The sequence below is a fragment of the Mesoplodon mirus genome (genome assembly GCF_964341445.2).
Source record: "Mesoplodon mirus genome assembly, chromosome: 2".
Classification (NCBI taxonomy): domain Eukaryota; kingdom Metazoa; phylum Chordata; class Mammalia; order Artiodactyla; family Ziphiidae; genus Mesoplodon; species Mesoplodon mirus.
Genome location: NC_138977.1, coordinates 83,665,721 through 83,726,668, shown reverse-complemented (window position 1 = coordinate 83,726,668; position 60,948 = coordinate 83,665,721). Strand labels below are relative to the sequence as shown.

The 60,948-nt window shown below is 40.3% G+C and overlaps 1 protein-coding gene across 1 annotated transcript; it reads right to left on the bottom strand.

Annotated features, from left to right (window-relative positions):
- Positions 1-7,162: 7,162 nt before the first annotated feature.
- TMEM33 (transmembrane protein 33) lies at positions 7,163-28,138 on the bottom strand. Its single transcript, XM_082645326.1, has 8 exons — positions 28,011-28,138; positions 27,771-27,842; positions 24,545-24,639; positions 23,832-24,019; positions 20,503-20,570; positions 19,394-19,527; positions 14,790-14,873; positions 7,163-10,607 (listed from the first exon to the last, which is right to left on the bottom strand). Exons 2-8 carry the CDS (start codon positions 27,813-27,815, stop codon positions 10,478-10,480), a joined length of 744 nt encoding a protein of 247 aa, XP_082501452.1. The 5' UTR covers positions 27,816-27,842; positions 28,011-28,138; the 3' UTR covers positions 7,163-10,477.
- Between the last annotated feature and the right edge of the window lie 32,810 nt (positions 28,139-60,948).

The window sequence follows — 60,948 nt, the reverse complement described above, 5'->3', positions numbered from 1 at the left end:
CCTTTATATCCTTGATTGGGTGTTTAATGTAAAAACCACTGGAAATAAAATCAAGAGTCAAGCAATGTTTCTCTCCCTCCACCCCTTGCCCATGGCTTTTTATTACAGGCAAAATGAGAGCCAATAGAATTATTTTTCCAAAAACTTGCCACCAAGGGGCACTTTGCTTGTACTGTAATTAAAATAAGATTCTAACGTTTTAAAATTTGAGAATCTGATAACTACCAGTATATAGAAAATGGAGTAGGAATGATTTTATTAACTAACTTCAAAGTTTCTTCTGCATTTTATTATAGAAAGGTTAAAAGATATGAATGTTATCAAAAGCATTTCAGGGACTTCCCTGGTGGTCCAGTGGTTAAGCTTCTGTGCTCCCAATGCAGGGGGCCAAGGTTCGATCCCTGGTCAGGGAACTAGATCCCGCATACTGCAGCTAACAGCCTGTATGCGGCAGCGAAGATCTTGCATGTTGCAACAAAGATCTCGCATCCAGCAACTAAGACCCAGCGCAGCCAAATAAATAAATAAACAAATAAATAAATATTTTAAAAAGCATATCAGTACTATATAAATATGTATAGTTAATTATAGCTGCACAAAACCACTTTAGAGCAAGTATAATGAACATAAAAGCTCAAATGGAGTTGTAATAAACCTTACAGATTCTTTGATTTTTACCACAGTAAGTTAATATTCTTTCTGTTAAGGAAAAAAAGTCCTCTGGTAGGTTCTAATTATAAGGGTAAATGTTTAATTACTCACTTTGAAAGAATATTTTATCCCCAGCAATATATCCATATAACTAAAAATATCAGAGCCCAAATTAAAATATTTTTCTAAAAACTGTTCCAATATTTTTGTAAGAAATGTTCTGCTTTTATTTTGAAATTGAGGATCATCCTCATGAAAGGAAAATATAACGTTCATATTAAAAACTTCAGTTCAAAATAAGTCTAATAATACAGTAAGCTCTAAAGGGAAGTTTAGCCTTTCAGACAAAGGGGTAAAGGGTAATTTGTAAATACCTCAAAAGATTAACTATATACTTTGTATATTACTAAATGGAACTGTAAAACATGAACCTGATAATTCACAGTATCAAGGACCATTATTTCAGATCAGAGAAACCTGCATATACAACTGTATTTTTTATGAGTTAATGACAAAAATGATACCCATTTTATTCTGGATCATTGCAAGTTTCATTTCTTTGTCTTGAGGGTTTGTAGTTTGTTACTTAAATGAAATGGCCTATTACTCTTGGAAGTCTAGGAATAAATAATTGTAGAGCTCCAAATTTAAATAATTTAAATGAAAAAAATACTATAAACTACTGTTTTCTTTTTAAAGGCTATCATTTTTTTAAAAATTGGGAATAAATTGACCTGAATTCCACTATTTAATTATTTGGAAATATCTATAGTTTCAAAGGCAATTTAATAAGAACAATGGTTCTAATGTTATTTATCTCCATCTTTGGTTAACAGCACTCCCTTCCTTTGAAGCAATGCCCTAACCCCTCTGTTTCAGGTAAGACTGCCAAACTCCCACACTCTCCATGTTTTCAAGGAAAAAATCCTTGGATACACTACCTCCTTTTGGAGGGAGAAAGTGAAATGGGAAGGCAAAATCTTCCCTACCTCTTTCCCTAAAGGCTGGTGGTTTCTGTGTCTTTCTCTGAGGGTAGCAACACAGTGGAAAAAGTCTTCCTTTTACTGAAAAACACTAGAATTTTCCCTTTCCCTAATGTTATGCTTATTGTTATAAAATTGTGTTAAGCCTTTTTCATGTCAGAGCGTTACTGTTAATCAATCACTTCTAGACACCCAATCTAAAAGACCTATGTTAATTACTGTTAATTTTTTAATACTGATCTTAAAAAGGATCCTTATCTTTTATTTTTTTTAAATAAATTTATTTATTTTTGGCTGTGTTGGGTCTTCGTTGCTGTGCACAGGCTTTCTCTAGTTGCAGCGAGCGGGGGCTACTCTGTTGCAGTGCGTGGGCTTCTCATTGCAGTGGCTTCTCTTGTTGTGGAGCACAGGCTCTAGGCTTGTGGGCTTCAGTAGTTGTGGCACATGGGCTCAGGAGTTGTGGCTCACGGGCTCCAGAGCACAGGCTCAGTAGTTGTGGCACACGGGCTCAGTTGCTCCGTGGCATGTGGGATCTTTCCCAGACCAGGGCTCGAATCCGTGTCCCCTGCATTGGCAGGCGGATTCCCAACCACTGTGCCACCAGGGAAGTCTCAGGATCCTTATCTTTTAGAAACACAATGTAATTTTTACTTAGTGGTATAGAATAATGTGAATTATTTAAACTAGAAGAAAAAGTAAATAGAGGTGAAAGTAGACTGGGGTAGCCATGGTGGAGGATTTAATGAGGGCTGGGTGATAATAATATGGAGGTTCATCATACTATTCTACTTTTATGTATGTTCAAAACTCACCATAAGAAGTTTAAAAAAAACCAAACCTGGGCTTCCCTGGTGGCGCAGTGGTTGAGAATCCGCCTGCCGATGCAGGGGACGCGGGTTCGTGCCCTGGTCCGGGAGGATCCCACATGCCGCGGAGTGGCTGGGCCTGTGAGCCATGGCCGCTGAGCCTGCACGTCCGGAGCCTGTGCTCCGCAACGGGAGAGGCCACAACAGTGAGAGGCCCGCGTACCGCAAAAAACAAAAACCAAAAACCAAAAACCAAACCTTTGTTGACAAATCGCCTGTTTGGACTGATAACTCTCGGAGATCATGGCCGACAACTTTTTTTTTAATGTTTATATTATTTTTATTAAATTTTATTTGTCTATAATGTATACATCAGTAGTATAATGCATGATGGAAAATTCATGATTTATAAAATGGTAATTAAATTACCCTCACCTTAGTCCCCAGGGTAGGCAACAAATCTATACACAGGCATGCAACTATACATCTGCTTCTCTCTTAATCTTATATCTTAAAGATTTTTCCACATCAGTACATCACAGAGCCTCCTCATTCTTTCGCATTGTACTCTGGATATGTTATTTACCTATGCCATTACTTAACCGTGTCCACTGAAAGGAAAACAAACACTATTTCTTCCATTACTCACACTCATAATACTTAAGATGCCAGATGTGTGGGTTTTCCTACACCAAGCAATGCTGTGATATTCTGCAGACACCAACTGGGTGTCCTACAGTTCAGTTCAGTCTGACACTATCCATCTGATCCCACAAGTTACGGGCTCAGGCTCATGGTGCTGCCCCCACTTCAGACACCAATTGCAAGTCCCAGGTTGTCACCTACCTACTCTTCTGACTGGCTGGCTATAAATCAGCATTCCTATAATCACCACCTCAGGTTTGATACTTTGCTAGAACAGCTCACAGAACTCAGGGAAATGTGTTTACTGCTTTATCATATAATAAAGGATATGGATGAACAGCTAGATGAAGAGACATCATGAAAGTCCAGAAGGGTTCCAAGTGTAGGAGGTTCTGTCCCCATGGATTTGGGTTGCACCACCCTCCCAGCACATGAGTTTGTTCACCAATCTGGCAGCTTTCCAAAGCCCACAGTTCAGGGATATTCATGAAGGCTTCATTATATAGGCATGATCAATTATTAACTCAATCTCCAGCTTCTTCTCCCAGGAGGAAGGTGGTGTTGTTACCGAACTCAGGTTCTGCTGGTTGCCGCTGGAATGCCAATACTCAAGAGATGAGAGTGTTGGTTGGAAAGGAAAAGTTGCTTTATTCAGGAAGCAATCTGGAGAGAAGATGGACTGGTATTCAAAAATCAACTTTGAAGATTCTGCTTGACTATGAAAGTTTTAAAAGGGAGAATCATTTGGGGAAGAGGGATCTGACTTCCGGTGTGCACTTTCTTCTGATTGGTCTATGGTGAGGTAACAGAGCCGTGTTCAAGGAATCTTGTGCTCAGCCTTAAGTGACCATTCTCCACCCAAGTGGGGGCCATAGTTCCTACAGAACTCAGATATTGTTATATTCCTTAAGGAGGAACCAGGACCCTGCCCCACAGCTGCACTACTGTTTCTTGACTGCTCCTCCTTTGTTTCTGCTTTCCCTCTCCTTCCCTGATAAGCAATGGCTGACCACTTCCTTGAGGAGTCACTCCATTCAACCAGGCTTGGGGAATGAGATGACCTTTCCCTCCCCAAAGCTCAGAATTATTTCCTAAACAGGTTCAAATATTCCCATATGCTCAGGGAAAGAGCATTATGAATTAACAATGTATATGTTCCTAAGAGCCTATACCACTGAATCTTTAGGAAATCAATTCTCCTAACACTCAATTTATTGAGCTATCACTTTTCCCCTTACACGGACAACTCATTTACGAATTCAATATTTATTCACCTCTCAAAATTGCCTTTATACAACTGATTTCCATAATGCCTCTTAGACTACAATCTCTAAGTGGACAAGGATTTAACTCGCTTGTTCAGTGTTTTGCTTAGTACCAGTTATTAAAATTGCCACACAAAATATCTGCCAACTCTAAACATCTGGAAGGGAAATATATTCCTCTATGTTATCCTGTGTTGATTTTTGACTCTGAATATACTGTATACTGTGAATCATTTTAGGGTTACAAATAACTCATCCACTAGGCTGTAAATTTCACTAGACAAAGAAGTACAGGAGAGCAAGCAAGAGAACAGCTGAGAGATGCACTATAATTTTTTTCTTTCCAGTTTCACCTTAGACCACATTTTTTCCAGTTTCATACTAGATCACAAAATTACACCAGTTCTATTGTTTGTGATGAGCTGAAGACAAAAAAAGAAGTTCAAATTCACCTTATTCTAACAATAAGGCAAGGAAGAGCAATGGAAAGCTAAATTCTAATTGTAAATGTTTTTTTGCAACATAACATTTTCAAATCAGCTTAAATCCAGAGAAAATTTTATTATTATGCAATTTGATTTTTACATCAATAAAATCTTAGATATAACAATACAGATGAGGGAACAATTTAATTTGTATTGAAATAAATATATTAGATATACAAAGCACATATAGTGAAAAAGGGTCACAATAAATTACAAGTGGAGACATCATTTTGCTCAATCACCAAAGAAAGCCCTTGACACTTCCAATTTCACACCATCAAATTTATCATTCTTGCTGATTTAAGCAGAACACAAAACAAATATGGATCCCAGGGCTTACTTTCACAGGTACCAGCACAGATAATTTAGTACGGTGATTCAATTTGAGAATCAGTAGGGACCAGTAAATCACTGCATAAAAGAAAGAGTGAATGAGGTCCTTTTTCCTTAGTGTCAGCAGGCTAGGATTATTATGTTTATTAGATTTTCTTGAAAGGAGTTCACATTTTCTCAAATATTCAGGAGCAATATTATGTCCCCTCTGAGCCCTACATTAGCATCTATGTGCTTTGATCTTGAATGCAGGGGAATGATGAATTTTTCAATTTATTTTATAAATTTATACAGTCTGGGTAGTATTGGCCTGAAGAGTATGTAACTCCCCAACCTGTATAATATTAGATATTAAAAATGGATTCAAAAGAAGTTACTAAGAAATGCTGACATACTGTGTATACAAATTTTTTAGTTCAATATATCCCATTATATAGAGCACCAGAAGTAATGCATTTATATATCAAGCAGTTTTTTATGACTCTCTTTCTAATCCTTGTGACCCTTTTACATTTGTTCCAATATATACACATCACAAATGTTACCTGCCCAAGACTTTGCCCATTTGGTCTCAACTTACAGATACATACGCAAACAAAAATTCATATCAAAAGCATTTGTCTTATTTTAAAGTTACAAAAGAAAATAGTCTAGGTTGGAACTAAACTGTCATGAACCAAGAAAAAAAAAACGTTAGTTTAAAAGTACTGAGCAAATCAAAAAAGTAGCTCTGGAAAACTATGATGGAAAAAGTGAAATGATTCTTGGGCCTTTCCTTCTTCTGGAATGTGAGCTAATTTTTAGATTCCAGCAAAGATACCCAATAATAATTTTTCTCTACCATTTTCTAAGAAAAAGAATCTGTTTTAGACTAAAAAAATACTGTACTTTATCTCTTGTCACATAACTCAAATTCAGTGCAAGTCAGTTTTCCTATTTGCACTGCACAACAGGAGAGAGACTACTCTACAGTTAATCCCTCACACAGGGATGTGTTCCTTTCTAAGAACCCTCCCAAATACCACCTCTGAAGATAAACATGTCATAGAGTAATTACTACCAGGAAACCTCCCAAACTTTTAGCAGCTCCTTTCTTATCCTTAATATCAGATCCAGTCACAACTTTCCACCCAGAATATTATAACAGGCCTGCTCATTACAACAATCTCTGGAAATAACTCCTGGATTTATAAAATATATATGCCTTTGGTATATTATCTGTTGAGCTACACTATCATATATCCTATGTAGAATTCTCTTAACTCTAGAGAAATTCCAACGAGATAAGTGAAACTATCAATAGTTGTCTCTGCAACTCAAACTGAATTTACAAATCTAGGTACCATTCCTAATATCCAATAATTTCAATATGCTTTTGTATTATTGTGAAAAGTCTAAATTTTAAGAGATGGAACTAGTTACACCTTGTACACCTACAAAATGACCATGAACAAATTTTAAGTACCATTTTTCTACACACCTGAAATGAAGGAGAAAGAGCAATTTTATAATTGATGTGTTTAGGTAATTTAGGCACTTATGAAAACAAAAACAAAAACGCAGAGACCATGATCTGAATAACACCAATAATTGTGGCCTATTCTACTGTTTACCTAGAAAGCAGATATTAACAGGGTACTTCTTCCAGCTTTTGAACATTTCAATATTTTAAAAATGTACTCATAGTAAATGCTTACTAAATATTTACTGAATATTGAATAATTACATATTAAAGAGTCATGGAATTCAGGTCCTTAGTTTTATGCTGACTTAGGATTTAGTGGCATTTAACCTTCCAACATAGCCCGTACAACAGCTGAGGACTACTTGAGGAAAGAGTGCCACCTACTGCTCATAAACATAACTGTGGTTACTTTCTCCCTTGAGGTTTTCATTACAGAATAAAAATCAGTCTCAATTTGGGTGACAGCATTGAGGGTAGCAGATCAAAAGGGGATTTGGGTAGATGGGTGGATGGGAGCTTCAGAACTATATTTGTTTTTTGTGGTTTTTTTTGCGGTACGCGGGCCTCTCACTGTTGTGGCCTCTCCCGTTGCGGAGCACAGGCTCTGGACGTGCAGGCTCAGCGGCCATGGCTCACGGGCCCAGCTGCTCCTCGGCATGTGGGATCCTCCCGGACCGGGGCACGAACCCGGGTCCCCTGCATCGGCAGGCGGACTCTCAACCCCTGCACCACCAGGGAAGCCCCAGAACTATATTAATTAAAACAGATTCCTTAGCATTAGATAAGGATCTTTACCACAATCCCTCAAAATTAATTTCATTCTTATCTCAAACTTAAAAAAAACAAAAACTCTCAGTTCTGCTCGTAGCATTATATACACACTTATTTTCCTTTTTCAGATGAATAATATTCATGTCCTAAACTCACAAACCTAAACTGATTTTTGATCCTGATTTTTAGGAGGAAAAGGAGTATTCTGATAGCTTTACAATTCTTAGTTATGCAACAGACCATAAATCCTTCACAACTTCTGGTTTAATGTTAAGCATGCCTTGATTTTCCCCGTAAGGGAGGTTCCTAAATAACTAAATTCAATTTTTTTTTTTAAAAAAGGTTAGCTTTCTTTCTTGCTTACTTCTTCTAGGAGCATCTACCTTCGTGAATTTTATGCCAAGAAAATTTAAATACAAATTGTTATTTATGAAATTTCTCTTTAGACTGATGTTAAATAGTTAAAATTCATGAGGAATCAAGTATACAAATGGAATACAGAATCTTTGTTAGAAATAAAGTAGATTTTGTTCCACCTGTCCAAGAAGGTTTAATATCTAAAAGTACTAGAAGAACAGCAGCACTATACCACTTCCTAAAGAATTAGATATTCTGGATGTTAAATCAACTTTTTTTTAAACCTGTAAGTAAAAATAAATTCAGCTATGCAGCTATAATTTCTCCTAGTACATTCATTCTAAACACTCTATTTCCTTAATTTTAATTTGATAGATATGCAAGTTACCCTATAATTTCAGATGTCAAATTAGCTAGTTGTATGTATTCATACTGCAAAATTCCTAACTACATGTTCATGCTAACTAAACATCTAGTAATGCTCAAACTGTAAGATTTATTTTTTCATGAGTTTCGGAGTGTTTTGTTTATAAATCAAACCTTCCTTTAAAGAACATGAGCATATCAGAAATATAACTCCATTGTGTGATAAAAGCATTGACTTTTGAAGCACAGAGGGTTTTAAATTGTAATAGTATTAATGTTAAATTATTTTTGTTAAACATGAATTATTTCCTTTAGGAAAATCCTTTTGACCAATAGTAATTTCAACATAAAGAGGAAAAACTAAAAACACAGGCATACTTACAGATCATTCAAAGAAACATCATGGTAGAAACAGAGCACACAAAAAGAAAATTAATAAATGGAAAAACTGGTGAAATGTGAATAAGTTCTGTACCTTAATAGTTAATAGCATTGCTCCAGGGTTAATTTCTTAAGTTTTGATAAATGTTGTATAGTTATGGAAGCTGTTAACACAAGGAGAAGCTGAGTAAAGGGTATATAGGAACTCTCTTTACTATTTTTTACAACTCTTCTACAAATCTAAAATTATCTCAAGATTAAAAAAAATTGTAAAAGCAAACAAAAACACCTAGTAACTTAAAATTATGCCTTCAGCTGCCAAAATTTCTTGATACAATTCAAATTTTTAAAAACGTCATTAGAAATCAATAATATATTGTTTACTTAACCTTATAATTACTTTATTGCTCTAGAAAATTTAGTTTTTAAAACCATCAGATAGTGATACATAGTGATAGTGAGACTGCCCCACCCCTACAATCAACTGTATATTACGAGGCTTCTCTAACTTAGTAGATAAATATTACAAAATTACAAAAATAGCTGGTGACAGTTGAGCTATCAAGTAGGTATCACATTTCTATAGGTCAAAAAGTTGAAAAAGAAAACTGATGTTACCGATAAGACACTGAGTATACTGGAGAAATCCAAGTTACATGCACATAGAAGAAAACTGGTCACAAAAAACCGTTACATTACTCTGTATTTACATTTTGCAAGGTTTTTAACATTTCCAATCATGCAAAAAAGATCAGAATGAATTTTTAAAAGGAGTTAATGGAAGCTCAATGAACACATTTAACATATTATACAATTCAAATCACAATTGCATAATACCTCCAATCCCCCCAAATGCAGCTGTGCGTTACACCACCGAAACGTGCACTATTTCCCCCACAACTCCTCCCCTGGCTCCATTCCCAGGCAATAACCTTTCCTATAAACCTTTCTATTTAACCTTTTAAGTCAGATTTGATGGGTAAGTATGTATAATCTTCGTTATTATTTCAGAACAGATACAAAGTTTAGTCATGTGCTCAACCTTCAGTTACATTCCTTTCAAAAGGCATCTGAATTGCTGCAACTGTCTATGAAAATCAAGCCTAAGAAACCGAGAAAACTCGCAGTCAAGAATCTGATCTAAGTAATTGTATAGACTACAGTAATACTAAAACCTATGTGTCCACATTTCTAAAAGAAGGATTTCCTATTTGAGAAATGTTACTCAATGGGTCTGTGAAAGGAAAACTGTCCGACTACTGTATTGCTCTCTGATGTAAAACGCCTAGGTGACCACAAATATTTACCCAATTGGTCAACAAGCTTTCAGTTCGGCCTTTTTTAAAAAAAATATTCAAAGCCACAGAAGTAATTACGAAAATAAAATTTTGGAAGGTCATAGTATAAGATACATATAGAATTCCTATTATAATGGAACATCCAAAATAAATCTGTCCTAACAAAGCAGCACAAAATCAATTTAAAAGCAATTTGAAATTAAATACAGTGGGAAGTGTTTTTGTTAAAATCATCAACCAAAATTACTGAATGGCAAAAGAATAGTGTCTCAAAATATATTGAATTTACATGTTAATGTTACTATAATGAACTCATGCCAGATATAAATTCAGGTTACCAATTAGATGAAAAGAAATTTTAGAGCTATTTTTTACCAGAGAAATAAATGTACTTCATGATAAAGGCACAGCAGCATCTAAAGAATTTTTGATACATTTATCACAAGATTCAAACTTCCCTAACTATTAACAATACATTACAATAAAGTTTCTCAGAAAGTGTTTAAAAGGCTTGATTTAACATGCCAGGAAAATGATCATTTTTCTTTCGAGATGCATTTATGTAAATTGCATTGAGGTCAGTTTTACACCTGGAATTAACCATCCATAGCAGAAGTACGAGCAGCTAACAATGCTTATTTATATTATATATAACTTAGCTGGATGTTAAACTATGCAACTGTTGGTGCCAGTCTGCTTATAAAGGCAATGCTCTGGAGACAAAGTCTTCTCACAAACAGTGGGCAAGCAGGTTTCATTATTAGATGTTCAACAACAATCCTCAGTTCATTAAACAAGGTCCTGCAACATAAAATAGTTTTCTTTCAGGAACCCAATGAAAAAGCAATGTAATGCAAGAGCAAATGCTAATGAAGGACTTTCCCACAGCCATTAAAGAATTTAAAGAAGTAAAAGAAGTAACCAGGATGCACTGTAGGGAACATACAAAATAAAATTCCCCAAATCAACACCTGTTTCCTTTTTTTGGGAAAAAAATCATTTAACAAAAGCATTTAATAAATGGCTCTCTCTGAGGGCTGAGATTAGGGATGATCTGTATTTTCTTTATAGTTGAGTCACATAATTTTCATATTTGACTTGGGCAAATTCAACTAGTTCTAAAAAAGAGACCAAGAAAGTGAAAATTATATAATATGAGCAATCCCACCTACTATTTCCTTAAAAGAACATACTGCCTCTTAGAGCTTTCCTCATCTGAACAATGGGGTTATGTACTTATTGGAGTCATAGAGAAGTTTAAATGAGAAAACACAGAAGATGCTCAATGAATGTTACCTCCCAACTGGATCATTCCATTGATCAAATAAGCTCTTGTTTGCCTTCAGACTAAATCCCACCTCCTCAACATCCCATGCCTTGTGCAATCTTGTCTCAGTTGAATTTCCTGCTTCATTTCCTAACACTCTCTGCCATGATGCCCATGTTATGCTGCCTGTTTTAAGCCCAGGCTGGTTGTGGATCACGACTTTGCCTTAACTGTGCCACTTGCCTACGAAGTACTCTTTATTACATACTGTAATCACACACACATCATACATATTGTACAGGTTAGTAGAAACAAAATCATGTATACTGTACTGTAATTTATAAGTGCTTTAAAGAATCATCTAGGATAATTTTGGCTGTTCATAATTTTTATGTGCTGACTCATCCTACATAAAGACACAACTTCTACCTTTTTGTATGCTCTGTGTTATTTTTATGGTTAGGAGAAGGCAATAATCTGTTTTTAAAAAGGATGTAATACACTCTCACACAAAAACAGGAAGGAAATTTGGAAAGATGCACATTTATCTAAAAACCTGACCTTCCTCTTGTATCTCCTATCTTTGTGACAGCCACATTACTCATGACTCTCCAAGGTTCCCAGGCCAGAAACCTGGAGGTCTTCTTTATCTTATACTTCTTCCCTAAGCTCCAAGTTCCAACCCTCCTAAATAGCTTTCAAATTTATCCCTTTTTAACCACTGAATTAGTTCAGGCTCTGGACTTCTCTAACAGTTTCCAAATTGGTCTTTCTGTCCTTTTGGTGAGCCTGAAATCCATCTTCTGGGATAGTATTTCTAAATCAGACCATATCGTGTTCTCAAGCCCTTCACATTACAAACTTCAAATGCTCTTCCTACCTTAGAATAAAGTCCAAACCCTTCCACATGATCTAGTTCCTGTCTCCCTTTCTGCGCACAGATCTTCACTACTTCCCTATATACTTCCTCAACTCAAGTGACAACTACTGGCTTGCCAAGCGCATTCAGGCACCCACATGCCAGAACTCAGACTTCAAAAAGCTTGGCCTTCTATTACCACCTCCTCCGTGAATTCTCATCTGTCTCCCTCTGCACTGTGTGCCTTCACAGCACCTTCATCATCATACTGACTTATGTAGCTATCTAATTCACTCAGCTCTAAGTCCCTAGAAAGCAGGTATTTCAATCCCACATTAAACTTGTTATCATCAACACACAATCACTGTCTTCAGAATAAATGAGGCTAATGAATCAAGTTAGAAGGCATCCTGAAAACACTCTAGTTAAACCCCTTCAGGTTACCGATGAGGCACGCCTCATTCTCGTATTCATGGTTCTATCCCTGGCATAAACAACAGCACTTTCAGTGGTGATGAAAATGTCTATCTGTTTGTCCAGTGCAGCGGCCATCAGCCACGCATGGCTTCTGAGCGCTTAACAATATGGTTAGTGTTGACTCAGGAACTGAGTTTTAAATTTTATGAATTTTAATTAATTTAAATTTAAATGGTCAAATGTGGCTAGTGGCTGTTCTATTAGCACAGCTCTGTACAATCTACACTAGACATGAACAAAGGACTCATACCACTAACTTGAGAATAAATATCATGGTAAGTGAACATGGTACAAACTGGCTATATAGACTGTCTCATAACCCTCAATAAAAAAAAAAAGTATAGTGTAGAAAATGTAGTTTTATAGCCTGCTTATCAATATTTATAAGCCCAAATATTTTCCATTACCTTTCTACTGTTTTGATTAAAACGTGTACTAATGTGAGATGTTTAATAGCACTTATTTGTGCTACCTTATAGCACTTCTATCCTTTCTTTTCTATTCCACTGAACACATCTACATTTTTATAGGTGATGATATGATTTAAGGATATGTGGAGAAAACAGGAGTAGAGAAGAGGAGGATATAAAGAAGCAGAGAAAAACAAATCTACTGATGAAAACTGGATGCCAGGGTAGGGAACCAGGATATAATGTCTAAAATGAATACAAGAACCAGAAAGAAAAAGGGAAAAACTCATGGAATCAAGTAAAATTAAAGGTTTATTTTTGACTAGGAACTCATTAAGAACCTATGTCTAAAGAAAATAAGCTCTATTTTAGGAAGTACTGTGAAAAAGACATTGTCTGTGAGAGCATAAAAACCCCTTCAAAGGAGAATCAGAAGCATAAAAAAAAGGAAAATAAACGATTTATTAAGAACCTAATAGAATCTAAGCACTTTTAAAAACACTACTTCATTTCACCTCCAGGAGGTTTTTCTCTCTGTCAGTGAAGAAATTAAAATTTAAGTAACTCGCCTGAAGTCATAAACCTGTCAAATGATGGACCAGCATTCAAATTCAGTTTTTACTTTGCTTGAGAAAATATAATAGAGATCATGCTAACACACTCACTGGATTTCTGGCTGAATTCTACTACATGATGAATTTATTTTAAACGTGAAAACAAAAACTACGTTAACCGTAGTATCTGAGTAACATATTTAAGAAGCTATTAAAAACAGCTATTCAGGGACTTCCCTGGTGGCACAGTGGTTAAAGAATCCACCTGCCAATGCAGGGGACATGGATTTGAGCCCTGGTTCGGGAAGGTCCCACATGCCGCAGAGCAACTAAGCCCGTGTGCCACTACTGAGCATGCGCTCTAGAGCCTGTGAGCCACAACTATTGAGCCCGCGCGCCTAGAGCCCGTGCTCCGCAAGAGAAGCCACCACAATGAAAAGCCCGCCAAAATAAATAAATAAATATATTAAAAAAAAGAAAAAAGAACAGCTATTCATTTTTGTTTTCTTCTAATTTTTGAGATCAGAAGGCATAATTTATTGTACATTAATTTAAGCCTCTGTTCCTCAATATTATGATAATTTACTAAAATATTTCTCTGCTTCTTCATTTTTCCACTCCAAACAATTCTGCACAGGCTATCAGAAAACTATTATGATCTTGTCAAAACCATCATTCCTATACATCCAAAAAGTAAGTTCTAAACTTCTTACCCTGAAACTCAAGAAGTTTTATGATATGGCTCCAATATACCTTTTAAATCTTTGCTCCAACCACTCACCATACAGAATTTCCCTTATAGTCAAATAGGTCTACTCAATGCCCCTTAAACTCTGCTTTTATCTTCTTGCCTCTGAACTTGTTCTGTTTTCCTACCTAAAATGCCTTTCCTTATTCTGTCTATTCAAAGGCTTTAATCCTTCTAGAACAAATTAAAATCTCTATTTTGTGAAACTTTCCTGGGCTCTTCTCTCTTCTGGCTCAATGATCTCTCCCCTGTTGTGGACTATAGTACTTATATAGTAGAATAAACATGACAATTCATCATAGATTGACATGTGAATATCATATCCTAAACTACTGCTTCCTTTCTTATTATTTGACATGTGTTTTATGTTTCTTCAACTAGGAAAGTGCCTTGAGAGTGGGACTTACGTCCTACACATTTTAAAACTCCTTAAACTTTGGCACTGTTTTAGAAGTGGTCAAGAAAAGTCTAGTCTTAGTGTCTGAAAAGAAGTACAACTACCTCCTCATCAATCCTAGGTAGTTCTAAGGCCTAGAACTTAAATTCACAAAAACATTGCTTGCTTCTAAATTCTAACATAAAAGTTAAACAACTCTTAAAAGTTACAAATACTGTATTTCACAATACTCTTAATAAATAAAACAGGTTTAAACTAATCACCAGCTTACCGACAATATGGATTTCTTCGAGAGGAGTATCGAAGAGTAAGGAATCTATAGTATATAAAAGGCTGGAGCAAACTTCCTTGACCACTGAAATAAACAAATACAACGGCAATAAATACACATCATCAATTCATATGTTTACTCTCAAAATTTAAAGGCAATTTAATTGGAGAATGTGTGTCTTTATTCATCAAATGGTCACAGTCATATCTATCATTATCTAAATCCAAGTTATTCATGTATTTATGTAGGTATTACTTTTTAAAATTTTTTTAAAGCTTTAAAATAAACCAGCAAATATTAAATAATTGCTTCAACAATTACTACTAATAACTGATAATAAAGTTTTAAAACTTTATAAGATATTTAAAATGAAAAGTAATTTATTTTATATAAGCAAATAAGAAAACTAATAAAACCACAAAGGGTCACTAGTAAATTTACATAGCCTACACTATTTTTCTTCGTTTAAAAAACAATGACAATACCTCAAGAGTCATATATATGTATATGAAATTCTAAGTCTGGAATACTTTCCTAGGAAAAACTATCTTAAGATATTCACTAAAATAACTACAGATAAAATGCAGCAACAAACTAACATGGATAGTTAGGTAGCAGGGCTAAGTAAATCATATGTTTGACGGCCTTGGTATGCAACTACTTAAAATCTTGACTATGAAAACTACACAGTAACTCTGAAGAAAGCAGAATATAAAGCTATACATATTACTACAACTATATTTTAAAACTTTTTTGGGGAATAAATGCACTAAGATGCTAAATACGGTTTGTTTTTTAGGTTAAATTTTTTGAGTCCCACCCCTCACCCCCCACCCCCCCTTTTTTTTGGCCGCACCATGAGGCTTGCGGGATCTTAGTTCCCCAACCAGGGATCAAACCTGGGCCCCTGCAGTGGAAGTGTGGAGTCCCAACCACTGGACTGCCAGGGAATTCCCTTTTTTAGCCTTTTTTCCCCTAAATTGTGTGATATTACTGTCATAATAAAAATTTACACGATTACAAACTTATAACTAAATGTAATATCCACCTTCCCCAATAAATCATATAAAACTTTAACTCTTTAAATTGAGAAATTCACATATTACAGAAAACGTTAAGTAGAAAAGAATATTTAATAAAAAATTTTTCCACCAGCCAAGTTAGTTCCTTCCTCAAAGTCACAGCAGTTTCTAATACATCCTTCCAGAAATTTGCATAAACAAGTGTATATAATGACTAACACACAGTGCTCATTTTGTAACGCACTGAATCCATTTAACTCTAGGAGGGAAGTGGTATTATCATTCTGATTTTAAAGATGAAGAAACTGAGGCAGAGAGAAATATATACGTCTTTAAACACACACACCCCAAAATATAAATGGGGAATACCCTACACAGTTCTCAACCACTTTTAAACTTATTATATCTTGGAGATCATCCCCTATCACAGCACATAAATTACTTCATTCTTTTCACAGCATCAAATATTCCATCTTATGCATGTACTATTATGTAACAAGCTCTCTACTAATGAATAAAACTACAGTGATCACCCTTTTACTTGTCTTTGCACATGTGTGCGTGTATATGTAAGATAAACTCACACACTACATGTATAAGAAGAACTCATAGAATGTTCACTTTTAAATACAGAGCTTTATGCATTACTGCTACAAGTTTAACTTAATAAAGCCTTCTAATATCAGACTGTGCTTCTACCATGAAAGGTAGCATTTAAGGAATAATGACTTAAAATTGTTTTTAATTTTACAGTTTACGCTGTGGTCAAGTGACACACTTGAAACATGAATAGGTTTTCTTATTAGGGATTGAATAAAACTTTATTACTTAATTTTAATTTTTTAGAATAACAAAGTGATTCCCCTATTTAAATATTTTTGGTAAATTCTCATTTCCTTTACAATCTTAAAAATTAAAATCAACTTGTACATAATAAGTGTTTAAATAAAAGATTGTAGCACAATTGACTTAATATACCAATATAGTCAAAACTTGGTGCTCCAACAAAAAATTAACTACAGTTCCAAAAATGAGGCCTTTTTTTGTGGGGGGGCGTGCTGTGTTGGGTCTTCACTGCTGCGCATGGGCTTTCTCTAGTTGTGGCGAGCGGGGGCTACTCTTCGTTGTGGTGCGTGGGCTTTTAAGTTGTGGCTCACGGGCTCTAGAGTGCAGGCTCAGTAGCTGTGGCGCACAGGCTTAGCTGCTCTGAGGCACATGGGATCTTCCCACACCAGGGATCGAACCTGTGTCCCCTGCATTGGCAGGTGGAGTCTTAACCACTGCGCCACCAGGGAAGTCCCAAAAATGAGGTTTTTGTTTAAGTGTGCCTGGCATCTCAGCATTTCATTATAATTCTCTTAAGCTTACCTAAAAGGAGAACAAATTATTTTGTTTATTAACCAGAATGTGGAGGTTTCAGATATAGTCACCAATTACCTCCACATAAAGAGTTAGTTTTGGTAGCTACATTTTAACTTTCACCCAGGTACATGAAACAAATCACAGAACCTTGTGTGACTCAAGACCAGATGACCCAAGAAACAGAAAAATGAGCAAGAAAGTAAGAGGGCAAAAGGTTCCTTTTACCAATTAAAATGTTTAAGTGTATGATCAGGATCACAAAAAAGAGATGAACTAACTTCTAGGGTGAAAATTTCAGAGTGGAATAATCGACAAATACAGTTGCATCAAATTCTATACCCAACATTCATGGTACGTTACAACTAGAAGGAGTTTTGGCAATTACTTATTTCAACTACTACTAATTCTTTAAGTGTAGAAAATCAAGGCCCAGAAGGCTAAGTTAGTGGTCAAATCAACCAGAATCCAGCTCCCAAACACCCAACAAGAAGTCTTCCCATTGTATCATTCCAGGACCCTATTTAGATTATATTATTTAGTTTGGAACCCCACAACTTAAGCAACATGTGGTGATCCTGGAGTTTTCAGAGGAAGATATTATTTATAAGAATGGTACAGATGCATTTATGAGGAAATCTAGAAAACTCTATTATCAGCTTAAAGAAAGACTGCTAAAGAAAGGAGTAACTATCAGGTATATAAAAACCTTACTAGTTAACCAAGGCAATGAACATTAAAATGAAATATTTCATAGACAAAAACAAGTTTGTTACAAATTAATGAGATTATGGAAAACAGGTAATACAGACCTATTAGAGGACAATTTGGTATGGTCTATTAAATATAAAATGCACCTAGTTTAGACTCAGCAAAAGTACAGACTCGCACAAAAGTATAAGCAGACAGGTAAAAAAAATGTTTACTGCATCAACATTTGGAAAAGTAAAAATTTGGAAACAAATGGCCACCAACAGGGGAATGGGTAATAAAATATAGTATAATAATATGATGGAACACTATACAGCCATTAAATGAAACAAACCAGAAATATGAATGTCATATAAATAGGTCATGAAAACATACTGTATATGAACGAAAAAAGCAAGATGCAGACAACTGATGCCTTTGATGTAAAATAAAAACTAAACAAAGGGACTTCCCAGGTGGCGCAGTGCTTAAGAATCCACCTGCCAACACAGGGGACATGGGTTTGAGCCCTGGTCCGGGAAGATCCCACATGCCACGGAGCAACTAAGCCTGTGTGCCACAACTACTGAGCCCATGTGCTGCAACTACTGAAGCCTGCACACCTAGAGCCCGTGCTCCGCAACAAAAGAAGCCACCACAATGAGAAGCCAGCACACTGCAACAAAGAGTAGCCCCCGCTCGCCTCAAGTAGAGAAAGCCTGCGCACAGCAATGAAGACCCAGTGCAGCCAAAAATAAATTTATTTTAAAAACCCCAAAAAACTAAATAAAGCCCCGCACCCATAAAATAATAATATATATTTTCTATCCATCTGTGCAAGTACTTTAAAAGAACTACATACATGTACCCATATCAAACTCCTTAGCTCTGGGAAGGAGAGGACAGAATCCAACTAGGATTCAGTCAAATGGTATTTTAGCTTTTATTTGTAATATCCTATTACTTGAGAAACTGAAAATTGAAAAAGCAATAATCTGGGCAGAAATGTGGTTTTAAAACTTAAATGCAAGAATATAGATAGAGAGGTCAATACTATCCTAATGTTCTATTTTTAAAAGGAAGGCTTTCTTTATTCATGCATTCCTTCTATAATTAACATACAAACAAAATATGGAGGTGGCAGTAAGCAACTAATAATACAAGACCTGAATTTTTCAGATTTTTCTCTAGTATGGGAAAAATCATCTCAATAATGTTAGACTGGACTAAACTAGCCTTCCTAAGATTCTTTCAAAAGTAGTTATTCTGAAATTAATTTCCAAAATGTTAAATGATAAATCACAAGGAATAATAAAGAAGACAAATGCCTAGGTTTATCATAGTAAACTACAGGAGTTTACTATACTCTCATGTTCTCTACTATCATGTGAAAAGATGATTGCTAAGATCCATCTAAGCTCTGAATCTCAGTATGTACTTCAATAGATGTAAGCAGGATAAAATTTGAGTTGATACATTTACTATGTTCACTTAGACACCAGCCTCCTAAAAGAAATATATTTTTATTCTTACCTAAAAAGCATAAAAACTGTAGCAGGCATCAAGAATATTTCATTACAAGCAATGAATTTCAGAATATTCTGTTGATTAGCGCTTAATTTATCCAAGAGAGATCTCAGCAGAGGTAAACTATTTGAACCCTTTGCCTAAAACATAAGAAAACAAATATTAGAAATAACAAAAGCATTTTCCATCACTCAATTATTTTCTTTCTTTAGATAAACTGCATACCCAATACACAATACAACCAAAAGACAATTATTTGAAAATGATGATATAAAAATCTACAAATTATTTAGGGACAAAAGTTAACGTATTTTCCTGTTTTATTGTATTTTCTATATTTGTAGAGTTAAATAGAGAAACAACTTCAATAAAAGTCCTTTTCATTCATAGACACTTTATCTTCCTTATTTCAAGAAAGGTGGTGGTTATTTCTCTCCAACCATAACAAAACCTGGCTACCCAGAAATACAGTTAAAGTATCTGTGACTCCCTACTTGATTAAAGGTAGAAATTACAGAGTCCAATTACTGCTGTGATCCAAGAACTATAGGGATAAATAAGAAGGCCAACACAAGGCAAAATTTTGGATACTTTAATTCAAATTTCAGTGCATATGCAGTCAATCTGCCTGGCACACTGAAGTTATTACGCTTAATGATCCAACCCAGTAATAAGAAAAAATTTTAGGAAAGTAGCAGTTCTGAACATCAGTGTAAAATAAATTTGGTACACTCTACACACATGGTATGTTTTACTACTGACAGAACAAGAGATCTCTGACAACTTATCAAATCAAAAATATATGATTTTTTTAAATAAAAAGATCTATTTCAAACTTCAGAAATTACTCCAGGAACTGGGGGGTAAATTTAAATACAACCCCTTATCTACAAAATGTACTATTTTATTGAAACTTAAACAGTAAAAAATACCCAAACTTTCAAATCACGAATTTAGAGCAAGTTTGTATGGAATACAGGACCTTTTTGTGACAAATGTCCAAATGTCTTAAAACTCAAATTTGTGTTAACTATCTGTATCTGTCTTAAAACTCAAATTTGTGTTAACTATCAGGAGTCAAAAACAAAAAACAAAGGCAGCACAATTTTACTTACATCAAGGACCTTTTTCGTGTATGTGGCAGCATGAAGTAAAGAAAATAATAAGACTGGGAAAATACTCACTGAAGAAAATAATTAAGGAAAACATTAAAAATTCATCAAGCACTTTGCAAAACAGGCTATGTATTATGTTCAAATATACAGATCTAAAATGGCATCTGCTAAAATGAGTTCAGTGATGGCTTTTGGTCTACTGATACACTTTATAAAATGAAGGTTTTTTTAATCTGTAAAGAAGAAAGTCAACTTTCATTTTTTAAACCTCATAGTTCTTTTTATGAAGAAAATAGTGAAAAAAGCTTTTTCACCTATTCCTATTGGATAAAATATTGCGAACATTGGCTAAATTAAGGTGAAATCTAGACCATCTCAAAGCGTTAATACAGCTTTTAACCCTACAATGGTCATCCTGGACAGAATAACTTAGCCTTCAAATACCAAAATAGTCTTTTGTACTGCTTTCATCAACTCAGTTGCTTAGGAAAGAGTACAGAGTAATGGTTTAAAGAGTAGTTCTCAAATTTTCCTCAACTAAAGATCTTTAATTCTTTCTTTCCTACAAGGACCCCATTATTTTGAGATAATGTTCCAATCAAGCTTTTACAGTTAATGTGTTCTCAATCTGTACAAATAAAAAAGACAGTGTATATTTGGTTTTGCATATAGTCAATTGAGAGTCTCATCAGTTTAATTACAGATGTGAGCAAAGAATCCTTATATTTGAGTTTCACTGTTTGGCTTTATGTCATAGATAAAATATACAATTTTCATTCAGCTTTTTGAAAAATGGAAATTGCTCAAAAGACTTTACACCAATTTCTGCTAGGTTGATAACAAAAAAAACCCACTTGTCCAAGTTATTTCCATGAAATGATATAGACAGTTAATTATGAAGGGCAAAAATACTTGTCCTAAAAATAGTAGCAATTTCCAAGAAATAAACCATTATATTTTTCTACACCAACTGAAAGCTTGGTGTGAGGGAAATGACCACTATAGCATAACCTGAGTATCAAATTCATTATAACCATAACTCATCATTTAAGACCCAAAGGTTCCTAAGTTCCAGGTGGCTAGTAAAACAATGACCTATAGCCAAGTATTATAAGAATCCTAACTCTCTAATATAAACGTTCTCTGATTAATATCCTCACTAATTCTTCTGTGCCACTCATAAAATTTAAGTAAAACACCAATCTCCTAAGTAGAGATCACACACTCACACACACACACACACACACATACAGTTTTACACTTTTAACAGAATCCTTAACTCAGAGTCAAGATATCTGGGTTTCACTCTTGGCTCTGACACTAACTTCATTTCCCTAGGCCAAGTTCCATCTTCTGTCATATGAATTTGCAGCGATCAAACCTAGGGATTTCTAATGAGTCTTACATCTCTAACATTCTATAGTTCACAAATCCTTGATAAGAGATTCATAACCTTAGCATTCATTGTTACCTTTAAACTACTTAGAAAACACAAGGGGTGAAGAGTGTACAATAGAAAAAGGACAATACAACACCTTTCTAGGAGCAAAGATCAGAACATGACTTTGGGATCACCTTTATTAACATAATACCCAACTACTTTAGCAATCAGATTAGTATTTCTTGCCATTAATAGTTTGTTATTCCCACTGCATACTCCCCCCACCCCCCGTAAGAATTTAAAGAACATTAAATCCTTAATCTCCAACATTCCCTAGAGATGGCCTAGCAAATAACTAATTGGATAGAAAAGGCAGAGAGGTTGTCTTCACTGTCATGAGTCATTTGGCACCGTCTCAGGATTCACTCAATAAAGCTGTCCCAGAGGTCAGTATTGATGTATTCAATTTGCTCTATATTAATTACCTAGAAAACACAGCTTCTATCATTTGTTTTTCTTTTCAAAGAAATTTTAAGCTAGTAAGGGCAGAAATATGAACCTCTATATAATTTCCCATTATATCTCAGAAAAGCAAGAGTTTTAATATTGGTGATTATAAAGGACCTCAATGAATGCGGCTGACAAATGCAGGTCAACCCGATGATATGCCAAACAAATGTGCTTATCATTTACAGTTGTAGTACAACAATTACCTAGTGAGTTTTACCTACATTACTACTCACTTGCCAATGTGATGCCAGGCAAGTTACTTTAAACTGTTTGAGCCTCAGTAGCCTTATCAATAATATAATGTTCACCATAATTTTTTTCAGAGTGTTGCAAGGATTAAGTATGTCAAGTCTGTATATACTGGCAAAATAGGTGCTCAAAAAAATGTCACTTTCCTCCTATTCTCTTTTCCTTAAAACTTATAAACAATCTATTTAAAATTTGATACTTCATGAACATAGAAAACATTATCTAAATAGGCAGTATTTAGTGTTAGAGATATATTTTATTGTGCTTTCCATTATGTACAGTTGTATCATAAATATTCAAGAACACTTAAGAACAGTACTTCTGAAAGTACAGGATACTTCCCTGAGGGATGACTCATGGCGGGGCAGGGGTGGGGGGTGGACAACCCATTAAAATGATTAAGTTTAGGGAACACTGATAACTCTTAGGTCTCACAATGCACACTACCATATCAAAGGTCCTACAGTAAAGAAATCTATTTAACAATGTTTAACCTATTGCTTCCCAAACATACCAAACTGCAGAATCCCTTCCCTCCTTTTCAAGAATACCTACTTTTATCCCACAACATACTTTTGAAATGTATAAACATACAAATTCCAAATGAGTTATTTAATTCTCATTGGCTCCAGAGAGTATCCATGTGTCCTTATATTCTACTCTATCCATAGCAAATACTAATTTCTATTTATTTTATTGATTAATTATCCCATTCTCAGCTTAAGTAAGTTATTTCTTGATTAATTTCCATTTGTTTCTAGCTCACTGGGAGTTGAAAGAAAGAGCTGAGGACTTCTCTTTTCTTAAGGCAAGGCATCTGGGCATTTTCCCAAAGAATGTGTGAATGAAATGAAGGAAACATATATTAAAATAAGTCCTCCATAGGCTTGTGGTTTGAATCTGAATTTTAAAATATCCATTGCTAATAAAGAAGCTTACAAGAGGCAAGATCAAAGATACAAAGTTTAAAATTCCCAGTCAGCTCTTCAAAATTTGGACTTCACATTTCAGAGTCAGAAATTCTTACACTTAATGTATCTTCATTCAAATGAAGCGCCAACAAACCAACCAACCCAGGCTTCATGGAACACCCTCATTGCTGAATCCTTCCTGTAGCAAAAAATAATAAGAAGAGATCTCCTATACACTCAGTAGGCAATTTCACTGTTAAAAAGGTACAAAAGGATACTTGTAACAGGGTAGGAATTGACAAAGATGAGTGAATACAACAGGTAGTGGCAGCTGTCCTCTAACAAAGCCTGGGCCAGGAATGCTCTGCTTAACTGGAAGTGTGGTAATCTTTGGTGCAGCCTCAGAGCACTAGTCAGAGCATTTGCCAGCAAAGCACGTTGGTAAAAGCTTGCTGCTTCATGCAACCTGCAAATTACCAGGGGAGAGGTTATTATGAGATGTAAACAACTACTGTGTCTCTTCCTCCTTTGTGAATTGCATCATAATTGCACAATACCTATATCTATTACTTGTCAATAGAAAAAAAAATTGCTTGACCCTACTATACCTTTTTAGAAGCATCACTTTATATATATACCCAACTGAATTTTTATTTATTTCTATTGAAGCACAGTTGATGTACAATACCCAACTGAATTTTATAAAGCAGTCATTCTTCCTTTTAACAATCAAAAGTGCAAAAAAAACATGAACTTATCTCATCCCCACAACCATTTTCTCTCAATTTTCAATGTGATGTTACTTTACACAAAGCACACGATATAAAATATACCTCCAGTTGGTATTACTAGAATATTAGTGCCTTAAGGATGAGACCTGTGTTTTATTTGTCCCTGAACCTCTTTCAGTTTAACAAGTTTGACATCTAAAAGGTATTCCAGAAAAAGTGAACAAGTGAATACCAAAGGCAGAAACATGTATAATACATACCCAAGAAGAGGCAGAACAAACAAAGCAGAGCAGTAAACTGTGAACAAGCGAGAAAGCCACATTGCCGTGTCCAGTTTATTGGCCATCAAGAATTGCTGAATGTAAAAAGAAAAATATTGTAGTAAATTAAGCTTGCAAATTATGTTTTTAAGGATAAATATTATGTAGTTTTATTCCTATTCAAAATGTCTCAATGCCCCTGTAGCAATTGTGTTTTTAAGATCATTAAGTGTAAACTCTTAGGGCAACTGTTTCATGTATATTCTCAGTAACAAAGCCAAACTCCCTATAGTTTTTTTTTTTAAAATAAGTTTGTTTGTTTGCGGTGGCTTCTTTGCTGTGAAGCATGGGCTCTAGGTGCGCAGGGTTCAGTAGTTGTGGCACGTGGGCTCAGTAGTTGTGGCTCGTGGGCTCTAGAGCGCAGGCTCAGTAGTTGTGGCGCACGGGCTTAGTTGCTCCGCGGCATGTGGGATCTTCCAGCACCAGAGCTCGAACCTGTGTCCCCTGCACTGGCAGGCAGATTCTGAACCACTGCGCCACCAGGGAAGTCCCCTCCTTATAGTTTTGATATGGAAAGCATAGGAAGTACTTAAATAGAAAAATACCAATTGACATTAAAAAAAAAAAAAGACTAAGTAGGCAAGAAAAATTTAACTACAATTGTCTGTATTCCTTCAACACTTGTAATACTGGCTTCACCTACTTTAAAAGAACATTAAATAAGAATTAACTGCTCTCAAGAGAACCATAATGCCTATTCTTAGAAAAAAGTCTCAAATTCAAACAGGCAAGTCTCAGGTCTGAGTAAAAAGGCATCACACAAAGCCAGTTTGGACTATATCAACCTTACAAAGGAGAAATGTAAAACCATGGTAATAGTCACTTAGCCTCTGGATGATTTGCCAATGTACACACAAAGGCCTGGCATACTGTAGGGGCTCAAAATATGGCTGTCAGGTGTTAATGGCACCTGACATTGTGCCATTATTCACACCTCCAATTTTATGACTTTCTTCATCCTCTTGAAGCTCCCTGACAAGTCTTAGCCTGGTTTCTGCGGCCCTGGATTAAACTTCCATTATCACTTTCTTCTCCATTTTTTCCTCATTCTATCTTTTCTTTTGCTTCATTTTGCCAACAGATGTGTCCATCATCACGAATGCAATAACTTAAAATCAGTTTTCTCATTCAAACTGTATTGTGTATTCAAATTCTAAAGTGGCTTTTACATTTTTTGATAGAACCTACACAAACAATTTTTACATCAAGACCCAATACAGACATATGTGAGTATATAAAATAAAAATCTCACAAAAACAATATTTATCTTTACTATGTGTGATAAATTTTGGTATTTTGTATTCTATTTAATGTTTTATAAAGTGTTTCCATGAAAAGGATTTCAAATCTCACTAATAGGTCTTAACCTGGAGCCTAAAACACTGCTCAAAGCAATCTAACTTATTTATCATTTGGAAGAAGATATAAAAAAGGCTTTGGGGAAAAATGCAAGTATCTTTTAAAATTCAAGGATGCTTTTTATTTAATTTTATTGCATGCTTTCTAACAGTATGCAGGTAATTTCAGATACATGCCTCCACTTTATTGTACCCAATCCTACTACTGTTACTCTTCTAAATTTAAATGATCACCAGTAGTCAAGTGGAAGGATGAATCCAGCTTACAGTGCTCAGTTTCTCTACAAATATTCAGATTCTACATGATAGTTTGAAATTTAATTTTAGAACATTTTCTTTAAAACCTATTTGTTTACGGTGCTCATTTGGTGATAAATCACTAAACTGTGCATTTCATCTTGTACACTTTTATGCATGTGCATTTTACTACACAATTAAAAAAAGGTTTAAAAAAGCGTATTGGTTTACTTTTTAAGAGTGAACTGACTGACCATGTTACAAATAATTCAGGCAAAAAATATAATGCATCTTTGGGTGAAAAAACTATTGAGGTGAAAAATTATTCACATAATCTTAAAGTATCATGACACAGAACACTTTTTATTTACAAAGGGAAACAAGTTATCTTTACAATAGAAACTCTGGTGGACACCACCTTAACCAAATGATCAAACTTATCTCCAATGATGAGATAAATCAACATAAAATGTTTCCTGATATATATAATGCCTTGAGAAGAACGGAATATCACTTATTTAATATTCCTACCAAAATGTTTAACCTGAATCCAGTCATCTGTAGGGGGAGGGGGGGAGGGAATCAGACAACTCCAATTTGAGAAGCGTTCTGCAAAACAACAGGTCTCAACTCTCGAAAGACAAAAATGGGAAGAGGAGGACAAGGGAACTGTTCCAGACTAAAAGGGACCAAAGGCCAGAAAACGCAATGCACACTTTCTGATTGAGTCTGGATAAGGAGGAAGCAGCTTTAAAGGACAATTGAGGAAATCTGAATATAAATTGTGTATTAGGTTGATAACACCTATCAACGTTAAATTTCCCAAATTTAACTGCAAAAATTGCTGTGATAACTGCACTGTGGTCACGTGGAAGAATACTGAAGTACTTATGGGTTAATGATCATGATGTAAGCAACTCTCAAATGGTTCAGCAAAATTAAGGGAAGAAAAAAAGAAAAAGTGTGCATATAAAGAGACGTTGCAAATGTTTGAAAAGAAAAAAGTCACTCGGCTCAGTTCACATACTTAGTGTTTAAAAATTAGAGGACAATTATGCTTCTGGTACAAGAAACTAGTAAGCAGCAGACCTGCATCTTAAAAATAAAAAGTTACAAAAGCATAATAACATTTCTTTTCGTAAACGACAAAAGGAAAAGAAAACGACCGCTCCCCTCTTTCTGCTTAAAAACGGGCACAACGGTTCTGAGCCAACACGCGTGTGCGGAACAAGGCGTGTGTCACGCCTCGATCTCAGGTGGCATCTTCAACCTTAGGACACAGGGACCGAGGGGTGGGAAGAAGCAAGAAGGCCCAATCTCCGAGGCATACAGGAGGGCATGCAGGTGAGGGCCACCTGCTCCAGGCCGGCCTGGTGTCGCTTCAGAAACAGAAACCTGTAGCTGCCTCTAACGTCTTCGCTCACGATCGGCCCTCCCCGCACCCCCACCCGCACCAGTAATCCCAGTCCTGAAAGCAAGGAGCCACTGCAACGCCTCGGACCCGACTTCCAACACTTCCCGCTCCTTCCTAACTTGCAAATCAAGCCACACGGCCCTGCCCGCTCACTTACCACTGCGCCCGCCCCTTGGGGGCCGTTCGGGGTCGTATCCGCCATGGGGATGTCACACACGCGTCTGGGACGCTGCAATCGGAAAGGGAAAAGAGCGAAGGAAGGTCAGCGCCGGGGCCGCGACTCCGGGAACTGGCTTTCCTGCTCCCGGCGGGAGCCTCCGAGCCTCCGCAGAGCAAAGGACTCGCCGCTTCAGTGCAGCGGACTGTCCCGCGGGTACCCGCAGCGGCCGGGAAATACCTGTCCGGCACCGCCAAGGGCGAAGCTGGGTTTCTAGAAAGAGCGGAGCGAAGGCGGAGCTTCGGAACAAGGCCCAACAGGGCTGAGCTAAGGCCGCCGGCTCCAGGTTATTGCCGAACCCGGAAGTGCTCCCTTCACTTCCTTGGGGAAGAGGCGGTGACGCAGAGGGGAAACCCGCAGCGGTGCCCTGAGGCATGACGGGAAGTGTCGTTTTTCTGGCTTCGGCTTCCCGTGTCGTGCACGCCCGTTGCTCTGTAAGCTAAGAAGCGGGGCTGGACAAGCAGCTTTTGTCTCATCGTCACAGGTCAAAGATGGTCCTCCCTGCCCATGGCAAACCACGAAGGCTCTCTACTCCCTGATATAGAAACCTCAGAAGTGTCTTTGCTGTTTTGTTCCAGGGGCTCACGAGGCCCTGTGGTGCTACTTCTAACAGTTCTTTCAGCAAGCACTTCCTGAGGCCTGCTGTGTGACGGGCTCCATACTTGGCAAGGAGGATAAGAAGATTGTTGTGACACAGACTGCGGGAGAGATAGGCAAGATGAAATCACGGCACACTGCTTGTGTCCTATGCGGAGAGGCCGAGTTAATCACAGGAGGCCCTAATCAGAGGGGTCTGGGAAGGGTTCCTGGAAAATCTAATTCTGGCCCTAGGTTTTGAGGTAGTTCAAGGAGAAGGTAGCTACATGGGGGAGGGGATTGCAGACGGCAACAGCGCGTGAAGCAACAGGACAGAGAACTTGTTCAGTATAACCACAATGAACATGCCAGTGGAGGCCGGGATGGATGCGGGAGGCGTGTGTGCGTGTGTGTGTGTGTTCGGGGGAGGATGTGCATTGTGCAAGATCTGGGTTAGAGAGGCCAGCAGGTGTGCTAAAGAGAGGATATGAACTTGACCCTAAATCCAGAGAACCATGGTACAATTTTAAGAAGTGTGACATTGTGAGACATAAGAAGATCACTCTGGAAACAGGATAAGAGGATGATCAGAGAGGCAAATCAAAAGCCTGGTGCTTAATAGGAAGGCCATTGCATATATATAGCAGAGAAGTGATGGGATTCTGAACCAGGCAGTGTTATGGGGGAAGAGAAGAGGAAAGATGACTTGGAGAGGCCATCCAAGATTTGGATGACTAGATATGGGTGTGCTGGAGAAGGAAGGTCATCTCTTTTTTTTTTTTTTTTTTTGTGGTACGCGGGCCTCTCACTGTTGTGGCCTCTCCTGTTGTGGAGCACAGGCTCCGGACGCGCAGGCTCAGCGGCCATGGCTCACGGGCCCAGCCGCTCCGCGGCATGTGGTATCCTCCCGGACCGGGGCACGAACCCGTGTCCCCTGCATCGGCAGGCGGACTCTCAACCACTGCACCACCAGGGAAGCCTGGAAGGTCATCTTTTGAGACCTAGAGAAGAGCTGTAGAGAAGGAAGACTTAGAAGAGCAGGACATTGATAATAAAATCTGAGGGGTTTGGGGGGTTGGAAGCTGACTAGAGATATACAGGCAGCTGGTACACCACTTGAAAACCATGACTCTGTAATACTCTGACTTCTCTTAGATGTATAGATTTCCACCAGTAGCCATGAGTAGTTTAGGAGCTAGTCTGCTGTAGCTGACAAGTCAAATGGTGCCATCTTGAAATCACAGTAGGGGTTTCCCAGGTGGCACAGTGGTTAAGAATCTGCCTGCCAATGCAGGGGACATGGGTTCGAGCCCTGGTCCGGGAAGATCCCACATGCCACGGAGCAGCTAAGCCCGTGCGCCACAACTACTGAACCTGCGCTCTAGAGCCCACGAGCCACAACTACTGAGCCTACATGCCACAACTACTGAAGCCCGTGCACCTAGAGCCCATGCTCAGCAACAAGAGAAGCCACCACAATGAGAAGCCCATAGACTGCAACGAAGAGTAGCCCCCGCTTGCCACAACTAGAGAAAGCCCACGCACAGCAGCAAAAACCCAATGCAGCCAAAGATAAATAATTAAATAAATATTTTTTTTAAAAAAGAAACTACAGTAAACTTCTGTTTTTCTAAGGCCACTGCCCAAGTTCAAGTCTTCAGGATCTTCAGCCTGGATTACCCATCTAAGGTAAAATGCCACATCTTCTGCACTCCTTACATATCATCTACTCCATATTTTTATAGCACTTACTGAAACGGTTCACCTCTGATTGGGACTTGAACCCATGTGCTGAGACTCGAACGCAGCCTAAACCCAGAATGGGACTTGAACCCACAGACTTTTGATTAGAATCAGTCAACTCATGTCTGAACTTACTGAGGCTCAGATTCTTTGTGTCTCAGCGCAGAAGGAATTCATCGAGAGGCAAAGTGATAGGCAAGAAGTAGCTTTATTAATATAGGACGTTTGTGAGAGATGCAAGCAGGTAGGCGAGGGAGCTCTGCCCCAAGGATTAAGTGGGCTACATTTTTATAATCAAAGGAAAGTGGAGGAGGGAGAAAAGACCCCCTTCTTTCTCATTCTTCGAGTAGCCGTCAGGTTTACATCAGTAGTTCCTCCTTCTTATGGAGCAGGAGAGTGTCTGACCCTATGAGGTCAAACTAGGACTGACATAAGCATTTATTCAAATCAGCAGAAGGGTGGTAACATTTTTTTTTCCACTTAATGACCTGGGGCATATCTCCTGCTTTATAGTTAAGCAAGGCTGCTTCGTTCCATGGCATTTCTTTCTTTTCATTTTTTAAAAATTTATTTTATTTATTTATTTTTGTCAGCATTGGGCCTTCGTTGCTGCGCACGGGCTTTCTCTAGCTGTGGCGAGAGGGGGCCACGCTTCATTGCAGTGCGCGGGCTCCTCATTGCAGTGGCCTCTCCTGTTGTGGAGCATGAGCTCTAGGCGCACGGGCTTCAGTAGTTGTGGCACATGGGCTCAGTAGTTGTGGCTCGCGGGCTCTAGAGCACAGGCTCAGTAGTTGTGGCGCACAGGCTTAGCTGCTCTGCGGCATGTGGGATCTTCCCGGACCAGGGCTCAAACCCGTGTCCCCTGCATTGGCAGGTGGATTCTTTTTTTTTTTTTTTAACATCGTTATTGGAGTATAATTGCTTTACAATGGTGTGTTAGTTTCTGCTTTATAACAAAGTGAATCAGTTATATATATACATATGTTCCCATATCTCTTCCCTCTTGTGTCTCCCTCCCTCCCACCCTCCCTATCCCACACCTCTAGGTGGTCACAAACCACCTAGCTGATCTTCCTGTGCTATGCGGCTACTTCCCACTAGCTATTTATTTTACATTTGGTAGTGTATATATGTCCATGCCACTCTGTCACTTTTTCACAGCTTACCCTTCCCTCTCTCCATATCCTCAAGTCCATGCTCTAGTAGGTCTGTCTTTATTCCCGTCTTACCCCTAGGTTTTTCATGACTCTTTTTTTCTTAGATTCCATATATATGTGTTAGCATACGGTATTTGTTTTTCTCTTTCTGACTTACTTCACCCTGTATGACAGACTCTAGGTCCATCCACCTCACTACAAATAACTCAATTTTGTTTCTTTTTATGGCTGAGTAATATTCCATTGTATGTATGTGCCACATCTTCTTTATCCATTCATCTGTTGATCAGACACTTAGGTTGCTTCCATGTCCTGGCTATTGTAGATAGAGCTGCAATGAACATTTTGGTACATGACTCTTTTTGAATTATGGTTTTCTCAGGGTATATGCCCAGTAGTGGGATTGCTGGGTCGTATGGTAGTTCTATTTGTAGATTTTTTTTAAATTTTTCTGCTTTATAACAAATTTAATCAGTTATACATATACATATGTTCCCATATCCCCTCCCTTTTGCGTCTCCCTCCCACCCTCCCTATCCCACCCCTCCAGGTGGTCACAAAGCACCGAGCTGATCTCCCTGTGCTATGCGGCTGCTTTCCACTAGCTATCTACCTTATGTTTGGTACTGTATATATGTCCATGCCACTCTTTCGCTTTGTCACAGCTTACCCTTCCCCCTCCCCAAATCCTCAAGTCCATTCTCTAGTAGGTCTGTGTCTTTATTCCTGTCTTACCCCTAAGTTCTTCATGACATTTTTTTCTTAAATTCCATATATATGTGTCAGCATACAGTATTTGTCTTTCTCTTTCTGACTTACTTCACTCTGTATGACAGACTCTAGGTCCATCCACCTCATTACAAATAGCTCAATTTTGTTTCTTTTTATGGCTAAGTAATATTCCATTGTATATATGTGCCACATCTTCTTTATCCATTCATCCGATGATGGACACTTAGGTTGTTTACATCTCCAGGCTATTGTAAATAGGGCTGCTATGAATATTTTGGTACATGACTCTTTTTGAATTATGGTTTTCTCAGGGTATATGCCCAGTAGTGGGATTACTGGGTCATATGGTAGTTCTATTTGTAGTTTTTTAAGGAACCTCCATACCGTTCTCCATAGTGGCTGTACCAATTCACATTCCCACCAGCAGTGCAAGAGTGTTCCCTTTTTTCCACACCCTCTCCAGCATTTATTGTTTCTAGATTTCTTGATGATGGCCATTCTGACTGGTGTGAGATGATATCTCATTGTAGTTTTGATTTGCATTTCTCTAAGGAGTAAAGATGTTGAGCATCCTTTCATGTGTTTGTTGGCAGTCTGTATATCTTCTTTGGAGAAATGTCTATTTAGGTCTTCTGCCCATTTTTGGATTTGGTTGTTTGTTTTTTTGTTATTGAGCTGCATGAGCTGCTTATAAATTTTGGAGATTAATCCTTTGTCAGTTGCTTCATTTGCAAATATTTTCTCCCATTCTGAGGGTTGTCTTTTGGTCTTGTTTATGGTTTCCTTTGCTGTGCAAAAGCTTTTAAGTTTCATTAGGTCCCATTTGTTTATTATTGTCTTTATTTCCATTTCTCTAGGAGGTGGGTCAAAAAGGATCTTGCTGTGATTTATGTCATAGAGTGTTCTGCCTATGTTTTCCTCTAAGAGTTTGATAGTGTCTGGCCTTACATTTAGGTCTTTAATCCATTTTGAGCTTATTTTTGTGTATGGTGTTAGGGAGTGATCTAATCTCATACTTTTACATGTCCCTGTCCAGTTTTCCCAGCACCACTTATTGAAGAGACTGTCTTTTCTCCACTGTACATTCCTGCCTCCTTTATCAAAGATAAGGTGACCATATGTGCATGGGTTTATCTCTGGGCTTTCTATCCTGTTCCATTGATCTACCTTTCTGTTTTTGTGCCAGTACCATACTGTCTTGATTACTGTAGCTTTGTAGTATTGTCTGAAGTCAGGGAGCCTGATTCCTCCAGCTCCATTTTTCGTTCTCAAGATTGCTTTGGCTATTCGGGGTCTTTTGTGTTTCCATACAAATTTTGAAATTTTTTGTTCTAGTTCTGTGAAAAATGCCAGTGGTAGTTTGATAGGGATTGCATTGAATCTGTAGATTGCTTTGGGTAGTAGAGTCATTTTCACAATGTTGATTCTTCCAATCCAAGAACATGGTACATCTCTCCATCTATTTATATCATCTTTAATTTCTTTCATCAGTGTTTTATAATTTTCTGCATACAGGTCTTTTGTCTCCTTAGGTAGGTTTACTCCTAGATATTTTATTCTTTTTGTTGCAATGGTAAATGGGAGTGTTTTCTTGATTTCACTTTCAGATTTTTCATCATTAGTGTACAGGAATGCCAGAGATTTCTGTGCATTAATTTTGTATCCTGCTACTTTACCAAGTTCATTGATTGGCTCTAGTAGTTTTCTGGTAGCATCTTTAGGATTCTCTATATACAGTATCATGTCATCTGCAAACAGTCACAGCTTTACTTCTTCTTTTCCCATTTGGATTCCTTTTATTTCCTTTTCTTCTCTGATTGCTGTGGCTAAAACTTCCAAAACTATGTTGAGTAAGAGTGGTGAGAGTGGGCAACCTTGTCTTGTTCCTGATCTTAGTGGAAATGGTTTCAGTTTTTCACCATTGAGGACGATGCTGGCTGTGGGTTTGTCATATATGGCCTTTATTATGTTGAGGAAAGTTCCCTCTATGCCTACTTTCTGCAGGGTTTTTATCATAAATGGGTGTTGAATTTTGTCGAAAGCTTTCTCTGCATCTATTGAGATGATCATATGGTTTTTCTCCTTCAATTTGTTAATATGGTGTATCACGTTGATTGATTTGCGTATATTGAAGAATCCTTGCATTCCTGGAATAAACCCCACTTGATCATGGTGTACGATCCTTTTAATGTGCTGTTGGATTCTGTTTGCTAGTATTTTGTTGAGGATTTGTGCATCTATGTTCATCAGTGATATTGGCCTGTAGTTTTCTTTCTTTGTGACATCCTTGCCTGGTTTTGGTATCAAGGTGATGGTGGCCTTGTAGAATGAGTTTGGGAGTGCTCCTCCCTCTGCTATATTTTGGAAGAGTTTGAGAAGGATAGGTGTTAGCTCTTCTCTAAATGTTTGATAGAATTCACCTGTGAAGCCATCTGGTCCTGGGCTTTTGTTTGTAGGAAGATTTTTAATCACAGTTTCAATTTCAGTGCTTGTGATTGGTCTATTCATATTTTCTATTTCTTCCTGATTCAGTCTTGGCAGGTTGTGCATTTCTAAGAATTTGTCCATTTCTTCCAGGTTGTCCATTTTATTGGCATAGACTTGCTTGTAGTAATCTCTCATGATCTTTTGTATTTCTGCAGTGTCAGTTGTTACTTCTCCTTTTTCATTTCTAAATCTATTGATTTGAGTCTTCTCCCTTTTTTTCTTGATGAGTCTGGCTAATGGTTTATCTTCTCAAAGAACCAGCTTTTAGTTTTATTGATCTTTGCTATCATTTCCTTCATTTCTTTTTCATGTATTTCTGATCTGATTTTTATGATTTCTTTCCTTCTGCTAACTTTGGGATGTTTTTGTTCTTCTTTCTCTAATTGCTTTAGGTGCAAGGTTAGGTTGTTTATTCGAGATGTTTCCTGTTTCTTAAGGTGGGATTGTATTGCTATAAACTACCCCCTTAGAACTGCTTTTGCTGCATCCCATAGGTTTTGGGTCATTGTGTCTCCATTGTCATTTGTTTCTAGGTATTTTTTATTTCCTCTTTGATTTCCTCAGTGATCACTTCGTTATTGAGTAGTGTATTGTTTAGCCTCCATGTGTTTGTATTTTTTACATCTCTTTTCCTGTAATTGATATCTAGTCTCATAGCATTGTGGTCAGAAAAGATACTTGATACAATTTCAATTTTCTTAAATTTACCAAGGCCTGATTTGTGACCCAAGATATCATCTATCCTGGAGAATGTTCCATGAGCACTTGAGAAAAATGTGTGTTCTGTTGTTTTGGGATGGAATGTCCTATAAATGTCAATTAAGTCCACCTTGTTTAATGTATCATTTAAAGCTTGTGTTTCCTTATTTATTTTCATTTTGGATGATCTGTCCATTGGTGAAAGTGGGGTGTTAAAGTCCCCTACTATGATTGTGTTACTGTCAATTTCTCCTTTTATAGCTGTTAGTATTTGCCTTATGTATTGAGGTGCTCCTATGTTGGGTGCATAAATATTTACAATTGTTATATCTTCTTCTTGCATCGATCCCTTGATCATTATGTAGTGTCCTTCTTTGTCTCTTGTAACATTCTTTATTTTAAAGTCTATTTTGTCTGATATGAGAATTGTTACTCCAGCTTTCTTTTGATTTCCATTTGCATGGAATATCTTTTTCCATCCCCTTACTTTCAATCTGTATGTGTCTCTAGGTCTGAAGTGGGTCTCTTATAGACAGCATATATATGGGTCTTGTTTTTGTATCCATTCAGCCAATCTGTGTCTTTTGGTGGGAGCATTTAGTCCATTTACATTTAAGGTAATTATTGATATGTATGTCCCTATTCCCATTTTCTTAATTGTTTTGGGTTGGTTATTGTAGGTCTTTTCCTTCTGTTGTGTTTCTTGCCTAGAGAAGTTCCTTTAGCATTTGTTGGAAAGCTGCTTTGGTGGTGCTGAACTCTCTCAGCTTTTGCTTGTCTGTAAAGGTTTTAATTTCTCCATCAAATCTGAATGAGATCCTTGCTGGGTAGAGTAATCTTGGTTGCACGCTTTTCTCCTTCATCACTTTAATTATGTCCTGCCACTCCCTCTGGCTTGTAGAGTTTCTGCTGAGAGATCAGCTGTTATCCTGATGGGGATTCCCTTGTGTGTTATTTGTTGTTTTTCCCTTGCTGCTTTTAATATGATTTCTTTGTGTTTAATTTTTTGACAGTTTGATTAATAGGTGTCTTGGCATATTTCTCCTTGGATTTTTTCTTCTATGGGACTCACTGTGCCTCCTGGACTTGAGTGACTATTTCCTTTCCCATATTAGGGAAGTTTTCAACTATAATCTCTTTAAATATTTTCTCAGTCCCTTTCTTTTTCTCTTCTTCTTCTGGAACCCCTATAATTCGAATGTTGGTGCGTTTAATGTTGTCCCAGAGGTCTCTGAGACTGTCCTCTGTTCTTTTCATTCTTTTTTCTTTATTTTGCTCTGCAGCAGTTATTTCCACTATTTTATCTTCCACCTCACTTATCCCTTCTTCTGCCTCAGTTATTCTGCTATTGATCCCATCTAGAGTATTTTTCATTTCATTTACTGTGTTTTTAATCGATGCTTGATTCATCTTTAGTTCTTCTAGGTCCTTGTTAACTGTTTCTTGCATTTTGTCTAGTCTATTTCCAGGATTTTGGATCTTGGAAATAGAATCTTGGATCATCTTTACTATCATTATTCTGAATTCTTTTTCAGGTAGACTGCCTATTACCTCTGCATTTGTTAGGTCTGGTGGGTTTTTATCTTGCTCCTTCTCCTGCTGTGTGTTTTTCTGTCTTCTCATTTTGCTTATCTTACTGTGTTTGGGGTCTCCTTTTTGCAGGCTGCAGGTTCGTAGTTCCCGTTGTTTTTGGTGTCTGTCCCCAGTGGCTAAGGTTGGTTCAGTCGGTTGTGTAGGCTTCCTGGTGGAGGGGACTAGTGCCTGTGTTCTCGTGGATGAGGCTGGATCTTGTCTTTCTGGTGGACAGGTCCATGTCTGGTGGTGTATTTTGGGGTGTCTGTGGACTTATTATGATTTTAGGCAGCCTCTCTTCTAATGAGTGGCGTTGTGTTCCTGTCTTGCTAGTTGTTTGGCATAGGGTGTCCCGCACTGTAGCTGGCTGGTCGTTGAGTGAAGCTGGGTGCTGGTGTTGAGATGGAGATCTCTGGAAGATTTTCGCCGTTTGATATTTTGTGGAGCTGGGAGGTCTCTTGTGGACCCGTGTCCTGAAGTTGGCTCTCCCACCTCAGAGGCACAGTACTGACTCCTGGCTCCTCAATTTGGGATGATTCGTTGTCTATTCATATATTCCACAGATGCAGGGTACATCAAGTTGATTGTGGAGCTTTAATCCGCTGCTTCTGAGGCTGCTGGGAGAGATTTCCCTTTCTCTTCTTTGTTCTCACAGCTCCCGGGTCTCAGCTTTGGATTTGGCCCCACCTCTCCGTGTAGGTCGCTGGAGGGCGTCTGTTCTTCGCTCAGACCAGACAGGGTTAAAGGAGCCGCCGCTTCGGGGACTCTGGCTCACTCAGGCCAGGGGGCAGGGAGGGGCACGGAGTGTGGGTGGAGCCTGCAGCAGCAGAGGCCGGCGTGACGTTGCACCAGCCCGAGGCGTGCCGTGCATTCTCCCAGGGAAGCCGTCCCTGGGTCCTGGGACCTCGGCAGTGACGGGCTGCACAGGCTCCCCGGAAGGGGTCAGGGACAGTGACCTGCACTCGCACACAGGCCTCGCGGCGGCGGCAGCAGCCCCAGCATCCCATGCCCGTGTCTGGGCTCTGCGCTTTCAGCCGCGGCTCACGCCCGTCTCTGGAGCTCCTTTAAGCAGCGCTCTTAATCCCCTCTCCTCACGCACCAGGAAACCAAGAGGGAAGAAAAAGTCTCTTGCCTCTTTGACAGCTCCAGAGTTTTCCCGGACTCCCTCCCGGCTAGCTGTGGCGCATTAGCCCCCTTCATGCTGAGTTCTCGCCGCCAGCCCCAGTCCTCTCCCTGCGCTCTGACCGAAGCCCGAGCCTCAGCTTCTAGCGCCGCCCGTCTCAGCGGGCGAGCAGACAAGTCTCTCGGGCTGGTGAGTGCCGGTCGGCTCTGATCCTCTGTGCGGGAATCTCTCCGCTTTGCCCTACCCAGGTACGTGGGAGTTTCTTGCCTTTTGGGAGGTCTGAGGTCTTCTGCCAGCATTCAGTAGGTGTTCTGTAGGAGTTGTTCCATGTGTAGCTGTATTTCTGGTGTATCTGTGGGGAGGAAGGTGATCTCTGCATCTTACTCTTCCGCCATCTTCCCCGGAAGTCTATTTGTAGATTTTTAAGGAACGTCCATACTGTTCTCCATAGTGGCTGTATCAATTTACATTCCCACCAACAGTGCAAGAGTGTTCCCTTTTCTCCACACCCTCTCCAGCATTTATTGTTTGTAGATTTCTTGATGATGGCCATTCTGACCGGTGTGAGATGATATCTCATTGTAGTTTTGATTTGCATTTCTCTAATGATTAATGATGTTGAGCATTCTTTCATGTGTTTGTTGGCAATCTGTATATCTTCTTTCGAGAAATGTCTGTTTAGGTCTTCTGCCCATTTTTGGATTGGGTTGTTTGTTTTTTTGTTATTTATTATTTTTTTTAATTTTATTTTTAAAATTTATTTTTGTCTGCATTGGGTATTTGTTGCTGCACATGGGCTTTCCCTAGTTGTGGTGAGTGGGGGCTACTCTTCGTTGAGGTGTATGGGCTTCTCATTGCGGTGGCTTCTCTTGTTGTGGAGTACGGGCTCTAGGTGCACAGGCTTCAGTAGTTGTGGCACATGAGCTCAGTAGTTGTGGCTCGTGGGCTCTAGAGCGCAGGTTCAGTAGTTGTGGCACACGGGCTTAGTTGCCCCGTGGCATGTGGGATCTTCCCGGACCAGGGCTCGAACCCATGTCCCCTGCATTGGCAGGCGGATTCTTAACCACTGCGCCACCAGGGAAGCCCCTGGTTTTTTTGTTATTGAGCTGCATGAGCTGCTTGTAAATTTTGGAGATTAATCCTTAGTCAGCTGCTTCATTTGCAAATATTTTCTTCCATTCTGAGTGTTGTCTTTTGGTCTTGTTTATGGTTTCCTATGCTGTGCAAAAGCTTTTAAGTTTCATTAGGTCCCATGTGTTTATTTTTGTTTTTATTTCCATTTCTCTAGTAGGTGTGTCAAAAAGGATTTTGCTGTGATTTATGTCATGGCAGGCGGATTCTTAACCACTGTGCCACCAGGGAAGTCCCCACAATATTTCTTGAACGATTATTAACTTACAGTGGTCTCCCTAAGTTCCCTAGGTTTCCCTATCTATAATCCCCTACTGGGACTTCTACAACTACCTGTATAACTATCCTATTCCATCCCTATTGTTATCACTCTCTAACATTTCTTATAATTATTTGTGTACCTACCAGGAGTGCACGTGTATATGTGTGTGTGTATATATGTGTGTGTCTCTAAGCTTGATCTGCCATAACAAAACATCAGGCTGGGTGGCTTAAACAATAGAAATTTATTTCTCACAGTTCTGGAAGCTGATAAGTCCGAGATCAAGGTGCTGGCAGGTAGGATTCATTCTGAGACCTCTTCTCTTAACTGGTAAGTGGTTGCCCTTTCACTATGTGCTCACATGGCCTTCCAGGTGGGTGCATGTGTAAGGAGAGGGAGGGAGGGAGGGAGAGAGAGATGGAGAGAGAGGGAGATCTCTTCTGTTTTTAATAAGGCCACCCTGTCCCATCAAACTAGGGGTCCACCCTTATTACCTCACTTACCCTTAGTTACCTCCTAAAAATCCTATCTCCAAATATAGTCACATTATGGGTTAGGGCTTCAACATATGAATTTTGGAGGGACACAGTTCAGTCCATATATATGTTTTACTGATTTAAAGGATCCTCTTATTACAAAAATACTAAAATATAAGTGTCTTCTATTGTAAATTCCATATAGCCAATTGATTCTCACAGAATACTGTTGATTTTTGCTGAACTCTTGTATACATAGCAACATATGGTTGCAGTTGATGAACCAGTGTAGTTCCATGAACGTTGCTTGATATTTTTTTAAGCAGTAAGATGAAAGTGACATATATTGATACTTTACTCTTTCAACAATGATGCGATCAGCTTCTTTGCTGACTTGAATAATAGTTTCTGAATATTGGAAGACTGCTTACTCAGTTTTTTAATGCTATTCACAATGTAACAGCTACAGACATAACACATTTTTAAGTTTATATTATTAACATTCTCTTCATCACTTTTAAGTCTAGACTATCAACAAAACTATAAATCAACCCCTGATTTATGGTGTTTGCTGATATTTCCATGGTGTAAATGCTGCCACCATGATCAATTTCAAACTGTCAACATAATGTCACTGAACATGTATTTGGGAAGAGATGAGCATTACACCCCATTATATAATATTTCCATTGTGTAGATACCATAGAAATAAATAAAATATCTAACATTGATAATTGTATACAATATAGTGATGTAGTAAAAATAATTAGGAACTGAGTTTTGAATAGTATCTATTTTTAATATAACTTATTATAAATGTATACAATTAAAAATTTTAATAACAGCTGTGCATAGCAGCCAGCTCACCAGTTCTTAAGAATTTGACAGTCAGCTTTTGCAAGCCAATATGAGCTGGGTCCTACATACCACTGTGTATCTTTGTTTATGACATTCCCTCAGCCCTTTCCTCCCATTTCCTTTAGTATTAGCATTTTCCTTAGTTAAAAAAAAATTGAATCTTTTCCATGGAGCAACATGGCAGTTAAACCTTAATCAAGAGATTAAATTTAGCACCATGAATGTAGTGGGTTATCTTGACACTGTCTCCTGATGTGACATAATATTCATAACATTCTCTAAAGAAATTCTTGACAGATTATCTACTCCAAATCAAATACAGCCCATCTAGACCTAACTTTTAGTTTACAGAAAATGTAAAGAGAGTAACAATTTAAACAACACCATGAGACAAAAATCAAAATGAAGTACCTTCTACAGAATAACTGGCCTGAACCCTTCAAAAAGTAAGTATCAGGAAGCAACCTAAATGTCCATCAACAGAGGAATGGGTAAAGAAGATGTGGTACATATGTACAATGGAATATTACTCAGCCATAAAAAAGAACAAAATAATGCCATTTGCAGCAACATGGATAGACCTAGAGATTGTCATACTGAGTGAAGTAAGTCAGACAGAGAAAGACAAATATCATATGATATCGCTTATATGTGGAATCTAAAAAAATGGTACAAATGAACTTATTTACAAAACAGAAATAGAGTCACAGATGTAGAAAACAAAGTTATGGTTACCAGAGGGGAAAGGGTGGTAGGGATTAATTGGGAGATCGTGATTGACATATACAGACTACTATAAATAAAATAGATAACCGTAAGGATCTACTGTATAGCACAGGGAGGTCTACTCAGTACTCTGTAATGGCCTATATGGGAAAAGAATCTAAAACAGAGTAGATATATGTATAATGTGTAACTGATTCACTTTGCTATACAGCAGAAACTAACACAACATTGCAAATCAACTATACTCCAATAAAACTTTTTTAAAAAGTAAGTATCATTATAAAAGGTGGGAGAGTTATTCCAAATTAAAAGCATGTACAAAGTGATAATAGCCAAATGCGTGGTTTGACTGTCTAGATTCTAGATTGGGAACTAGTAATAAAAGAAATTTGGGAACAATTATATACATTTGATTATGGAATGGATATTAGATGACATTATGTGATTATTGTTAATTATTTTTGAGGGGTGTGTGATTTACAGGTAAAGTTTCTGGATGTCTGCAACTTGTATTCAAAAGTTTCAGAAAAGGATCACCTTCCTCCCCACAGATACACCAGAAATACAGCTACACGTGGAACAACTCCTACAGAACACCTACTGTACGCTGGCAGAAGACCTCAGACCTCCCAAAAGGCAAGAAACTCCCCACGTACCTGGATAGGGCAAAGTGGAGAGATTCCCGCACAGAGGAGCGGTGCCGACTGGCACTCACCAGCCCGAGAGACTTGTCTGCTCTCCCGCCGGGGCGGGCGGCGCTGGGAGCTGAGGCTCGGGCTTCAGTCAGAGTGCAGGGAGAGGACTGGGGTTGGCGGTGTGAACACAGCCTGAAGGGGCGAATGCACCACAACTAGCCGGGAGGGAGTCCGGGAAAAAGTTTGGACCTGCCGAAGAGGCAAGAGACTTTTTCTTCCCTCTTGGTTTCCTGGTGCACGAGCTGAGGGGTTTAAGAGCGCTGCTTGGAGGAGCTCCAGAGACGGGCGTGAGCCGCGGCTGAAAGCGCGGAGCCCAGACACGGGCATGGGATGCTGGGGCTGCTGCCGCCGCCGCGAGGCCTGTGTGCGAGTGCAGGTCACTGTCCCTGACCCCTTCCGGGGAGCCTGTGCAGCCCGTCACTGCCGAGGTCCCAGGACCCAGGGACGGCTTCCCTGGGAGAATGCACGGCACGCCTCGGGCTGGTGCAACGTCACGCCGGCCTCTGCTGCTGCAGGCTCCACCCACACTCCGTGCCCCTCCCTGCCCCCTGGCCTGAGTGAGCCAGAGTCCCCGAAGCGGCGGCTCCTTTAACCCTGTCTGGTCTGAGCGAAGAACAGACGCCCTCCAGCGACCTACACGGAGAGGTGGGGCCAAATCCAAAGCTGAGACCCGGGAGCTGTGAGAACAAAGAAGAGAAAGGGAAATCTCTCCCAGCAGCCTCAGAAGCAGCGGATTAAAGCTCCACAATCAACTTGATGTACCCTGCATCTGTGGAATATATGAATAGACAACGATCATCCCAAATTGAGGAGCCAGGAGTCAGTACTGTGCCTCTGAGGTGGGAGAGCCAACTTCAGGACACGGGTCCACAAGAGACCTCCCAGCTCCACAAAATATCAAACGGCGAAAATCTTCCAGAGATCTCCATCTCAACACCAGCACCCAGCTTCACTCAACGACCAGCCAGCTACAGTGCGGGACACCCTATGCCAAACAACTAGCAAGACAGGAACACAACGCCACTCATTAGAAGAGAGGCTGCCTAAAATCATAATAAGTCCACAGACACCCCAAAATACACCACCAGACATGGACCTGTCCACCAGAAAGACAAGATCCAGCCTCATCCACGAGAACACAGGCACTAGTCCCCTCCACCAGGAAGCCTACACAACCGACTGAACCAACCTTAGCCACTGGGGACAGACACCAAAAACAACGGGAACTACGAACCTGCAGCCTGCAAAAAGGAGACCCCAAACACAGTAAGATAAGCAAAATGAGAAGACAGAAAAACACACAGCAGGAGAAGGAGCAAGATAAAAACCCACCAGACCTAACAAATGCAGAGGTAATAGGCAGTCTACCTGAAAAAGAATTCAGAATAATGATAGTAAAGATGATCCAAGATTCTATTTCCAAGATCCAAAATCCTGGAAATAGACTAGACAAAATGCAAGAAACAGTTAACAAGGACCTAGAAGAACTAAAGATGAATCAAGCATCGATTAAAAACACAGTAAATGAAATGAAAAATACTCTAGATGGGATCAATAGCAGAGTAACTAGGCAGAAGAAGGGATAAGTGAGGTGGAAGATAAAATAGTGGAAATAACTGCTGCAGAGCAAAATAAAGAAAAAAGAATGAAAAGAACAGAGGACAGTCTCAGAGACCTCTGGGACAACATTAAACGCACCAACATTCGAATTATAGGGGTTCCAGAAGAAGAAGAGAAAAAGAAAGGGACTGAGAAAATATTTAAAGAGATTATAGTTGAAAACTTCCCTAATATGGGAAAGGAAATAGTTAATCAAGTCCAGGAGGCACAGAGAGTCCCATACAGGAATAAATCCAAGGAGAAATACGCCAAGACACCTATTAATCAAACTGTCAAAAAATTAAACACAAAGAAATCATATTAAAAGCAGCAAGGGAAAAACAACAAATAACACACAAGGGAATCCCCATCAGGTTAACAGCTGATCTCTCACCAGAAACTCTACAAGCCAGAAGGGAGTGGCATGACATAATTAAAGTGATGAAGGAGAAAAACGTGCAACCAAGATTACTCTATCCAGCAAGGATCTCATTCAGATTGATGGAGAAATTAAAACCTTTACAGACAAGCAAAAGCTGAGAGAGTTCAGCACCACCAAAGCAGCTTTCCAACAAATGCTAAAGGAACTTCTCTAGGCAAGAAACACAACAGAAGGAAAAGACCTACAATAACCAACCCAAAACAATTAAGGAAATGGGAATAGGGACATACATATCGATAATTACCTTAAATGTAAATGGACTAAATGCTCCCACCAAAAGACACAGATTGGCTGAATGGATACAAAAACAAGACCCATATATACGCTGTCTACAAGAGACCCACTTCAGACCTAGAGACACATACAGATTGAAAGTAAGGGGATGGAAAAAGATATTCCATGCAAATGGAAATCAAAAGAAAGCTGGAGTAACAATTCTTATATCAGACAAAATAGACTTTAAAATAAAGACTATTAGAAGAGACAAAGAAGGACACTACATAATGATAAAGGTATCGATCCAAGAAGAAGATATAACAATTGTTAATATTTATGCACCCAACATAGGAGCACCTCAATATGTAAGGCAAACACTAACAGCCATAAAAGGAGAAATTGACAGTAACACAATCATAGTAGGGGACTTTAACACCCCACTTTCACCAATGGACAGATCATCCAAAATGAAAATAAATAAGGAAACACAAGCTTTAAATGATACATTAAAAAAGATGGACTTAATTGATATTTATAGGACATTCCATCCAAAAACAACAGAACACACATTTTTCTCAAGTGCTCATGGAACATTCTCCAGGATAGATCATATCTTGGGTCACAAATCAAGCCTTGGTAAATTTAAGAAAATTGAAATTGTATCAAGTATCTTTTCTGACCACAATGCTATGAGACTAGATATCAATTACAGGAAAAGAGCTGTAAAAAATACAAACACATGGAGGCTAAACAATACACTACTCAATAACGAAGTGATCACTGAGGAAATCAAAGAGGAAATAAAAAAATACCTAGAAACAAATGACAATGGAGACACGACGACCCAAAACCTATGGGATGCAGCAAAAGCAGTTCTAAGGGGGAAGTTTATAGCAATACAATCCCACCTTAAGAAACAGGAAACATCTCGAGTAAACAACCTGACCCTGCACCTAAAGCAATTAGAGAAAGAAGAACAAAAAACCCCCAAAGTTAGCAGAAGGAAAGAAATCATAAAGATCAGATCAGAAATACATGAAAAAGAAATGAAGGAAACGATAGCAAAGATCAATAAAACTAAAAGCTGGTTCTTTGAGAAGATAAACAAAATTGATAAACCATTAGCCAGACTCATCAAGAAAAAAAGGGAGAAGACTCAAATCAATAGAATTAGAAATGAAAAAGGAGAAGTAACAACTGACACTGCAGAAATACAAAAGATCACGAGAGATTACTACAAGCAAGTCTATGCCAATAAAATGGACAACCTGGAAGAAATAGACAAATTCTTAGAAATGCACAACCTGCCAAGACTGAATCAAGAAGAAATAGAAAATATGAATAGACCAATCACAAGCACTGAAATTGAAACTGTGATTAAAAATCTTCCTACAAACAAAAGCCCAGGACCAGATGGCTTCACAGGTGAATTCTATCAAACATTTAGAGAAGAGCTAACACCTATCCTTCTCAAACTCTTCCAAAATATAGCAGAGGGAGGAGCACTCCCAAACTCATTCTACAAGGCCACCATCACCTTGATACCAAAACCAGGCTAGGATGTCACAAAGAAAGAAAACTACAGGCCAATATCACTGATGAACATAGATGCACAAATCCTCAACAAAATACTAGCAAACAGAATCCAACAGCACATTAAAAGGATCGTACACCATGATCAAGTGGGGTTTATTCCAGGAATGCAAGGATTCTTCAATATATGCAAATCAATCAACGTGATACACCATATTAACAAATTGAAGGAGAAAAACCATATGATCATCTCAATAGATGCAGAGAAAGCTTTCGACAAAATTCAACACCCATTTATGATAAAAACCCTGCAGAAAGTAGGCATAGAGGGAACTTTCCTCAACATAATAAAGGCCATATATGACAAACCCACAGCCAACATCGTCCTCAATGGTGAAAAACTGAAACCATTTCCACTAAGATCAGGAACAAGACAAGGCTGCCCACTCTCACCACTCTTATTCAACTTAGTTTTGGAAGTTTTAGCCACAGCAATCAGAGAAGAAAAGGAAATAAAAGGAATCCAAATGGGAAAAGAAGAAGTAAAGCTGTGACTGTTTGCAGATGACATGATACTATACATAGAGAATCCTAAAGATGCTACCAGAAAACTACTAGAGCTAATCAATGAATTTGGTAAAGTAGCAGGATACAAAATTAATGCACAGAAATCTCTGGCATTCCTGTACACTAATGATGAAAAATCTGAAAGTGAAATCAAGAAAACACTCCCATTTACCATTGCAACAAAAAGAATAAAATATCTAGGAATAAACCTACCTAAGGAGACAAAAGACGTCTATGCAGAAAATTATAAGACACTGATGAAAGAAATAAAGATGATTCAAACAGATGGAGAGATACACCATGCTCCTGGATTGGAAGAATCAACATTGTGAAAATGACTCTACTACCCAAAGCAATCTACAGATTCAATGCAATCCCTATCAAACTACCACTGGCATTTTTCACAGAACTAGAACAAAAAATTTCAAAATTTGTATGGAAACACAAAAGACCCCGAATAGCCAAAGCAATCTTGAGAACGAAAAATGGAGCTGGAGGAATCAGGCTCCCTGACTTCGGACTATACTATAAAGCTACAGTAATCAAGACAGTGTGGTACTGGCACAAAAACAGAAAGATCCATGGAACAGGATAGAAAGCCCAGAGATAAACCCACACACATATGGTCAACTTATCTTTGATAAAGGAGGCAGGAATGTACAATGGAGAAAGGACAGCCTCTTCAATAAGTGGTGCTGGGAAAAGTAGACAGGGACATGTAAAAGTATGAAATTTGATCATTCCCTGACACCATACACAAAAATAAGCTCAAAATGGATTAAAGACCTAAATGTAAGGCCAGAAACTATCAAACTCTTAGAGGAAAACATAGGCAGAACACTCTATGACATAAATCACAGCAAGATCCTTTTTGACCCACCTCCTAGAGAAATGGAAATAAAGACAATAATAAACAAATGGGACCTAATGAAACTTCAAAGCTTTTGCACAGCAAAGGAAACCATAAACAAGACCAAAAGACAACCCTCAGAATGGGAGAAAATATTTGCAAATGAAGCAACTGACAAAGGATTAATCTCCAAAATTTATAAGCAGCTCAATAGCAAAAAAACAAACAACCCAATCCAAAAATGGGCAGAAGACTTAAATAGGCATTTCTCCAAAGAAGATATACAGACTGGCAACAAACACATGAAACAATGCTCAACATCATTAATCATTAGAGAAATGCAAATCAGAACTACAATGAGATATCATCTCACACCAGTCAGAATGGCCATCATCAAGAAATCTAGAAACAATAAATGCTGGAGAGGGTGTGGAGAAAAGTGAACCCTCTTGCACTGCTGGTGGGAATGTGAATTGGTACAGTCACTATGGAGAACAGTATGGAGGTTCCTTAAAAAACTAAAAATAGAACTACCATATGACCCAGCAATCCCACTACTGGGCATATACCCTGAGAAAACCATAATTCAAAAAGAGACATGTGGAGAAAGTCTTGTCTGAAGTGCAGGTGACGAGGCCTCCGAACGCGGCCCCCTATGAGCAAGTGGAACTAGACTGAGCACAGAGGAAAAGAAAAAAAGAGTCACCTTACCTCCACTTAGAAAATGTTAAAAAGGACCAGGAGAACCAGAGCAGCATCTCCTGATGAAGTTGGGGACATTATACCTCCAGGATGTAACCTGCAGAGGATGTGATGCCCTCAATGACTTCTTACATGGATCTGAGAAGCTTGACAGTGATGACCTCCTGGATAATCCCGGGGAGGCCCAAAGTGCCTTCTATGAAGGTCCTGGGCTCTCCCTGTGACGTGTGACCCATCAGCAAGTCTGAATCTACTTCTAACGTGATCCCTAATCCTTGCGCTTCTGGCCTCTTCACTGCTACTCCAGCCCAGGCCACCATCTCCGCTGAGAGCCTTCCAGCTACTCTCCAGGATTCCCGTCTTGCCACCCATGGCCCCCACACAGCAGCTAGAGCTTTGCACAGCCTCCCCTGGTTCCCGTGGCAGAGTCTGTGCTTTTCCACACTGTGGCCTGGAAGTGGGTCTCAGCCTCAGCAGCCTCCTCATTGTGGCTTCCCACCCCTGCGCCATCCACCTGCCAGCGTCTGCCACTCCCTGTCACTCCCTCGGACTTGGCCCCCTGCTGTACTTTCCTCATGTCGCTTTGTGGTGGACACAAGGTCTGACTCCCCAGTGGCCATTTCTGCTTCCTCTTCTTTTCCTGGCAAATGGGACTCCAGTTTTGACCGGGTGACAACAAATTTGAGGGAACACACTGGTTCTCCCCAGTCCTGGAACTGGGGAGAACCAGGGGGGGGAACACAACTTATGCTTTTGTCCTGGAGACAAATCTTGAGGGTCCGGGATAACGGTGGCCACTTCCCTTTCCACTGCCAGGGATCAGTTTAGAAAGAGCACGGGCTACAGTTCTGGCCGAGGAGACGTGAGGGGCGTTCTGTTGGGCGCTGCTACAAGCTTTCCTCACTTTTAAAAAGGGGAACAAGGAAGGGAGGGAGCTGCTCTCTGCCCTGCACCCTCCGAAGTTTTGGGTGCTCGGCAGCGTAGAAGAGGGGATTCTTGCTGCTGCTGCTGCAGCCGACTTGCAGACGCTGGCCACTGCTGGCAGGCCTTGACTTCACCGTGGAGCCACTGGCACCACCACGTGTCCTGAGAGCTTAAACCTACGCTGACTCCTTTGTTATTACGGCCAAAAGCATACGCACCATAGATATCTAAACTCACCTTTTTGCTGCTTTATCACTGCTACCTTCCCGCTCCTAAAATGTAAGCTCTGTGAGGGGAGTGGCCTTCTCCCTCCATCACTATGTCCCCATCACGTGGACTGGGCATTGTCTGGCACAGCTATAGTAGGTGCTTGATAAATGCTGGCTGCATTAATGTATGAGGCTCCTCCAGGGCAGGGACTCAGTTTACTCGTCACTGTGGCTTCTGGGAGCGTCAGGGGCTCAAAAGCCTTCGCTGGATCAACAGGCAGGGAAGCCAGAAGACAGCTGCTTAAGAACCCAATTTAATAAGATTTACAAGTCAACACGTACAAAAACAACCTCACAATGTACAAGTCATGGCAAGACTAGGGACAGAATTCGAAGGCAGAGAAACCCCCGGTAAGGGGCCCCAACACGGTGGAGATCTGAAGGTATTTCCCACTGATTCTCTACATCTTGGCCTTATCTAACAAATGTAACCAAAGCCTGAAACTGAGGCTAAGATTGAAGAACTACCCAGAGCTAACCTTTCCCTCTCCAAGCCTCTCTGCTCTGGAAGGAGTGGAACTGAAAGAAGGCAAGAGACTATGGACCTAAAGAGAACAGAGCCTCTGGCACAGCTGACAGGGCCTTCACAGTGGTCAGATGACTGTGCGTCCCCTGCCTGCTCGTGGCATAATGGCTTTCATGTCTGCAAGCTGGGCTGCCCGGTGGGGACAGGGACGGGGCCAGGGAGGCAGAGGGGTGCTTTGGAGTGGCTAAAGGAGACGCGACAGGGCTGGAGGTGCCCGTCCCAACTGGCTGCCCACGCAGAGGGCCGATGCCAGCCCCCAGCTCGCCCTCCTCCTCCTCCAGTTGGAAGGGCTCCAAGGGCCCCCTTGCCCTAACGGTGGGCTCCACGTGGTCCTGAAGCCGGTGCCACTTCATGTGGGCATTTCGACTCTTGATCTTGTCAAACACCCTGAGGAGGCACCAGAGGACACAGGGGTCAGAGCAGGGGGAGGCGGGTAGCCCTGAGGGGGGGACCGCAGGGGGCTGAGGGCAGGCGGTGTGGGAGCATCCAGGGAAAGGGCAGTACCTCTCACACTCCCGGCAGGGAAAGCAGCCCTGGCCCTTCCTGCTCCCCGGCAGCTCAGGGGTCCGCTTCGAGCTGGCGTTTGCGCTGGATTTGGGGATGGACTCCCTCCTGTAACTCTTAGTCTTTCTCTTTAATTCGGGGGTTGGACGGTGGCTGGGTTTCCTCCGAGGGCTACAAGTGACCTGCAGAGGGGGCAGAGATGATGAAAGGGTGCTGACCGCCCCGCCGCCCTTCTAAGGGAGAAGCAGGTGTCCAGAGCACAGACGTCGCGGGGTGCACCCCCCCCCACCGACACCCAGCTTGGATGGGCACCGGCCATCCAGATCCGTGCTGAACTCCTGAAGCCCTACCCCGAGACCCTCTACCTTCGCTTCTGTCCTGTCTGCTTCATCCAGCTCTCTCTTGACCCTCTTTTCCGGCACTGGGGCTCGGCCGCAGTCAAACTGGATCATTTTTTTCTGGATGTAGTAGTACTCAACACACTGCGCTACTGTTTTTGTCTGGACCTAGTGGAGGAAGACAGAAGCCGGCTAAGGACAGCGCCTCAGGAGCAGCAGTGAGTATGGCCTTGACGCCCTAAATCCCCTCCCCATGGGGCCAGCCGCCACTTTTTGAAAGCCCTCCTGAAACGTCTCTCCCCTACGGCTTGGTATGCTCCTCTGCTACGGGGGACAGAGAATCACAAAGTCCTCCTGGGGATAAAGGAGTTCAGAGAGAAGCCACCAGAGTCAACACCGTCTAAGCTCTGCATGCTCTGAGCAACAAGGCTGGCCCAGGAAGGCTTCTCTCCAGGAAAACGTACACAAAGGTACACACGGCTGCCCCGGGCCTGCTGGCACTGGCCTAGAGTGTCGTCAGCAAGACGGCCCTTGCAGTGGCAGTAGGGGAAGAAGGCTTACCCACAGGCAGCAGCATGGATTCACAAGACTGAGTCCCCTTGCTCCAGGACAGCTGTCCCTGAAAGCGGCAGGCTGCCAGCTGCCACCCCAGCCAGAGCACTAGAGGATTACCTGCTGACATACTGGCTACAACCAGCTTATCTCCGGTTACCAGGACCCCGGGGGCGAACAGCCCACGCACCCTGGCACACCTGGCCCCGACCAGCCACCTGCAGAAACCGGGAGCCAGAAAGGGGCTCTGGGAATGATCCAGCCCCAGAAGGTGGGCGGGGAGGGCTGAGGCCCAGAGAGGGGAAGGCGCTGGCTTAGGGAGACAGGTCTCCTCAGTACAAGGGGGCAAATCGCAGAACCCTACGAAGAAGTGGAATGGGTAGAAGGAAGACGCCACGTGTCTGGTACACAGCAGGTACCCAGTGAGGCTGGCAGTGAGGTTGGGGGAGCACATGGGGGAGGGCAAGTGGGGGTCTGGCCACTGCCCTGCCCTGGGTGCATGTGTGCGCACACACACACCCCTGGGCCCAGCTATCAGGCGGGCAGGGTAAGAGGCCTCCCTGGCCTGAGTCTACCCATAGCGGCCGGCAGTGGCCGGGAACCAATGACAGCTGCGGTCATCACCTCCCGCCTCTGCCCTCAGCCACCAAGGCGGGCAGCAGGCCACCCTCGGCCCACACTCAGGGAAGACTCGCAGAGGGAGAGCGGTGACAGGCGCCCAATCACTTTCTTCCGCCCTGGCAGTCCCAGGCACAGGCTCAGCTGCCTGTCGGTGGTGGGGAGGGGGGCGTTTCCAGGACTCCTGTACGAAGTGCTGACACAGGGTGAGGCCTCTGAGGCAGGTGAGGCAAGCAGCGAGGCCCCAGGGAGCTGGCCACCTGCTTGGGGAAACCGGGCAGTGATCCACATGGGCCCTCCAGCTCTGCTTCACAAGGCAAGCGGCCAGGGGTGGAGGCAGGGGGTGTCCAGGCCAGGCTCCCATCTGATGGGAGCCGAGGGCTGCCCCTCACCGGACGTTTATAACACGCCAGGGGCCGTGCTGGGCACGTCTGTGCTTTATCTCACGTGTGGTCTCTGCTTTATCAGACCAGGAAATGGAGACCCCAAAGATTAGGTGTCTCCCCGAGGTCACAGGGGAGCAGGCTCCCCCGGGCCTCAGAGACCACAGTGAGCCCCACCCTCCTTGACTGGGGTGGGCAGTCGAGATGCGGTGGTGCCGGGACGCTGCTGCTCCAACACTGCTCCCGGCTCTGCCCACACTAGGCTCTCCCCTGTGCCACAGTGCCTCCTGTTCCCTGAGAGCCACCGCCAGTACCAGATCCACCCCTTCCCACCCTCAGCATCCAGGGCAGAGAACCAGGCTCGCTGATCTGATCCCTAGAGAAACCAAGTTGGCCTCTGAGCCCCAAGATGGGCACGTCACCACACCTAACCACTACTGCCTTCCCACCGACGCCTCAGCCACCCTCCATGCTTCCGGAGGCCAGGCACCGGGCCACACCCCCGACCCGGGCCCTAGCACCCCACACACACCCTGCAGAGCATCGCTGCTAGCTGAAAAGACTCAGGTCAAAAGCTGGGGAAGGACGCGACATCACGGTGCCAGGTGGGGCCTGTCCCCTGGAAGCGCGGGGGCTTGTTTGAAGAGCAAGTGGCGCTGTGCACGTGCCATGAAGCCTGGCCTCAGCTCCCGCCCCAGACATCTGTCCTTCCAGTCACTCTGGAGCAGCAGCTGAACATCACAGATGCTAGGGCAGCATCTGCAGGTCGACCAGTTCCCCAGAGAGAAGGCAGGCTGGGAGTGGGGGCCCTCTGCAGGGGACGCACAGACTTCTCTGGGTGATTCGAGCTGAAAACAAACCCAAGGTCACCCTGGGTCATCATCACATCACCACGTGGCCTGCTGTGGCCCAGCGCTGCCAGCCAGGTGCACTTGGCTTTGTGCAGAGCGACGGCCCACCCAGTCACAAGGCCTCCCCTCGGTTCTTGCTGAGCCTGAGCTCACACGTGTGAGACACCCGGCTGCACAGGAGCCACCTGTCAAGTCTGGGAACAGAGAACAGCTACTTGGTCCACACAGACGTCAAATCCTCCACTGGGAACTAGATGCCCTGATGGCGATAACGAATCCGCCACCAATTCCCCAGCGCTGGTGTGTGAACCAGTGCTCACAGATCCTTGGAGAGACCCCCAGGCACTGGTGCCAACTGCCCTCTCTTGGGAAGGATAGGCCTTTATTCCAAGGTGATGCATCTCCTTTCTTTAAAAAAATTAATATTCATATATTTCCCATTCTCTTATGAGTGAATAGTGATAGTACATGGTCATTTAAAAAAATGAGCTTCTTAAAATTAAAAGTTGGCAACCGAAAAAAAAAAAAAGAAACATAAAATATAGAAACACTTTTCATTAGGATTTATGTTTTGCCAGATAATTTCACAGAAATTTAATTAACTTTACTAGGATACCAGGGTATCTTTGTTGTTCATGTTTTTGTTATAATTATTATTTTCATATTATTTGTATGATAAAACTATGTCTATGGAAGACATTGTATAAATTGTTTGAACTACTATAGCTAATAAATGGCAAAGCCCGGATTAAAAAAAAAAAAAAAAAAAGAGAGACATGTACCAAAATGTTCATTGCAGCTCTATTCACAATAGCCCGGAGATGGAAACAACCTAAGTGTCCATCATCGGATGAATGGATAAAGAAGATGTGGCACATATATACAATGGAATATTACTCAGCCATAAAAAGAAACGAAACTGAGCTATTTGTAATGAGGTGGATAGACCTAGAGTCTGTCATACAGAGTGAAGTAAGTCAGAAAGAGAAAGACAAATACCATATGCTAACACATATATATGGAATTTAAGAAAAAAAAATGTCATGAAGAACCTAGGGGTAAAACAGGAATAAAGACACAGACCTACTTGAGAATGGACTTGAGGATATGGGGAGGGGGAAGGGTAAGCTGTGACAAAGCGAAAGAGAGGCATGGACATATATACAGTACCAAACGTAAGGTAGATAGCTAGTGGGAAGCAGCCGCATAGCACAGGGAGATCAGCTCGGTGCTTTGTGACCGCCTGGAGGGGTGGGATAGGGAGGGTGGGAGGGAGGGAGACGCAAGAGGGAAGGGATGGGGGAACAGATGTATATGTATGACTGATTCACTTTGTTATAAAGCAGAAACTAATAAAAAAAAAGTTTCAGAAAAAAAAATAGATGGATGGACAGATAGAACAAAAGTAAATGTTAACAATTGTTCAATCAAGGTGGAAGATATGAGTATTCATTCTTATTCTCTGATTTCATTTCTGTGTTCAGATTTTCCATATTAAAAAGTTTAGAAGGGACTTCCCTGGTTGCACAGTGGTTAAGAGTCCACCTGCCAATGCAGGGGACATGGGTTTGAGTCCTGGTCCCAGAAGATCCCACGTGCCACGGAGCAACTGAGCCGGTGTGTCATGACTGCTGAGCCTACGCGCCACAACTACCGAGGCCCGTGCGACTAGAGCCCATGCTCTGCAATGGGAGGGGCCACCACAATGGGAGGCCCGTGCACTGCAGCGAAGAGTGGCCCTTGCTCGCCGCAACTGGAGAAGGTGCGTGCAACGACGAGGACCAAGTGCAGCCAAAAAAAAAAAAAAAAAAAAAGTTTAGAAGAGAACAGAAGGGATTTTGTTATAGCAATATAATGACTTCTGAGTTTTAATATGCCAAAAATCATACAGTAATTTATTATCAGGTATTGTATATAACGATCAATCAACTGACAGCTCAATTTGGTCCTCCACTGGTATTGAAAACAAGTAATTGACAGTGAACAGCAGCAGAATATGCCACTTTGCTATAAGGGTTATTTTAAGCTGAAGGCAATTGAGAAGCAGTAGGTACAAGCTCTCTGCCCTCTCCTCCATTTGCCTAAAAACAGAACATAAATTTGTAAAGTTCTTCCCCCTCCTCTTTCTACCAGGAAGGACAAAAGTTACCCTTACCAGCCCAGACATGGCACCAAAGCAATCTACTGTACATAACAAACTTTACTAACTAGCCCTTATTTTCCATTAGTTCCCGTATATATTGGTCTTCCCACAATTTGCCACCCTAGAAACTCAAAAGTCCTTTTCCTTTATTTTGTCACTTCTCTTTTGTTTGAGATGCTACATAAGCCCAAGTTCTAACCACCCCTTTGAGTTACTCCCATGTGTATGGATCATGTTAATAAACTTCAGTTTGTTTTTCTTGTTACTCTTTTTTGTCAGTCTAATTTATAGGACCCCAGCCAATGAAACTAAGAAGGGTAGAGGGAAAAGACTTTTTTCCTCCCATGCAAAAGTCATCCAGATTGTAAAAGGATTTATTTACATGGTTACTGAGTCAAATTTTTTCTCAATATCTAACCTGATATTTTAAATTGTCCCTTTGTTCAGTGCTCTAGAAAATTTGACAGCTACTGAGACTCAGAAGATTGAGTAAGATGCCTTTCAAAATGTGAAAAGGAGATGAGAAAGAACCAGTGTGACAAGTTCTTAGAAAGATAACTTTTAGGAAAACAAGTACATGGAAGTTATGGTTTGGTCCATTCCATTAAAACTATCAGTGCCAGGGCTTATCTGGTGGTGCAGTGGCTGAGAGTCCGCCTGCCGATGCGGGGGACGCGGGTTTGTGCCCCGGTCCGGGGGGGTCCCGAATGCCACGGAGCGGCTGGGCCCGTGGGCCGTGGCCGCTGGGCCTGCGCGTCCAGAGCCTGTGCTCTGCAACGGGAGAGGCCACAGCAGTGAGAGGCCCGCGTACCACAAAAAACAAACAAACAAACAAACAAAAATCAATTCTGCAGTGAACAGCTTTGCCTGAGCATTTATCTAGAGTAAATATTTGAAGTGGAAGGGTAAGCCATAGGGTATCTTCAACCTTGCATATAAAAATAATTGCAAATTTACTCCCCTGAGTGGTTGTACTCAGTGTATGAGAATATCCCTAATCCCTGCCAACACTTGTTATTTTTAGTTCTCACCAATCTTATGTGTATGAAATGGCATATCATTGTTTTAATTTGCATTTTCCTAAGTAGCAATGAGGTTGAGCATCTTTTCACAACTTTATTGGCCATTCAGGTTTTCTCTTCTTTTGCCTCTCTTTCTATTGTGTTGTTTGTCTTTTATTATTATTATCCATTATTATTTGTTGGAGTTTTAAAAATTTATGTTTAAATGTTAAAATTATGTTTTGATACTAGTCCTTTGTTATGAGTTGAAAAATTTCCTTTCCCTTTCAAAGCTGAATCAAGATACTAAGTGAATACCTGGGGGATGGATGGAGGAATAATCTGTCCCACAACCTTAGACCCCAAGCTGAACTAGAAACTGCCAGGCCTGGCTCCATGAAGCTGCTAAATTAAGATAAATGAAAAGGGGGCACAAACCAGGTTGCTTTCCAAATCTTGCTGATTTATGAAAGATGATATTCCCCATCAAAACTCTTTTTAATAGTTTGACTTTGTTTTCCTGACTGAATCAACTTAATCATATTATTCTAACAATTGAGTTATTTTGATTTCATTCTCTTTGCCTCTTCTGCATTCTCAGATGTGCTGAAAATACACTAAAAAGGACCACAGATCTACATCTACATGTACAGCCTACAATGGAGGTTCTAGAAAGATTTCAAAGAAGAAATAATTTCTTTTGAATGGTTAAAAATAAGGGGATAACTACCATTCTTACAAATGGTGCTCACTTTTAGTGACAGATTTTCTTTTTCTATTGTCTTTCCCTGGAGCTTAAGCCTCTCAAAGTCAGACTGTATTTTCTCCATTTCTGTGTCATTCCCCCAGACTTCAAACAAAGCTATAGATGCTGATATGGATCCCAGGACAGTGTTTCAGGAAATTTAGGGACAGCATAAAATATACTGAGGTCATAGTGGGAGAAGTTGAAACCACTTTGCCAAGACATTTGGTTCTGTAAGAGCTTTCGCCGTTAATGTTGACTATTGAATGCCATGACATCTATCATTTCTCTTCTGTGGGAAGTATTGTGAATAGTTTTGTGATTTGTGTTATGTTTAATGTATGAATGATATTTAACCCCCTTCTTTGTTTTTGTTTTTTAACAATTGGAATTCGTCTTTTCTTTCCCTAGTGTATTTCTTTACTTTCTTCTTCGATCCATCTGTTTGGTAGTGTTAATTAAATAAGGAGGCCATTGGACCAAAGTGGTTCTAATACCTTATCAGCCTACTAAGCAAACCAAAACCTAAGCCTGTTCATATCTCAAGGTTAAGAAATCAAAACCTAAGGACAACCAATTGCAAACAGCCAACTAGGCTTTTCCAAATAAGGCAAACATTTAAGCTGTAGCCAATCAAATAGTTTCCTTGCTTTGCTTCTGCCCTTCTTCTATAAAAGTCTTTCCCCTAGTTCCTGTCAGTGGAGCTTCTGAGTACTTCTGGTTTGGCAGTGCTGGATTAGAATTGATTTTTGCTGAAATAAACTCTTAACATTTTTAATATACCTCAGTTTATCTTTTAACAGTACTGAGATAACTTCCCAAATCTACATGGTCATCTTAGTCAGGACTCTCTTGATTGCAAGTAACAGAAATTAAGCCCAAATGGACTTAAGGGGGAAAAGGGACAAAATATTGATAATTGGCTACTTTGAAGAGACCAGAGTTAACTGATCTTATAACAGGCATGACTGAGCCTAAGAGTACAAATGATATCAAAAGAATCTGAGTTCTGGTTTCTGCTTACCTCTGAGTTGACTTCATTGTCAAGCTGATCCTCCCTTAACTCCAATTCATATTCCACCAGGTTAGCAAGACCAGCCCATAGAAAGTGCTTCTTGCCTGGTACTTTCAAATAATGGTCCAAGCTTGATTCTCAGTGGGTCAAGTCTGGTCCTATAAATTCTTAAACCAATCAGTGAGACAGAAGGGCCAGGCTGAGTCATTCACCCCCATTTGTTTAAATGGAGTAGTAAGAGGAATATGTGTGGCATCAGCCTCATCTGAAACTCTGAGTGTGTTGCTATGAAAAGAATGAGGTATGAATGCCAGGAAAGCAAAAACAATATAATTCTACTTCAATCATCATTTTTTTAGCTCATGCTTTTTATATTTTTGCTTTTTTTGTGTGTCAATCAGTTTCTACTTGATAAGAGTTTCCATAGGATGAGAGTCAAGTTCTAAGCTTTACCCAGCTTATTTTAATTGAAAGAAAGAAAATTCTGCTGTAACACAAACCCTGTAGCTGAAGCAGTTGGCTACCAAGAGGCCATTACTCCATTTGGCTAGAAATTGGCTGATGGAGCAAGAATTGATTCCAGAGTTATTGATGATTTGGCTCTTCCCAGTTTTCAAGGGGAATTCTACTGAACCATCAAGTCATCAATTTGCTCATTTCTGCTTCCATCAGTGATTAATGATCCTGTGGTTGGATAGAGCATTTTTGCAATTGCTAAGTGCTGAGTCACTCATCTCATTAGGAATACATTCCTCCTTTTATTTGCTGCCCCAAAGTAAGCTCCATAAGCTCTGCAGTTATAGTGTGAGGTCTTAATTTGTGTGTGTGTGTGCGTGTGTGTGTGTGTGCGTGCGTGTGCGCCTGCCTTTGTCCTTGACTAAGCTATTTTTAATCTCTGTAATTAATCAGCAGTGTTTCTTATTTTAGTTTTCTATTACTGCTTAAAGAAATTACCACTAATTCCGTGCCTTAAAATAGCACAAATTTACCATCTTACAGTTCTGGAGGTCAGAAGTCCCACATAGGTCTCCCTGGGCTAAAATCAAGGTATCTGCAGGACTCTATTCCTTTTTTGGAGACTGTAGGGGGAAATTCATTTCCTTGCCTTTTCCAGCTTTTAGAGGCTACTCCATTCCTGGCTTCTTGAACCCTTTTCCCATCTTCAAAGCCAGCAATGCTGCATCTTTCTGACCATCCTTCTGTGGTTAACAGCACCCTCTGACTGTTTTGCTTATCCTCTTCCACTTTTAAGGACCCTTGTGATTACATTGGGCTCAACTGGATAATCCAGGAAACTCTCTCTGTACTAAGGTCAGCTGATTAGCCATCTTAATTCTATCTGCAAACTTAATTCCCCTTCGCCATGTAACCTATTTACAGGTTCTAAGGATGAGAATGTGGACATCTTGGAGGTAGGGGGAGGCAAGCACTATTCTGCCTTTCACATCCTCAGACATATAAAAAATTCTGCCTGGATGGAGGTGGGATTGACTTCCCTACCCACCCACTCCTGTAGAAAAATCCAGTTTTGCTTCCATTTGTAAATTCATTCAACATTTCTTTACTCCATATAAATTTGACTTCTCCTTTGAACCACTTTTAAGAAATTTCCCAGTTCTCTCATCACTTAATGAGCTACAGAAAATCTTTGACATATGTTTACACATAATTTCTTATTTTATAAATATTATACATTTATAATATGTCATAGTTTTACCTTGTTTTGAAAATATATCAGACACTTAGCTACTAGAGATAGAAATTATATATATATATATATATATATATATATATATATATATATATATATATATATATGTTTGGGCTACACCCTGCAGGCTCAGAAGCCCTGCACTTGCCCAGCTTTAAGATAGAAGAAAGAGCATGGAGTCAGCAACAGAGACTTCAGTGGTTTAATGGACAGGGGGATTTACATGTCTGAAGCAAGGTCCTGGAGCGACACCCCTACCGTGAACAATGGGCAGGACGTGGCAGTAGTGTTTGCTCCGGGGGGCGTGGAGGTGGGGATCGTGGAAGGGATTGGGGGTTACCAGTTATGGGCGAGCTGACATCAGGTTGGCTCATCAGTTACCAGGGAAACTAGCATAAGGGTACGTCCCTCACCACCCCTTTGATATGCTATCTTGGTGGCTAAAGTTAGAACAATCTTTAGCTGGGGCCTGGGGCAAGTACGTAGGAAGGTCGGTCAGGTGAGTAGGGTGAAGCAGGCATTGGTTGAGCAGGGGATGGACAGAGAGCAAGAGAACAGCCATCTTGGGTGGCCTGAGCATATATATATACACACTAGAGATGTTTTCTAGGGCTTCAGAAAATGAGGATATCCACCATCTCTTCTATCTTCTTATAATTTCAACATGGGCAGGAGATGGACCTGGCTGGGACTGTACTGCCTACTGGTTGAAAGTCAAAGATCAGGTTACTTCCCCCGACATGTGAAACTCACGTTTTTTTTGTTTTGTTTTTTTTTTGAGGCACAAAATAAGATCATATTTATTTTAATGCTGAAAGAAACTCACGTTTGTATAACAATCAATTCAAGGGAATTGTTTCAAATCATCTGTTCGTTACTCTACCTGGATCCCAGAAGTTTTAAAATCTACATCTTAAAGCTGACAATTAGCTTTCACCCTACCTCTAGTCATTGACCGACAAATAGTGTTTCGGCAAGATTAAATGAAAAATTTAAACGTTTCTGGGTAAAAGCGTAAAGTCCAGTTACTCTTCACAAGGATGTTGGAGAGTTCTCTGTTCTGATGAGTAGCAATTACCCTAGCTCTATTTTCTTTCATCTCAGGCACCTAAACTCACCCTGACACAGTAACTTACTTTACCCTACCTACATCCCAATAGATCAAAATTTCCAGTAGTCTAGAAGAAACAAGGAAAATACGAGACAATAAACTCGACATATCCTTATTAGTGTGAAAATTAATAAAGGGAAAGCTCACTAAAATGGAGTCAGGAAGCCAGAAGGGGGAGCTCTCATGCACACACCACTCAACATCAATACTGATCCCAATAGGAAGAGATGTACTTCGCATCTCCAGCAGAAAGTGACACTACTTCACCACCATCAGCCAGA

What these genes read in the sequence shown, in the direction of transcription:
- TMEM33 (XM_082645326.1), bottom strand. Translation starts at nt 27,815, where the DNA reads ATGGCGGATACGACCCCGAACGGCCCCCAAGGGGCGGGCGCAGTG. An exon ending in CCCAAGGGGCGGGCGCAGTG is followed by an intron (nt 24,640 to 27,770) that starts GTAAGTGAGCGG and finishes TTTTACATTCAG; the next exon opens with CAATTCTTGATGGCCAATAA. An exon ending in CAATTCCTACCCTGTTACAA is followed by an intron (nt 20,571 to 23,831) that starts GTATCCTTTTGT and finishes TATTTTCTTCAG; the next exon opens with TGAGTATTTTCCCAGTCTTA.